Source organism: Copadichromis virginalis, linkage group LG6 (assembly GCF_057382275.1).
Source record: "Copadichromis virginalis isolate Kocher_CV1m ecotype Utaka linkage group LG6, C_Virginalis_male_GT1.1, whole genome shotgun sequence".
Lineage (NCBI taxonomy): Eukaryota > Metazoa > Chordata > Actinopteri > Cichliformes > Cichlidae > Copadichromis > Copadichromis virginalis.
Window position 1 is genome coordinate 24,437,375 of NC_140623.1, and position 64,724 is coordinate 24,502,098.

At 40.8% G+C, this 64,724-nt stretch overlaps 3 protein-coding genes and 1 non-coding gene across 10 annotated transcripts; 2 read left to right on the forward strand and 2 right to left on the reverse strand.

The window, feature by feature from the left end:
- The first annotated feature begins 15,227 nt into the window (after positions 1-15,227).
- On the forward strand, positions 15,228-22,478 carry LOC146707835 (uncharacterized). 3 transcript variants are annotated; one of them, XM_085459385.1, is made up of 10 exons: positions 15,229-15,645; positions 16,198-16,494; positions 18,058-18,360; positions 19,112-19,222; positions 19,473-19,526; positions 20,951-20,986; positions 21,066-21,104; positions 21,201-21,233; positions 21,317-21,364; positions 22,329-22,478. In XM_085459385.1, the coding sequence occupies exons 1-10, from the start codon at positions 15,558-15,560 to the stop codon at positions 22,388-22,390; spliced, it is 1,071 nt and encodes a 356-aa protein (XP_085315511.1). In that variant the 5' UTR covers positions 15,229-15,557; the 3' UTR covers positions 22,391-22,478. The 3 variants fall into 3 exon arrangements, with proteins under 3 accessions (XP_085315512.1, XP_085315511.1, XP_085315510.1); XM_085459384.1 differs by having other exon boundaries at positions 15,230-15,645; positions 21,063-21,104; XM_085459386.1 differs by lacking the exon at positions 21,317-21,364 and having other exon boundaries at positions 15,228-15,645; positions 21,063-21,104.
- A 1,225-nt stretch (positions 22,479-23,703) lies between these two features.
- fam114a1 (family with sequence similarity 114 member A1) lies at positions 23,704-39,516 on the reverse strand. Of its 3 annotated transcripts, none has more exons than XM_085459390.1 (13): positions 39,471-39,516; positions 36,660-36,986; positions 36,062-36,146; positions 34,674-34,906; positions 32,904-33,038; positions 32,567-32,719; positions 32,342-32,483; positions 30,600-30,685; positions 28,257-28,469; positions 27,910-28,049; positions 26,394-26,466; positions 25,848-25,901; positions 23,704-25,261 (listed from the first exon to the last, which is right to left on the reverse strand). In XM_085459390.1, the coding sequence occupies exons 2-13, from the start codon at positions 36,978-36,980 to the stop codon at positions 25,136-25,138; spliced, it is 1,761 nt and encodes a 586-aa protein (XP_085315516.1). In that variant the 5' UTR covers positions 36,981-36,986; positions 39,471-39,516; the 3' UTR covers positions 23,704-25,135. The 3 variants fall into 3 exon arrangements, with proteins under 3 accessions (XP_085315516.1, XP_085315513.1, XP_085315515.1); XM_085459387.1 differs by having other exon boundaries at positions 32,303-32,483; XM_085459389.1 differs by lacking the exon at positions 39,471-39,516 and adding an exon at positions 37,916-39,436 and having other exon boundaries at positions 32,303-32,483.
- A 486-nt stretch (positions 39,517-40,002) lies between these two features.
- trnap-agg (transfer RNA proline (anticodon AGG)) lies at positions 40,003-40,074 on the forward strand. Its single transcript has one exon. It is a non-coding gene; the product is annotated as a tRNA-Pro (tRNA).
- Positions 40,075-43,178: 3,104 nt separating this feature from the next.
- On the reverse strand, positions 43,179-57,261 carry klf3 (Kruppel like factor 3 (basic)). Of its 3 annotated transcripts, XM_085459392.1 has the most exons (6): positions 56,957-57,261; positions 49,456-49,516; positions 48,529-49,021; positions 47,696-47,831; positions 45,507-45,673; positions 43,179-45,411 (listed from the first exon to the last, which is right to left on the reverse strand). In XM_085459392.1, exons 2-6 carry the CDS (start codon positions 49,495-49,497, stop codon positions 45,230-45,232), a joined length of 1,020 nt encoding a protein of 339 aa, XP_085315518.1. In that variant the 5' UTR covers positions 49,498-49,516; positions 56,957-57,261; the 3' UTR covers positions 43,179-45,229. The 3 variants fall into 3 exon arrangements, with proteins under 3 accessions (XP_085315518.1, XP_085315517.1, XP_085315520.1); XM_085459391.1 differs by lacking the exon at positions 56,957-57,261 and having other exon boundaries at positions 49,456-53,586; XM_085459394.1 differs by lacking the exon at positions 56,957-57,261 and having other exon boundaries at positions 49,451-49,514.
- Positions 57,262-64,724: the final 7,463 nt, after the last annotated feature.

Sequence of the window (64,724 nt, forward strand, 5' to 3'; positions counted from 1 at the left end):
TGCTGCAGGACAAACAGAAGTTTATGAGCCCCTATGAGATTACACCCTCCCCCAATAAACCCCACTGTGCCCTCCATCAGTCAAAAATGCAGTGAGTGTAAACTGTGTCCTTCAAACAATATTTTCACAGTCTTTCAGTAATGTACAAGTTATCGAGTACATCACAGCAGAATTACACAAAAACTGGGTTGAAAATCAGTGGCAGCAGGACTTTTTTGGTTCAAATAGTCAGTATGTGTGGAGGAGGTCAGGAGAGGGGCACACCAGTGAGTGTCTAGAGTCATTTGTAAAAAACGGTGGAGGCTCTGTCATAGTTTGTAGCTACATTTCAGCCAGTGGTGTTGGGAATACTGTTGAAACTTTTGACAAGCAGCTGATTGACAACAACTTCCCTTTTCAGCATGAGAGTGATCCCAAACACCCTGCCAATTCAGTTTAAACATTCCTGGTCTCCCCAGAGCCCGGACCTGAAACCACGTGGGATCATCTTGACAGAGACAAGAACAAAAAACATCAAAAGAAGAGCTTTGAATGTCCTTCAAGAAGCCTGGAGAACTATTCCTGAAGACTACTTAAAGAAATCACAAGAAAGCTGCCTAAGAGAGTTCAATCAATCAATCGATCCATTAATCCTTTATTGGTACACATTGCGTGTTATGTGTAGTTACACATACACGTTACATGTTACACGTTCAGTTGCCTGCAGTGAAAATTGGACCCCTTCTGACCACACGTACATAGCACAAAACATCACATTGGGAAGACAGGCCAGAGAGAGGTTGAATGGTAAGAAAAACAATGATGTTTAAATAAATCCCATTTTCCTAACAAAATATAAAGAATGAAGGGCAGCTCAAGTATTTTGCACAGTACAGTAACCAGTAAGAATCTGTTATTGTTTAAGAAAAGACTGTAGTGTACTGTTGCATAAAACAATCAACTTAAACTCTTCATAAACCTAACAATATTCATTAGTGTAAAGTTATTGTAGTTCATCAGAGAAAACAGTTGTTTACACACATGCAGCCTCCGTTAAAGTATCAATAGACTTATTCCGATTTTTCACCTCAAGCTCAATTAAAATAATACTAATATTACCTTATTCTGTTTTGTTTTCCTTTTAGGAAGTTGGGACTGGACCGAGATGGCCAGAGGGCTGGTTCTGACCCTCAGGCCGTATTTTCTTTTTCTGATACATTTATTTATTTGATTACTTCAATTATTATTTAGATGAAATTTTAATATCATTGTAAAGTTGTTATTCTTTATCAAGACCTTTCTTTTTTAAATTAAAAATACAAACTGAAGTCTTTTTCTTGGGGGGGGGGCACTGCTGACCTTTACCCAGTGATCTTTAATTTATTAACTGGTTAAAAAATGAATGGATGGATGGAAGCTACTATGCAGCTGCCTATTGTTGATATCCATAGACATGGAAACACATTCACACTGATTTAGAGTCATTGGTGGAAATGATGTAATGAGATCCCTAAAATGCAGCAAATGTTTGCTATGAAACCAAAACAATGAGCTAAAAGAAGTTAAAATGCTCCCCAGGGCGTAGAGCAGAGTCATGGGATCATTTTCCACACGTTTTACATCACACCTAATAAATATGATATAATATAATATAATATACTTTGGGTAGGAAGTAATTGGTTAGAGCACCTTCATTCAGGAATGGGGAGGAGAGAAGGTGAAAAGTTTAAGATAGCAGCCATTAGCACAGAAAAAGATGGCACAATTAGATTTTATGGATCAGCACTGTACAGTTATGCTAAGTAGGTGTTGCCTGATAGATTCGGAAGGACTCAGCAGATAAAGAAAGTACGCTAATAATCGCCCCACTGCTGCTCTGGAGTCAGAACTTTTCAGTGCATGAATCTCATATTGACATAAATTACTAGTTTGCTGGCAAAATACCACAAGTGATGCCTAATCCTCCTGTGTGTGTGTGTGTGTGTGTGTGTGTGTGCGCGCGCGCGCGTGTGTGTGTGCGTGTGTGTGTGTGTGTGCGTGTGTGTGTGTGTGTGTATACAGGCATGTGTCAGGCTGTTTGCTGCTCTTAAAAGTGCTTAGGCATAAAGTTTGCAGCTGCACACACCAGGAGATAATACACATCCTGAATAATTGATAGAAATGAAAACAGCTCTATTTTTTCTTGATGCACTCTTTCTCTGTCTCTAACCATCTCTCATCTTATCTTGCTTCCTTTCTTTCTGCCCTCTCCACCCATTTGGCAGTTTAACAGCTCTTTAATGACAACAACACTTAAATGGTCCCTCTTTGGTAGTTTTGTAAAACACACGCACACAAACACACAGATTCACCAGCAAATAGCCTCTATTCTGAGGTACGAGGAGGGGGCGTATTTGCTCTCATGCAGTCAGACATCAGTGCAGGTCAGGTGGCAGGTGTGGAGGATTGGAAAGCGCTTGCTGTGCAATCCATCAAAACTGTCCCTTTGTCACTCTTTCCTTTTCCTCTCTCATGCTCCATAGCTCTCTTTTTAAAAAATTTCCCTGCTGACATTTTTTCCCCCCATTTCTGTTCATCACATTTGTCTCGGTGTTATTTTGCCTTTCTTTTGCTCCTGCATGCTGTGGTCCCTTTTGTTACCTGTTCACTCGCTTCCTAAATGGGCACAGAAAGGAAATCAGAAAGCACCGGGGAGAGAGGAAAGGGAAGACAGGGTGCATTTACGGCCAAATAAAGAGCAGGCCTTAATAATTTACTGCCCTCCACAGCCACTAGCCAATCACAGGCCATTGCAAGGATAGAAATGAGAGAGAAAGGGAGAGAACGAGTGAGAACAAGTGAGAGTGCGATGAGGAAATCAGACAAGCAGGGGCTGCTTCGTATTAAACATCCCTCCATGCTGTGATGAATTATTTGAGGTGATGTATGCTCTGAAAGCTTTGAAACGGTCACCATTGAAAAATGTCACGAAAACTGAGACGGCAGTCCAGTTTTTAAAAAAAAAGACATCTTCAAGGATAAACAAAATGATCCACACATGCATTCAAAAAAGTAAAAAAAAAATTCAGGAGCTAAATATTGTGTGACTCACAGCAAACAAATATTTCCACTGACCCACTGTAAGATTTCAAATCCATTATAAAGTTCATCAAAGCTTTCTGAATTTAAATCCTACTCCTGCACAGATCTTTTAGCCTCTCTGCATTTCGCGCATATACTTCATATAATTATATTATAATGATTTAACTCTGCAGGAGCTGCATACAGTAGGTTGGCCCTAATGTGCTAGTGTCTCCTCTGGGAGGTGGTCTCAGATTACTGCTCTTACTATAATGGATACAAGCTTCAGTGTAAACCTTAACCTAACTACAATTTTGCTCAGGAGAAGACAGAAATCAATTTGTGGCTGCAAAGAAAATAATTAAGGACATCTGTTCCCCCCAAATGAGACAAACAATCCTCACGTAGAGTTAACAAACACGCGCACACCATTTCACGTGAACACTTACAGGGCTGCTACTGTACGCTTTCTGCTCATGGTGTGAAAGAAATAGACAGATAGTGCCTTAGAAGCATTTTTGGCTGTTGGAATAGGCAGTGCTCTATTCAGCAAGTGCTCGAATTGGTCAGTGTGAGGAAGGTCACCTTCCCCCCCTACCAATCATTGATCCATAAACCTGTGAGACAGCAGAGATACCAACAGGAGAGAAAGAGAGAAACAGACAAAAGGTGAAATGGAAGAAATAAAAGGTAATCGGTGAGTACTGTATCTCACATCGGTTGCTGATGGAGTAAAGTCTTGGTGGCTTCGGTAATTGAATGTTAGCCTAATCTAAAGCCAATCAGTCTAATAGTGCTCAATCAGCCAGTCGACACCTGATCAATTCTGGATCCAATTCTCACTTAGTGAGCGGTGTTTGAAAGTGATGCATGTGTGTTTTGCTTTTTCTGTTCTTAAAGAAAATAAATAAAGAAAAGGAAAGAGAAGAAGAAGAAGAAGCAAGCACGATGCACTTATACTGCTGTCAGAATTATTACACCTGTATCAACAGCGTGGTGCAGATTTTTATTCAAGCACATAAATGTAGCATCGTAGTTTTTTAAGCAAAATGGATCATGGCATGCATCCAGCCATCCATACGGCCAGTGTTGTGCAAGAGAAAACAAACTCCTGCAGAACAATGTTTGTCTCAGGTACGCTGCTGGACTAAAACTAAGCACTGATATGTGCTGAACAAGCTAGTTAACTGCACTGGTGCATCTTCTTCAGCCAGCTCCATATAGCGGCTCATTTGCAAACACTGTTGTGGCCACTTGTGTGAAGATGTGGGTAGAGTAAGAGTGAAGAAATATGAAATAAAATTACATTTGTGAAATTTAAGCAGGCTTGAGTTGTTACTCTACAGCAGAGGTGGTGCAGGCAAAGAGTCAGAATAGTACAAAATGATGAGAACTGGATTTTTTTTATGTGTCTGTACACACTGTTAATTATTCTATTATTAGCCCTTATAACTGTGGGTGGTACCATCTGCATTTCAAACTGCCAAACTGCAGCATGAAAGCAGATTTAGAATAAGAATGAGTGGGTAGTGAAGAAGGTGAGAGGAACATCAGGCAGGGCTCTTGTTGGATAGTGTGACTAAGCATTAATCAGCGGTAGGTGGGATAATTACAGGAGGGATGGGGATGCATTTAGAGCACGTTGACACCGCAGTTCATCACAGGATAACTGGTCCTCAGTACTTTATATTTCAGCACCAGGGAGCTTTTTGTATGCATCTGGTATATTGATGGGTGAATGAATCAGACTGAATGAACTGATGTGATGGTGGAAGAGCATTTAGGGCGTGCGTGTGTCAGAAGAGAGTCTGGAGATGGGCGATAACAAATGTTAATCAAATCAAAATGGCGGGAATGTTCTCACTGACGTATGATTATAATTTTCTGTGCGCAGAGCGATTACGATTAACAACACACAATTAACCTGCTTTCACTGATTGCTGGGAACAGTGTTTTTTGTGAAGGACAAAAATCATGTGGCAGAAATGTGAGCCCTACCAGCCAGTATCCATAAACATCCGCCTGCTGCTTCTCAGTCACGAATAAAAGGAAATGAGATTTACACTGCTAATGTTTGTCTGAAGTTTAAATGAATGAAGTTTTGTTTTATTTTCACTGTATGAGCTGTATTGTAGGAATAATACGCTGCGGAAAATGCAGACAATTGAAAAAAAAAAAAAACAGTCAGAGGAGGGAGAGAGCTGTGTGCTCATCTTTTAGAGAGCTCTTCTATCAGGGTACATTTGAAGATCTCTGAAAATAGCAGGGTCATCACTGCAAAAATAACACACACACACACACACACACACACACACACACACACACACACACACACACACACACACACACACACACACACACACACAGATCTAAAAAAGATCACCAATGCACACTGTAGTCTAGACTGTTTTATACACTCAACACACAGTTCTGAATGTCTGGTTTTGACAGTGAAGCCAATGAAAGAATGGGTTATATTTGGTAAAAAAGGAACATTAAACAAATTTAAATTACTTGGAGTAAACCTCTGACAAGAAATCACACCTGAGATTCATCCAATAGTTCTCACGCACTAATACCACCACATTACTTCCCACCTTGATTCAGGTGATTTATCAGACATGGTCTGGTGCTCGTTCGAGATCTGTTTCCACAAGTCAGAAAACAGTCTTTGACAAGTTGGCAAGATTTGGAAATTATGTTTTTAACTTATCAAGAAGACTTACATTTTATCAGGTACACCTAGTTAACTACTCTTTAATGCAACAACTATCTGATCAATCCAGTCACATGATAGAAATTCAATGCATTTGGCCACCTAGAGATGGTCAAGCTGACCTGCTGAACTTCAAACTGAGCATCACAATGAAAAACAAAGATTATTTAAATGACTTTGAATGTGGCATTGTTGCTGGTGACAGAGAGGCCAGTTGAGCATTTCTAAAACTGGATTTATGGTCCGAAAAGGAGAAAATATCTGGGGAATGGCAGAGGGAAAAAGACTGCTTGTAACTGCTAGGGGGCGGCCTTAATTAACATCTTGTTACAACTAAGATAAGCAGGAAAGCATCTTTGAACACACCACATGTCAAGCCTTGAAGCAGATGACCTTCCGCAGCAGAGGAGTCTGGATATGTAATGCAACGTTCAGACGGTAGGGTCAGAATTTGATGTAAACACCATGAATGTTTGGATACATTCTGCGTTGTATCAATAGATATGGCTGCTGGTGATGTAATGGTGTGAAAGATATTTTCTTGGTACACTTTGAGCCCCTTAGTACCAACTGAGCCTTATTCAAACACCACAACATACCCAAGTATTGTTGGTGACCGTGTCCATCCCTTTATGACCACAGTCTACCTATTTTCTGATTGCTGCTTCCAGCAGGATAAGATGTCATCTTACAAAATTCAAAGAACCTCAAGCTGGTGTTTCAGCATGACACTGAGTTCACTGTACTCAGATGGTCAGCTTAGTCACAGGATTTCTAACCAATAGAACAACATCATGGATATGCAGAAATCTGTAGAAACTTTGCGATTTATGGATGAAAATCTTGGATGAATCTTTCCAGCACCTTGTAGAATCTATGCCATGAAGAATTAAAGTAGTTCTGACACCTCATGCTAGGAAGGTGTACCTAATAAAATGGCTGATGGTGTACTTTTATCCCTTTATTAGAGACGTGGCAGCAGAAAAATGACACAGCTAACCTCCCACTCTGTGCCAGCAGGGCACTCTGGCAATGTCTGGCAACCCTCATGAGAAATAAAAGACAAAAATGGTGATGTCACTTATTTAACTTACAAGCAAAGCACTCTTTATTTTGCAGCGATATATTGTTGTAATTTTAACTCATGCACTCTGTCTCTTGAGTGAATAAGGCTGTACAGAAAATACCTATTTGTTCATTTAAAATTGGATCAAGTGGACTTAAAATAGAGGCCTCTGAATAAAGACTGATGAATCAAATCCAGCAGTAGATTCTTTATATTTTAGAATAAAGGGCAGTGCATCTATTTTTATCTCTGATGTGAAGTGGAAATATAGCAGATATCACTCCGGAGAGGCAGTACAGACATTGGCATCGATCACTGTCTGCTCTTACTAAATGATGTGAATATATGATGCATTTTATTGAGCCTTTATGTTAATGTATTTTATAGCGTTTGCATTGTTTTTATGATACATTTAACTGTGCATTTTTACTGCACAGCCCTGCCTCTGATCCTGCTTATCTGCTCAGAACAGTAAAAGTTGATGGTATGGATTGTGACCAATAAAGCATTGTAAAGTGTTCATGTTAACACATATCAACGTAAAACAAGAGGAGAAAGCCCGTGTTTTTTTCAGTCTCACTTCACAGCGCACAGTTATTAAAAATCCGCTTTGAATTTTCCTTTTTACCTGGCTCTTATACATCAGCCGTGCTGGTGTGCTGCGGCAGAACCGACCATTTGTTGGGGAGGCACGCTTGAAAAAAAGGTGCAATCGGAGCACATTGATTTTTCTTCATGTTAAAAAGCTTTTATTGACATGGCATTTTCTCACCAGAAAGGTTACAGCAGAGGAGAGACGAGAGGGAGGGAGGAGGTGAAACATAAAGACACGCTGCACCAGCACGGCTCAAGAGCTTCTTGTAAATTCACCCCACTTTAGCCCACTTTAGTGGGTGTGCTATCCTTTTGAAAGTGCAAATTATGGCCTCTCCCAACACATACGCATGCCCATGCACAAACACGCAAACACATGTGCCTCTAAAAACCTTGAAATCCTGGCGGACACAGCGAAAGAGGGGGAGAGTGTACTGACTGAGTAAGGCGAGAAAAAAAGATTCAAGGTCATGAATTCGGAGAACAAATGAACATTGTAAAACTGTGATTCAGAAAGACAGGCAGGCAGACAGCTGGGCAGATTACAGCTCAAGGAGGACGGGACTGGAACCTTTCATCACCTTTAAAGATTCACTCATGGTGATAATCTCTTTGTGAAACATCGTAATTTCTCAGTAAAGACTCATAAAGCCTCACAGTGTCTTCGTCTCTGGAGAGCCAGGCGACGCCTGCTGACACAGCTCTAAATCACCATGCTCTCCTCCCTCTTCTCCATCCTCCTCCTCCTGCTCTGTTTTTAATAGAAAAACATGCTCACGACTCATACCTCATTTCCCACCACTTCTCCCTTATTTCTCTCCCTTTAAATATATCTATTTATTTTACCACATCGGTGACTGGGTTGAATACCATCAAAACAATCGGCACACCCTCATCCATTAGCTGCGGTTAAGCCTTCATGCTTTTAATAGAACATGCTTGAAATAGACAGAATACCTGCAGTAACTAAACTTTTGGTTATGTGGAAATCCATCAGCTGCACACCAAATAACTGTAAACATGTTTCAGGCCACCAAGCAAAAACAGTGAATGGAAATTCACAAGCTCCTTAAAGTGGAAATATGTGTGATTCAGGCATATTTTGTATTTGTATTTGTATTCGATTTTTATCTTATTGTATATTTATTTTTATTTTATTCTACTGTATATAGTATTTTATTTTATTCTATTCTGTACAGTTGTGTACTGTATTTATTCTTATTGTATTCTAATTTTTGCCTCATAACTTTTGCACTGTCCACTTCCTGCTGTGACAAAACAAATTTCCCACGTGTGGGACTAATAAAGGTTATCTTATCTTATCTTATCTTATCTTATCTTATCTTATCTTATCTTATCTTATCTTATCTTATCTTATCTTATTAGTTCAGTTTTATCCAGTTCACCGTTTTAGTTTTGTGTTTTACCATGAGAACATTTGCAAACAGCAGCTGTTATTTAGGAGACAGAACATCCTGTCCTCATGTCAGAATGACCCATCACGTCTTTATCAAAATACGTGCCTGTTTATTTCTCTATTAACCATAGATGATGAAGGAACAGTCACCAAAGTTAGAATAAAAGCTCATGTCCATCAACCTAACAGATGTTGAGATGTTTTAGTGTGAACCAGAGCAGCTGACTGACAGACTGTCATTTTCATCCCTGGGCTCGTGTCATTTGGATGGCTAAAAAAGGTGATAGAGATGAGATAGTCTTCTTTCTCCTGAGGTGCCAGATGGTAGATGAGAGGCAACAATGGAAACTTGACACAGTAACTATGTGTAAATTTTGACAGGAGGGGATCCAGAGAGAGGCATTTTTCCTGTCTCATTAAAATGTTGAATTTTACCTAGCTCTATGACTGATGCAAAGTCTAACATGCACCGTGAGCTGAGCAAGTTTAGATTAGATTAGATAATTCTCACTCTTCTTTTCCAGAGAGGAAAATGGCTTCTTTACCCATGCTCGTTTAAAAATGTCAAAAGAAAAATGATGCAGTCAGATCAGAGAACAAAGAACAGCTGTGACGATGCCGTAGTGGCATTCATCAAACTTCTGAGAGGACTTTAGTGCAGCTCGCCATGAACCTATACAATGCATACAATGCACATCTCAGAAGACAAGCATGCATCCTTAACCCTGTAAAGCCTGAAACAAAGGTGAGTTCAGAGCCTTTTTAGGGGTGCTCAGCATCCCTAAATGTAATCGTAGCACCTTTAAAAATAAAAGTAGTGACAGTAGTAGACTTCAATCACCTATCCTACTAATTATGTTGCTTTTGAAAGAAACATTGTCATTTGTATCTAATTGAACTGATGCTCAATTTATGAGGTTATGGAACCCTGATGATGGGATCGACAAAAACTACAATCAAAACTAAAATCTACAAAAGCTGAGCCAGGGACTAAAGCATGAAATAAAATAACAAAACTAAAAACAAAACTTGTTTAAAACTGGAAATGACAGAAATATATTTAGAAGCATAAAAACAGGATTTTGGTAATTATAAATATTGTTAATTTAGGGCAGCTGTGGCATAAACCTAACACTGGGTGGTGGGCTGATAAATTTATTTCATAGTTTTTTGTGACCCGCCTACCAACTACGAATAAAAATTAGCAGCTGCCGTTTTCATGTATTTTAACAAGTGTCAGGACCCTGCTGAGGTGTCCTTGATTCCCTGCTAAAGAAATAAGTGAAGAAAGAAAATAAATAAATAAATAAATTCTTCTGTAACGTATTGTCTTAAGATCAGAAACAGTTTTTATACACATGAGCACATCAAACAGCATATGAGCTTTAAGCTGTCCTCCTGTTGTACAGGGTGAAAGAGAATCTCTAATCACTGACAGTAATAATGCCTTTGCCTATCTAAAAACATCAGTGTGTCCATTAAAATCAGAGTCAAGTTCAGATATGATGTAGAAGATCATGTATCCTACATCAAATGCCTGTAAGATAACCACCGAGCCAGCCGAGTGGAGCCTGTTCTCAAATAACATCGCTTATACCTAAATCCCTAATCTCATCACGCTATTATATTCCAAGTCTGAACTCTCCACATCAGATTCTCTGTTAAAGCAGAGCTCCAAAAATAGCCTGTACACTGTACCTATCGAGCGATTCTCGCCTTTGACACTGTCAAAACATGTGACAGGGTGTACGGTTAATGTTCATATATATATACATACAGCAAATCACTGAGTCTCAAAGATGTGTTTAGTGCTATAAGGGCACCCGTCTTTTCACTCTCTCTCTCGCACACACACACAGACACACTTTTCGCCCGGTCAGCATTTGCACAGCCCTGTGTGTTCATCGTTACAGCCTCTGACTGCAGCGCTAAAAGTGACAGATGTGTCCTGTTAGCTATATGTGACAGACCGTGCAACAAGACAGAGCACTGTGCAACAAATGACCTGTTTGATTGCACACATACATAATAGAAACGATTTGAAGATGAGCCAAAAACTCCAAAGTGCATGTTTATTATAAACAAGATTAAACGTCTAAAGTTCTGCCTGTGATCTCTGGAGGCTGCAGAGTTCATTACAACCCATTAAAAGCTCAAACTATATACTTTTCTTAGTGCCCTTGGTCTTTTCTAACTACATTATATCAGGTGAGTTGTATAAGCTGGTCTAAAGAGCAGAAAAGTGTTAACACGATGATGTCTAAAGCCTCAATTATACTTTCTGGGTTTGTGAGTCAGCTGGAGTCCCAAGTGAAGTAAATTCTCGTCAGATGGCAAGCGCAAGTGTCCATGCAGAGGTCAGTGTGCCTGCCTGTTTATTTTTTGTGACCACACTGACTTGTCTGCAGAGGATTTACATCACAATGCACCAACTACACAACCGCTCCAGGAGGCAGACTTCAAGCAGACTTCAAAGAAATGACAACTCAGCCCCTGGGTCTCCACCTGTCTGTATGCCTGTGTCTGCAACAGTCTTACTCTAACCATTGGCATGTGTCAATATATTGACACACACACACACACACACACACACACACACACACACACACACACACACACACGTGTGTGTGTGATTCTGGCCACTAGCATCCAAACGACCAGATTAAATACCTACAGTGTAATCACAGTTTAACCATATCTTAAACCATATCTAGTTTTAGTGCAAAACCAGTGAAACGGGAAGTATAAAATGTAGACTGAAAGGTATTTGTACACCTGGCTTTCCTGTCAGGCCCTCGCTCTCCGTGGACTACCTTCATCCAGCTTTCTGCAAGTCCATCTGCTGCAGCTTCCAACTAATCAACCTCAGAGCAAAAGGTCCAATCAGCTGCCTTTATTCGACAGTTTGCAAGGTTAATACAGATCCACATTCTCCAGAGGAAGATTAAAATTTAAAAAGAAGGCTAGAGTTCATTTTTTAACATGCAAAACTATTCAGTAACATAGTACGGTTCACAGCCTCATGTTTATTTAGTAGTGTTAAACTACCCATGCTTCACCCAAAGCTGATTCATCCATGTTCATCCAAACTGAATACTATCAACACATATTGTTCACTTTGTAAAGGTTTGTACAAGGCACTATCTAGAGATCTATCCATCTAGTTTTCAAGCAAATGTATTTGCAAAAGGCTAGTGGGTATTCCTCAGGTAAGTTGAATATACCCCAGATGTGCATGGTTTGGTTTACAATTGCAGGCAATGCCCTTAATGTGAACCAACTACATGTTAATGTCTCCTTATTTTTGTCTTGCAGTCAGTAAATAGACCCCTTACCAGAACTGAAATGTGTGGGCTGAGTGTTATTTACATCTGAGGGTTTAAACTAGCACATATGTGACAAACTGTCGAAAGTCTCAAACACTGAACAGCATTTTAGTGTGAAGGTGTTAAAGTGATAAACTCAGAAATGTTTAATTTTAACTGCGGGTGTCCAGTTATTATTTATTAGAGTTACAGACATCTCGTCAGCAAAGTGACATTTCCATTAAAGTCATGCTGTTAATAGAGTATATATACATTTTTTTTATTATTAACAAACAAATAAGCAAACAAAGGAATACAAGGTTTTCGCACACAACCATCTCTAGGTTTTAGAGAGACTGGTGTGAAAAAGAGAAAATGTCCAGTGAGCGGCAGCTGAAAGTGCCTTGTTGATGCAGAGCTCAGAGGAGAAAGACAAGAGTAAATAAAATGACCACTTATTACAACCAAGATATGCAGAAGACCATCTCTGAACACACAACATGTTGGACCTTGAAGCAGACGGGCTACGGCAGCAAAGGACCACACCAGGTGTCACCTGGGTGCTTACAGCACGATAACACACCTCGTCACAAAATTCACATCATCTCAAACTGCTTTCTTCAACATGGCAATGAGTTCACTGTACTCCACAGTCACCGGACCTCAGTCTCACTGAGCACCTTTGGGACGTGGCGGAAGAGGAGACTGGCATCACGGATGTGCCACAGACGAATCTGCAGCGTGTGATGCTGTCATGTTAAAAATGTTTTCTGAAGAATGTTGAATCTCTACCACAAAACATTAAAGCAGTTCAGAAGGTAAAAGGGGGTCTCTTTTGTACATCGCTACCACCTTCCCATGCTGTCAATCTCAATACTGATTAATGTAGTCTTACGTCTGCATGGTTTACATCTGTGCTGTCTGTCATTCTCCCTTTTATACTCTCATTTGTGCAATCCATCTCCTCCCCATGTCCACCTCGCCTAATTCACTCAGAGCTCCACCCAAGTCTTAGTCTTCATCTTCACTATCACCAGCGTCTAGACTCCAGGGGGGGTCCTGTCCTAAATCCCATCACTGCTGGAATTCCATTCTGAGATGATGGGGCAGTCTAATCACTGAATGCACTGATTAATTTCTCTATCTAAAGAAATGATATTCTTTTCCCCAAATGATCTCTGCTTACTGAAATATTTTAGCCCTTTTTAAAATTAGGTTTTACTTGCACAAAGACAAATTTTCTGTAATTAATTCTGGAAATCAGGACAATCCCATTGTTTCCACAGGGATAATTTACGAGGGTATTTTTCAAGGACACCTCAGCAGGGTCCTGACACTTGCCGACAGCAACAGCTCCTCACACACAAACACAATCACAGATGGTAAATGCATTTTAGCTAAACACTCAAAATATTCAGGAATTCTCAGAATGTAAAGCATTTCTTTTGTTTTTATTGTGCATAAAAGAAAGAAGGTGATTTTTTTTAAGTTTTGGCTTCTGCCCCCCTCTCTAAGCTACTGACTGAGCCCTGAGAGAGGCAAGCCGCTGTGGAGTGGAGATAAGGCTACACCTGCCAGCCAAGCTCATCACTGTGTTTGTGGTTTTGAGTGTGTGTTTGTCTAAGCCTCTTTCCGTGTGTGTCTGTGTATGTTCCAGTCCCAGGGTTGAAAAGATAAGTGGCTCTAAGGAACCCGAGTGTAAAATCTCAGCTACACCGAACCCCAACAGAGATGAAGTGAGACAGCACAAAATGAAAAATACATATTCCTTTCAGAGTGGATTAAACTATAAAAAGATAGGCAGAAAGGTCATTTCCTCCTCAAAAGCAGCCAAAATACCTTCCAGCTCCCAGACATGTAGCCACATCACTGAAGAGTGAAGCCACAGCAGAGACCTGTGGATATGTTCTCACACTTATCTTATATTTACAACTAATTAGTGGTTTATATAAAATATACAATAATGCTCAAAAGTCTATGATCAAAAGAAATCTTCTCTTGACTACACTGTAATAATCTGCTCTAAAAATAGTATAGTATATAAATGATGAATTAAGCACTTGTTAATACCTGATTCATGCTTAACAGTGTAACATTATTATAAAGTGCAATCAGAAGGCTTCTAACGTATTTGACTTTTTAAAATTAATTTGAAGAAAAGTGGTTGAATATTTTGGTTTCCACTGACTTTTTTTTTATGACATTTTGTTCTCAAGCAATTACACAATGTAACTGTATAATTTGTAAACATTGTAGTCATGACAACCTTTCTTAAAAACTACAAACCCTTTGATGTGTGTTTACACGGTGACTGATGTGTTTTAACTTCATGTTTTATATCGCATAAAAACCATGTGTATAATACAAACTACTGATAGTCTCATGATTGAGATAAGGACAATTATGAGACAGTTTTGTATCAAAGAATGGTTACAGGCTACTAATGTCTTAGTATTTCCAAATCTATAAAAAAAAAACACATCCGTGTATATGTGATCTGTGATAATGAAAATATCACATTTTATGAGAAATGGTGGCAATAATATGATATAATCTAAAAATCCTGCTGTAGAAAATTATGAGAAACTCCTCTGTGATTGAGAAGAAGCATCACAAGACAAAAAGTCTGTCATGATGACAAACAAAGACTGCATTATGAGATGACTGTTATATAAACGACAGGCAGGAAAGCTGCACATGTGGAGATCGGGGGGTTTTGTTGTGTGTTTGTGATCATGTAAAGTTTCATTCCTAATCTTAATAATCAGTGACACAGGCAGGTTACCACATGTTACTGTTGTTTCCCACTTTTTAAAGATCATTCACCTTTAAATGACCTTTTTTTCACTCTGTTTTTAACATTTGTAAAACGCAGTTCTCCCTCTACAAAGAGACTACACATCCAACACATAATCATATGTCTGTAACCTGCTGTTTACACAGGACCTGAATTCATAAATAGTCCGATAAAGTTTGTCTCTTTTTTCACGAGAGGATGAGTGGTCACACACACACACACACACACACACATCCACAGTCAAACAGAAACACACTTTGTACTTACATTTTGTTGACTGAAACTCTTTGTTGTCTGTGCAGCGCTCCATTTCTCTCTCTTTCTCGCTTACTCAGAAAATGACAGGAAGTGTAAAAGGAAGGGAAGTTGCTTCTCGCTTTGTGTACGTGTTTTGAAATGTTGCGGCCAGCCTCTTCTTAAATTACGAACTCTATCGTGAGAACATCAAAAAGTCCAGCGACGGCTTCTCTGATGGGCAGCGGCACGAGTGTGAATGGATGTGTTTGCTGAAAACTCGAGAGGGAAGAAGACACCACGCGCCACGAGTCATGCCTGTGCCAGTGTGAACAAGTACCTGTGCCTGAGCGCGCGTGTGTGTGTGTGCGTGATCTTATGGTACAACCATGGCAAGAGCAGCACTTACTAAACTTCTTCTCCTCGTGATTCTTGCCTTCATCATCTGCCTCCCGGAATTTTTCACATTTTACCAAGGTTGGTCACACAAACAGCTTCAAATCCACATTAGTTCATTCTGTGTGTGTGTGTGTGCGTGTGTATTGTGTAAATGTTAGAATGTTATCCAGCTTTTGTTCAAACTTTGCATCAAAGTAAAGCTTTAGACAACGTTCGCTTGATTTGCTTCCTCTTTACACACATTGTCTGTGGAAAGACCTGTCTGTGTCGGTCTAAGATTATAAATAAGACCCAAATATAGCTCCATACAACTCTGACTGACAGCCCTTTTGAAAAGGTTTCCGTATTGTGTTGCCTTGAAAACACGTTTCTTTATGAGAGCATCTCGGTTTACCCTTGTGCTCCTGCCGTCTTTGCCTTCAGTGGTTTTTCTTTTTTGTCTCTCCATCTGTGTCTTTCCTCATCTGTCTCTTTCTGTCAGATACAAACTGGAGGCAACAGCTTCCATTTCGAGATCTTGCTATGATTTATAGCTTGACAGCTCGTTCTTTGCTGCTTTTCCTCTTTATGCCTGCTTCTGCTGAGAAATCAGTCTGAATTTTGCCGTGTTCATTCTCTTTATCCTTGCAGTAACAAAAGTGAACTTCTTCTGCCTTCCCTACCGACCCTGCGAACAAGGAAATCAGGTGAAAGAGGGAGAAAATGGAAAGGCTGGAAATGATGACGCTAAGAGAGGCCATATGTGTGACCCATCTCAGACTCCAGATCAGGAAAAATGGGAGCAAGCGTGCATACGAGAAGATCAAAGCAATACAACAGATTCGGCTTCAGACGTCAGGCGAGGCAGAGATGATCCAAAAGCGAGGTGGTTCATGTGTGAGACAGACATGGAAATGGCAGAAGTACACAGAAATATCTCAACTTCAGGTATTCACATCTAGAGACTCAACAACATCTGCTTTCTGTTTAGAAAAGCTTGCTACTGCCTGAAGTCCACACCGCTGAGTGCATCTGACCCGTACTGTCTAGTGTGTTTGGCTAGTGTGATTATTGAGTGCCACGTCTGGGTGCGGTTAAGTAAACTGTGCCCTGGTCTGCTTGAAAAGGTGGTCCAGGGCATGCTTCAGTTAGACTCTTAGCATACTCTGTGTACGCTCTTAAGACTTCCAAGGTGAATCATGACTCTAGGATCCATCACATTTGAAAAGTTTAAGCTAATTAACAACTAATTAATTGTTTATTAAAAGTGACATTTTATGGTTACCGTCACAGTGAGGACTCTATGCAGTCCTGTGAAAAAGTAAGTAGATCCCATGATTCAGTAGTTTAGCGACAATAACTTGAAGCAGTTGTTTTCTGTATGACTTCATCAATCGCTCACACTGGACACACTTTAAAATGCCATTTAAGTTCATTGAGGCTTACGAGCATTAATTTATGCACATTTCTCTAAAGGTCTTGCCACAAGATTTCAGTCATGTTCAGGTTTGGACTTTGATTGCAACAGCTTAACCCTTTTGTTTTGCAGCCATTCTGTGGTAGGGTGCAGTCTGAACCAAGCTTTAGCCGTTAGGCAGATGGCCTCACATTTCACTCTAGAATACTTTGGTGTACAGAGGAGTTCAGTGTTGACTTACTGAGTGCAAGATGTGTCGGCCCTGTGGCTGCAAAAGAAGCCCAAGTCATCACCCCTCCACCACTGTGCTTCATAGCTGTTATGAGGTGATATGCTGATATGCATTATGGCCTAACATCACGTTGGTCTCTTCTGTCACTGTTCCTGAAGTCATGATCAGATGCATTTTTGCAAACTAAAGCCAAGCTGCATGTTTCTTAAAGAGAAGAGGGTTTGTCCTGGGACTCTTCCAAGCAAGCCATATTTGTTCAGTCTATTTCTCAGTGCATTTAACATGCTAACTGAAGCTTGTCAAATCTGAAATATACCTCTGGTTTGGTCTGGTGTATATTTTTGTATTTGCTCCTACCTGTTAGTTGTGAGATTCGCACCTTTAGCAATATTTGGGTGAGAGGTTGTACTGTTTTTTCAGCTAGTGTTCAGCTAGTAGCTTAGTAGTGGAAAGGTGCATCCCAGGTCTTAAAACTGCAATTCCTTGAACAGCCACTTGAGGGTAGATTTACAATGTAAAATAAACTTTTTTATAGCCTTGTACAGGAAAAGGCTTTTAGTCTCTAAAACTTCATGAAAACTGTACAGAGGACACCTGTCACGAAGTTTGCCATAATTCATCTTGTGTTTCTGTTGTTCAGCAGACCATCAGAGGTGCAACGCTTCCAGAGAGAACTGATCGCCTTTCACTAATTAAAGAATCTAATTAAGCTTTAAAATATGAGCATATTAACGTGAGCGTCACTGTGAGCATGTTCACAGGCTGGTGTTATTTAACTCTTGCGCTGCGATGCCTTCTTCAGCAGACAATATAAGCCTTTTACGCCCCAATCAATACATTCATGCTATTTATTCACCCACAGCTTACGAGTCACATCTGGAGGTGTCAGCCGAGCTTCATCTGCCCAACGCAGAGACCCTGAATCTCACCTTGTACGGCCGCAGCAATCACAGTTCCTTACACCTCTACCCACCTGAGGAGGAGGAGGAGGAGGAGGAAAATAAGGGTGGTGATGAAGGACAGAGGAAGGCATTCTACTGCTGTCTCCCTTTCCTGCCCAACTCTGAATCGCCCAATCAAAGCCGCTGTCTCCTTTGGTTCGCCAATCAAACGGTTTGGAATTCAACAGCAAAGGAAAAGCTGCCATGGAAACGGACACAGAAAGGTTGGTGTCAGGCGGATGGAGCTGGGCTTCTTTGATCCCCACGCGGCAAGTGTGGCTTCACTGTAAGATGGAAAGGAGAGGAAAGAGGAGACAATAGGAGACAAGGAAATTGGCCACTCAGTTTTCATTTCATTCCAAGCTGCCCACTCTCTCAGTCCACAATGGAGTCATTCTTTTTAATAGAAGAAATTTCCTTCAGTTCTTCTCCTGACTTTTTGTTTCTCCCTCTTCCTCTGTACTACATGATCAGTCATACTTTCCAAAACTACAGTACATCTTAATTTACTGTATCTCTAAGCCTGTATTGATTTCTTTCTTTCTGCTCTGCTCTCCAAAAGTCCCTCATGCTTAAGACATTGATTAAGTAATATTTTCCAAAGTGCATAATGAAAGCTGGATATCCATTTCCTTCCAATTTTTCTGCAGCACCTCCACCAGACCTTTCCATTTATGCTTTTCCCTTTCTTTGTTCTTGTTTGTTCATTTCCTCTTATTATTTATATTGCCTCTTCTATGTCTTTTATCTCTTTCCAGTCCTCCTTCCTTGCCGGTCTCTTGCCTTCTTATCCTTCCTTCTTTTCTTCCTTCATCCACTCTACATTTTCATGTATTTTATTTTCACATGGCATGAATTTTAGTGCTGGAATGACTGGGATGGATTTTTTTTTCTTTAGGTAAAGAGGTCAGTAATGAAAATAATACATAATTGTTTCAGACTCTGCTTTGTCCAAAATGTTCCTCTGTTTTCCAGATGAGTGGCAGTGTGCGCTCAGAGTGGTCTGGCTGGCTCTGCTGTGTTTGGTGTTGCTGAGTATAGTAACGAGTGTGATCGGACAAATCTACAAGAAAAGGCGTTTGTGCAGTAAGAGACAAAAAACAATCAAACAAAAGAAATCACTCGTTTTATGATGCCACAACTGAAGAAACAAAGTCAAAATTTTGAGTTACTATTTTAAATTTCTAATTAAAAATGAAAAACTTTGAGTTTTTGAGTTGAGTTTGAGTTTGTATTAGTGAGTTGAAAGTTTGGACTTATGAATATAAAAAAGGCTTGGCTTTGTTTTTCAGTGGTGGAAACAGGCGTCCTAAGACATGTTTTTTTCCTCTGCCAGGGAAGCCGAAGGTGCACCCTGATGGCTTCAACTTAATTACTCAGCAATTAAATGGTAAGCCAGCAAAATGTGTATTCTGAAGTTACTGTACACTAGATACGTTTGTACTTCACTGGATTTCAATATTGTGAGTGCTTAAAAATATCCAACTTTAAACAAGTTCACCTTTTGCTGAAGGGCAAGACTGAGCGTGCAAACTGAGGTGCACATAAGAAAAAAACAACAACCATTTACACATAAAGATAAAAAGCAAACTCTAATTATAACACAAGAAAAATGTTTAAATGTAGCATGTTCAGCAGCAGTGGTCTGTCCAAAGGTGACTGACAATGTGCAAGGCAAAAGTGCAAAAAGTCATGTTTAGCGCTGTGACGTGAGACTTCCTGCTTCTATGGTGAAAGACAAGCTTTTTCTCCTGGCCGCATATTGCTATCAGAGCCACTGCTTTAGACTAGTTTCAACCACAGTGCAGAGAACTTAAAAAACAATTATTATTATGAGAAATTCTGAAGTGATTGGTTTTGTCATATTGTACAAAACCTTCTATGACAATTAAGCAAAGGTGAAACCAATGAGGGACAAGATCAGAGTCGAACTGAAGCAAGACTCATGAAAAACTGACTTCCACACCCAAAAAGGAAATGACAAAGAAATGAGTGTCTTACACTGAGGCATGAACACTAAGAGGAGGCAGACTCAAGGGAACACAGGAAGCCTCAAATTACAACCCCCACTAGGATTTTCTCAGTGCACATGTACCAATACACAGCCCTCTGTGACATTTCAAGCAGCCCTCAAGGACAGAATACACTACCATACAGTTCATTCACCCACAATATATAACTTAACATCAAATATAGAGGCAGAACCAAACCAAGGGAGCATAATCTATTCATCAAACTCAACAGTCACCTCAAGGCACTTTATATTGTGATAATACAGAGAAAATCCCAACAATCAGACTGCCCCCTATGAGCAAGCGCTTGGTGACAATGGGAAGGAAAAACTACCTTTTAACAGGAAGAAGCTTCTAGCAGTCCAAGTATCAGGGAGGGACAGTCGTCTTCGACAGTCAGTGAGGGGTGAGGACAGGAAGCCGCTCCGGAAGAGAGACAGAGATTATTAATAACTAATGATTAAATGGTGTATAAACATAAGACTCAGCCATTCAATGTTAACAAATACATCTGGTGTCAAGAAATGCCACCTCTCACTGTAATGGTTAAAAAAATGATAAGCCATGGCTTACTATCAACCAAAAACCAGTGTGTTAGATCTCTGAACAAACACACTAAATGTGTATTTAATCTATGTCTTCATTTATATGCTGGCTCAGTACATGGTCACTTTTAGAAATCCTGGTCTGTGAATAGTCTGTATTGTCTCTGAAGTATAATATATTAATAATATACTAAGTAAACTAAAATTTATTCCAGAAGATGAGAGTTACAACATGTTTATGCTACTCTTTTATATAGACGGTGCCAAAGAAACAGAAGTCAGCCCTCCTGAAGGTAAACTGCTCAATAAAAACGCATTTACATCTGCGTCAACAGGCTTGGAGATTCTAACAAACTCTTTTTGGTCCAGCAGGGACAAACCTCCACTTATACGGGTTTCATACCTGGTCAGGTCAGTCCTTTTAATCAGTCAGCATCATTTAATGGATCTGTTGTTTCACTGCTTTCACCACGTTAATCTTTTTCTTTTTTTTACCAAAATGGATAGGGCTCTCACCAATTAAAGAAGTTGACAGTCAAAGTAGGTACACACACATGCACCTTTTAGAAAAATGAGTCAGATCACAAACACACGTTCTGATTGTCCTCACGTATACTTTTCAGATGACATATCAATGTTGATGGATGGAAATGCTGACCACTGCTATACTGGTAAAGTCTTTACTGGAACAATTGTACAGGTTCAAAGAGAAAGCTGTTGGTGGTTATGACCACCAATAGCTGGTTGATGACTTTCAGATACTCTTGCACGCATTCAAGACTTAACTTGGCGCCTCTTCATGCAACCAAAGTTTGATTAATTATATGCGGTTTAGTTTTTAGATGCTATGGGTCGGCCTTTAGTCCTGTCCTTACCAGCGTATTGCTGGATACGTTATTTGAAACTGCTGCACGGTTGGGAACCACATCGCCCTTCATTTTCATACGTGTGTGGTAATCTGCGAATGGTGCTACGAGAGCTCAAAAACTCCAAAGTGTAGCTTTAAATATGATGGACTTAATGCATAAATACAAAAAGTATACCAATGTGTAGCTAATTATCATTGAATTGTTTGCTGTATTAGGCTGTTCTCTTTACGTAAAACGTAAACATAAGGTCAGAGGTTAAATGTGATGTGATATTTGGATGTAAATTATAATGTGATATTTAGAATACACATACACCAGTATCATTTCCTAAATGTTGCCAATACAAACAAAGGCAGTCGTAAAGTTAAAAGACATTTTATGATGTTTGACCTTATAAAATACACACAACACTTATAAGAATCATAGTTTCTAAGTTATAAGGCTTTTTGGTAATTTTGGACCTATACATCATTATTTTGACATTGAGGATTGTGGTTGATGTGAGCCAAATTTTGAATGGATTGTTAACACGACTCCATTCTAAATAAAAAACGTAAAGTTTTATCGGAATTCATTCAAAACTTTTTGAGTTATGGTGTTTACAGACAGAACGGCATGCACACTTCCAAAAACGTAATCTTCCAGGCGGAGTTAATCGTCAAAAAATTCATCTCAGTAGACAATTACTGCAGAGTATCAACACATCAGAACCCTTTTAAAATGTCATCTAACAGTGCGCTTGGTGCCTTTTTTCTGTTGTCTTTAGGTTTTCTGCATCATCGCAGCCATCCCTCCGTCAGCTCCATCAAAGATGAGCCTGCTCGATGACAGGCGAGCAGCCGGAGGAAGCTGGAGGAAAACAGCCGCCTCATTTACCAGCATTACTAATGGTGAAAATAAAGATATCTGAACCACCTACATGTGCTTGTGAACTTATTTTCAGCATGTCATCTCGGAAGCTTTGTCTATGTTAGCACTTTATTAGAGGACAGTCTCTACACATTATTAAACTATCAAAAGTTAAATAAATGGATTGGCCCTCGAACATTTTTCACCCTGAAAGAACTAAATTGTTTTGTATTCTGAGTCAGATGCATGGCTGATAAACAGCCTTACCCCGTCTGGTTATAGCTGAAAGGAGCCAAAACATTTTGACAGCACTGACTAATATCTTGTTTGCTTAATAGCTTTCCTTGCCAGCATCCATGTATCTCTAAAACTGAAGAAGAAGCAGAGGGAGAGAAATATTTATCCTTCAGAGATCGAGGTAACTGTGGGCTAAGCGCTATAAAGTAATTCATCTCAAATTCTGTAGAGACGGCGGTTCAGAAGGAGGAGAAAAATGTAGAGCATAGTTGAGATACAACACATCTGACACATCTCTGCGGTGATGTGTGAGATGAAACCGACGTGGTATACATTTCTGAATGTTGGAACGCATGATCAAAGGCTTTGTTCTGGAGTAAAAACATGTAACCTATGTGTGCATGTAAGGCTGTCTTTGGGGTGTTTAAAGTGGAATCACACAAAGTGTACAGCAGGTCGAACGCGAGTAACCACCTGGTTTTATTTCACCATAAAAACATTAAAGGAGCCAAGCTCGCTCTGCCAGGAAGTAACTAACTCCAGATAGCAGCACCTGCAAGGCTCATGTCTTACTGTGAATTTGCTCTTTTTGCAGTCAGTCGTACTCAACCATCTGGAAAACATCTGTATTTGCAGCACATTTTCAGAATTATTAAACCCAATCGCTACTCTTTTACTTTTATGGCGTAAGAGGGAGACATGAAAAATATTTTAACTTATGGGTCATTCCACCTCATATCGCTCATCACATTTTTAGATCATTGTCTGCTCAACCACCTGTGTATTGCTTGAAAATCGAATGGTTTAAAACTTGGATGACTATAATCTAGCTGTGAAGTTTCAGCCTCGTGTATCAAATACTTTTTTGGACATGTTTTGTTTTTCTTTTCTGAGGCAATGTTTCAACATGAATATCTCAAAAATGTCCAAGATAAAAGCCTAAAACTTTCTCTGATCTTTCTTTCTCCGTAAGATAGAATCAGGGTCTGTAATTTGGAAACAATGCTTAAAAATGTCTGGGTGGATTGAGCAAACACAACAAGTTGCACACTAGAGACATTAGCTCATTATTTAATATGAAAGAACAAATTTCAGGAGCTTCCAGATGTAAGTCTTATTATAACGGAGAAAATGATCTTGTGAAGTATATGCATATTTGTTATTTTCAAGACCCACTGGATGAGTCTAATAATGATGTTTAATTTTGAAATATACAAAAATGCAACAAATACTGATTTTTTCTTGTATATACAAATAAATATTACAATGTTGCATCTTTAAATTTGAATGCAGACTGGAGCTGGTCGAGCAGATGGCCCACAATAATTTGAGATAAATTGACCCTTATACCAACAGTTTTGCAGAGTGAGGCAGTTTTAATGCATATTTATAACCAAAGAATCAGAAGTTACACTCCGTTTCAGCAAAGATTGCTGTGTGCGAGTTATACAATCCACATCTACCTATCGTGTTTCAATAACCTTTAAAGTGAGTGAACAATGAGTTAGCTCATTGTTTAGCAACAAACAGATGCACATGATGGAGTAATTCCGGCTAAAGAGCTCAATGTCCCCTTTAGGATTTAGCAAAAGCCAAAATCAGAGTTTAAAGAGTCAAAATTCACTAAATGAATGATAGTGTTTAAAAGGTGATACATAACACAAGTGTTCACTATTTACTTCCACAAAAAATGTCTCTAAAATCAGTTATTGCAGGTTTGAATTAATAAACCCCCCCAAAACAGACAGTTTTTGTTTTACTGGGGTAATTAAATGTTTTATTGTTATTTTGTTGCTGTATTTCACACTGTTTGGTTTTGGTGCAGCCAAACTAGCCGATTCCCTTCAAAAGGCTGTGGTTTCACTTTTAGCGTAGAGAGTGGTATCGCTCATCTAATTCAGTCCAACAACAAGACGCAAACAGAAATTAATTAACCGACATCACATTAGTAATGTTCACAACAAAAGATGGAAATAAAATATAAGGTAGTGTTGTTTCATATAATTTAACACAGAAAACAAAATAAGTATGATATTACTATATATAATCACTGACGCTGGTATTTTATCTTAACCTGCAATTAAACAGTCAACACAACAGACACTCTACTAGTGTTAGTCTATGTTTTTTCCTGTTGTGCAAAGAAAGCTCAATGTACAATAATATAGAGTTTGATCAGTACAATGAGTAATATTCTGTTTTTTGGTTTTGAGGCGTGGACGTCATTTTGGTTTCTTAAAGCAAAACATCAACGGCAAAACAGGCAAAGTAACATTCAGAGACACAACGTGGCACAAACACACAAACAAAACGTATGCGAGCTACCACTACGTGTGTCAGTTAAGCTGGTATCTTCCTGATGATATTCTCTGTGTTCTGTTACTATTTGGCACTTAGTGTAGATTAAAGCACTTGTTCTGGTGACTCTATTCTCTATACTTTACTGTACAACAATAGACACACTGGCAGGCAGTTGCACAGGCAGTGTTAATGCTGAATCTGTGCTGCGGCCTCTGTGGCGGGTCGGCAGTGTTGGCTCTGGATGTGGGAGATCTGCAGGATGGGCAGCAGCAGCTGAAATGCATTCTGGATGTAGTTGGTGCTGTTGGAGCCCTGCGGATAGGAAATCATAAGTAGATGTAGCATAGTGCTGAACAATATATATGCATATATACATATATGTATATAATTGAGAGTTTCAAAGACTGATGGCTTGGGGACAGAAACTGTTCTCTTGCTATTCTGCTCCAACAGCTGTAAATCCTCTAGCTAGACACCTGTAGTGAGAATAATCCATGATGGGGATGGATGGAATATAACAATGCTACATGTGCACAGTTTGTGTGCACAGCTCTGGATGTTTCTGGTCATCCAGAAATTCCTCGAGGCATTAAACAGGTGCTTTGCTCACAAGAAAACAATGCCTCCTGGCATCGCTGTCACAGAGATATAACAATAAAAATGAGGAAAGATTTGTTTCTAGAGATGCAATTTGTAAAAAAAAATGCATTCTGAAAAATGTTGAACAAGTCTTTAAACGCTGTGTGGATCTCGTCTGAGTGCCTCTTAAAACTCAGTTCCCATTGCATTAGTGATGATGATCCTGATCATTTATCTGTCACTCATCATGAGACTGCTACATCATTAATTTTATCCATTTTTATTTTTATTCACGATGTTCAAAGTAAAAAAATCTCACCTCTAGCAGCACACTCTCTACCAGTGGGTTCAGCTCTTCTGCTTTCCTCTGGCCCTAAAAAAGAGAGGCAGTGACACTCGTGAGATCAATAAAAGATGATGGAGTAGCAGAAAAACACAAGTACAAAGACAAAGATCAAAAATTATTTTACTACTGTCAGCAGAGCCTATGAAAAAACCCCCAAACAAACAAAAGAAACAGTGACTTGATCCAACAAACAAATACTCACACATCAGCTGTCTGATATATCTCCTGCTACATCTAAAAAGCTCTGCTGTCACTGAGTCACGTTGTTGTAGTGGGTGAAATGTTTAATTACAATGAATACGACCACTGTATTTATTATGAGTCAGCTCTACAGAGACTGCTCTGTTGGCATAAATACTCATTAGAGCACCCCGTGTGTATTCATACAACTTAAAATAGGCCCCAACTGAACTAAAGTTAAACCCCGATGGATACTTTTTGACAATAGCAAACATTATTAGAATAGTCACAATCATCCCTAATGTTCACACACCCACATGCACACACACTCTCACCTACCCCAACATCGAGCAGCGTATCAGAGAACTTCTTGGCCAAACACTCCACCTCCTTACACATGGCACATGTCAACCTGCAATAAGAAGAGTGGATTTGAGCATGCATCACTCCTTGGAGTAGTGATACTATCTCTTCCTTGACCTCTCTCTACCTCACAGATACACACACACAGACATGCAGACACACATTATGTGCAAATGGATTATTTCTTCACATTTAGTTTTTGCTAGCTCTTTAATTGTAGACCTAATGCCATACACACCTAACTGTTCTTATTTTAGTGCCCCTCAATCCCCTTTTCTCTCTGTCCTCCTCTCTCCTTGGTACCAGGGGGATTCACCCAAATGATCCTGGTAAAACAGATCCTTATCAAAGCCTTCCCCAAGCTGCAGTATCTGCCCTAGCACAGGGCCGAAAAAAAGGAAAATCAGACCCTCTAACTGGACCGACTTTATCTTTGATAACAGCACGTTTTTCATAAGCTTATGCACACGTGAACTGTGCAACATTTATTTTGATCATTTTTGACCAACATCTTGTGTTGATGATGAGCATGTTGGATTGTTACGGCAAGTTATCTCCAGCACATCCCAGTGGGGTTAATGTCTGGAGTCTGTTGCGTCTAATCCACGTGAAAATGACGTCTCCTATTCCCTGAACTCCCTGAACCACTCTTTTACAATTTGAGCCTGATGAATCCAACCCAACCACATTGGAAGAAAACATTTACTAAAGGAAAAACCTGGTCATTCAGTATTTTCAGGTAGTAAGCTGACCTCAATTTCTGAACCAATCCCAGATCGTAACACTGCCCCCACAGGCTTGTACAGCAGAAACCTGACACAATGAATACATCACTTCACCCGCCTCTCTTCTTGCCCTGATGCACCCATCACTCTGGAACAGAGTAAATCTGAACTCATTAGACCACATGACCCTTTTTTCATTTACTCCAATCTTTATGCTCCCGAATATACTGAAGCCCTTTTCCTGATTAGCCTCACTGATAAGTGGCTTTCTTAAGGCTACACAGCTGTTTAGTCCCAATCACTTGAGCTGTTCTCGCACTGTGTGTGTGGAAAGGCTCTTACATGTTGATTTTTTATCATTTCATTCCAATTTTAGCAGTTCCAACAATCTCCTTAGTTGTTTTCTTTGCTTGACACAGTCCAATAATTTCAGTGAAACGCAGTAACAGCTGACACGGTTGTCTAAGAAATGATAAGCTCTTATGTATTTGCCTAGTTAAATCCAGGTGGTGACTTGTCTTTTGGCCAGGCAGTGTATGCGACTGTTTCAGTCTTCTTTGCTTGTGAACCTAACCTCAACAATCACAAATGCCAAATCCCAAACATTTCCATTATTTCCCTTAGCAAAGACATAACAACAGCTTATATTGATCTCCTGGAGGCTTACCCTAACCCGTACCATAACCTTGAACCTGTCAAGGGGATACCCACAGAAGGAAGTTCCCACAATGTAAGTGTGTAATACAAGTACACATTCACACACATACCTGGTGAGGACGTGTGCCTGGTCTCTGGCTGGTTTCTCTTGCTCCTGGCCGTGGAGGATGAGCTCCGCCACCTTGTGGAGCTGCTCGATGCTGCGAGCCGTCACTTCTGCCAGACTGCTGACCGATGACAGGTAGATGGCCTGATGAGAGGAAGGTGAGTGTATACACACACACACACACACACACACACACACACACACACACACACACACACACACACACACACACACACACACACACACACAGAATAAGTGATTCAAATCAAATAAGGCAGTGACAGCAGGAAGAAAAGGTGACGGAATTTAAACTTGAAAGCAGAAGTCATAACAGTGCAGATGAGACGTCACCTCTACAGATATGGGGTCGCTCTCCTTTGCCTCTTCTCCTCCCTTCATCTCCTCCTCCTCGCCCTTCTTCTCCCCCAGCTCTTCTCCGTCTTTCTTCTTCTCTTCCTTTTTGTTCTCCTCTCCTCCTGGCTGGTCCTGCGTTTCCCTGCCAACTGTCTCTGTAGTGACAGGTTGTTCCACCTTGCTCACCCAATCATGGGCCCTCATTCGAGCCTGGAGATGCATAATTACCACTCATCAGGTCTGCATGAAGACACATTCCCACCCTGATCCTGATGTATGCTAATTAGATGCATATACATGGATATCAGAATCAGAATCAGAATCAGAATGGGTTTATTGCCAGATGTTGAGGTTTACAACATTAGGAAATTGCTGCGGTGCTTCAGTGCAGACAATAAGAATTAAAGTGCTATGTAGAAAGAAAGATATGTGCACGAGATATACATGAGATATATACATGAGAATAAGAATTATGAGTGCTACGTAGAAAGATATATACATGAGTGCAGGTGGTGATCAGTGCCAAACATGAAATGATGCAGTTACACAGCGTAGGGTCATATGTTAGTGGCGGGGACAGTCATGTGGTTATTGTTCATGTGTCCGTGACGGTGGTGTCATCTGCGAACTTGATTAGCTTGACAGACTGGTGGGTGGAGGTGCAGCAGTTGGTGTACAGGGAGAAGAGCAGAGGAGAAAGAACACAGCCCTGAGGGGAGCCGGTGCTGATGGTCCGGGAGTCCGAGACATTCTTTCCCAGCCTCACGTGCTGCTTCCTGTCCGTCAGGAAGTCAGTGATCCACCGGCAGATGGGATCAGGCACATTCATCTGGGAAAGCTTGTCTCGGAGATGGTCTGGAAGGATGGTGTTGAAGGCAGAGCTGAAGTCCACAAACAGGATCCTGGCGTAGGTTCCTGGGGAGTCCAGATGCTGCAGGATGAAGTGTAGGGCCATGTTGATGGCGTCGTCTACAGACCTGTTGGCTCTATATGCAAACTGCAGGGGATATATGCTAATATTGGTTTTTATATATGTGAATGTGATTACGCAGGATGGCTTTAGGGGCTGATAACTTTTAAATTAGCTTTGCAGCAGGATGCAGAGTTACTATGTTGAGTGTAGATACAAAGATGTGTATTTTTGTAGCTTTGTGGACCGTTTTCTCAGAGCAAATAGGAAGAATGATTGGTGGTTGTTAGAATATTCCTGGTACTAAACTACACTATGGAATTTGAAATGCATGATTTCAACACAATTTCATAATAAAACGAGGTATAAACTAATACTCATAACACAGCTTTATAGAAGAAAAATCAAAGATTTTCTTTCCAAATCAGAATCATATCACTATGTGAAGGAAACTATCTGTGCATTACACCTACAGGAGTGTTTATGACACCCCAGAAAAAAGACAACAACCCTTCTCCATCAAACTTTAGAGCAGGCACGATTCGGTCAGGCAGGTGGTGTTCATGTGGCACTCGCCAAAGCCAGATTGATGATGTATTGCTTGCGTGCTGCTTCTCAGCCACAGAAACCCGAGTCATGAAGCAGCGGGCGCAGTTTTTGTGCTGATGTCGAAACCCTGCAGTTACTCAGTCAGCAGAGCACTATGTGCCTCAGCACTCGGCAATCCTGTGCTGTAACGTTACGTGACTTGCGGTGATTCCTAAATGCTTCTGCTTTGCAGTAATACCACTTACAGTTGACTTGTTGCAACAGCTGAATCAGAGTTGCAACACTGGCATTTCTCTATCACAGTGCCACCTTCAAATTCACAAATGTTTGTAAAGGCAGGCTGCCTTTATATACCTGTGGCCACGAGACTGAAAACACCTGGATTCATAAATGATGTGGCTCAATACCTTTGTCCATATAATGCAGAATGATATGACATTCAGAGCACAGACAGTATACTGGCTACTTCCTAGACTTCTGTACAATCAGACCTCTTTTTGAAACCAGAGGAGTCGCCTCCTTCTGGACATTAGAGGAAATACAGGTTTTAGGCAATTCAACACCAGCTTCACTTTTCAGCCACACAACTAAGGTCTGTATTTTATACACAGTCTGTGATTTAAAGGCTCGTCACAGACAATGTACCAGAAGGCAAAAAGGCGCTTCACCCACTGATGGTGCTGATGTAAAGTAGTAAGTGTCAGTAACTTAACAACCGGTGTTGCCAATAAAAAAATATAAAAGATTGTATTTATTATTAAACTGTACAATTTACAGAAAAGACAGTTAATTTAAAATTGATAGCAAAATGCAGGATGGATGGATGGATGGATGGATGGATGGATGGATGAAAACTACTGGCATCTGTGTGAGTGAGTCACCTTGTTGAGTTTGTCCGGCGTGGCGGCAACATGAAGTTCAAAGAGCAGCTCGGTGAGAACACTCACAAACTCCTCGCCATCAGCAGCTGATAAAAATGCACAAAAGGCATGCACCACCTCGTGTCAGTTTACTTAAATACACAAAGCACGTGTTAAAGTGTGATGCTACACGCATTTACACCACATGTCAGGAATCAGTCGATTTACTCCATGCTGAGATCACGAAGCGTATATTGTTGTTGTCATGCCAACGTAATTCAAACTCCTGTGTATAAATTACAGCTGGAATTGTAAAACATGCAGATTCGGCGCCTGGATCTTATGGATTGTTTCTGTTGGCTTTTCTTGAGTCTGCAAATGTGTCGGTGGCCCCTGAACACCAAACGCCGGATCAGGCATCCTGTTCAACCCTCCGAGCAAAAGGGCGCCTGCCTGCTTTGAGCTGTGCACCTCCATGACATCCCCTGAAGGTGCCCCTCACAAACCCTTTAAAATGTAAAGTGGTGAGATGTGACGAGACCAAAACTTGCCATCACACTGACACAGTTTCACTCCAGTAGAACATTTTCTACTTCTTTAGCAGATTAGGAACAGTCACCGTCATCGCTGATTCCCGTAAGGATCTAAGGTTTTCAGGGCTTTTAGGAAGAGGAAATATAATTTGGGTAAGTTCTAGGATGCAGAGTTCTAGGATGCAGAGCATATAAGATTATTTGACATGAAGCAGATGTTTAAGTGAAAATTTGGATTCTTGAACTCTAATTACGACATAATATAACAGATTGATGTGACTTGTCAGAGTCATAAGAGAGTGAATAAAACAAAAATGTCAGGTCAGATAATAAGACGTTTGGGATCAAAAGGGTGGCTGATCATAACCCTAGGTAGACCTACTTGTCAGGTTAGGTTACCTGTACCAGTGACCAGTGACGATACTAATGCAATATTATTAGAGGCTGAACTGGGTCAGAACAAGAGAGTTCAGGCAAAGGAATGCTATTTTTTAGTTTATGAGGAAAAGGTCCAGATTTTCTTAATTTTTTTTTTTTCGTGGAGTTTAGATGACCTCCATATAAACAAAGAAAAGAACATATTTTTGTGTGCTGACAGAGCCTGACTCAAGGATGACAACGCAGTTAATCTGGTCACGTTTTCACTGAAGCCATGCAGTGTCTTTCATCTCGTTATAAGATGCTAAAAGATCATCCTGCATCAGTAACAGGAGAAGGAGGGGTACTCAGGCCATTTTCCATAAGTTTGTTGCCTCATAAGAAACAAAGGAAAAGTCATTGCCTCACTTTTTTCCTGCAATGTTGCTGAAACTGGAGAAGGCTGTGTAAACGGCTTTAAACAGCAACCAAATACCACAGGATTAGTCTTTGTGTCTGAAATTGATGGAGCACGCTTTTAAAAAGCACTCTTTGAATCTGCACAAACTAACTTTCTGCACAACTGCACAAACTTTGAAAAGATTAAAACTAAAATAAGTGAGCTAAAGCTCCCTGAGGAACAACAGCAGGCTGCCCACAGCCAGCATCAGAGATAAGTGCAGTCATGAGTGTGTTCAACAACAAACCCTGTTTTTAACAGTTTGGGTTATCATTTCCCATCCAGGTGCCTGTCAAAGGCCACCTGATCCTGGGTCAGCGCTAAGGGACCACCTCCACCTACAGCAGGTCTAGCAGTCGATCTGGGTCACTCACATAAGGGGGTAGAACAGTGTAATTGGGAACTAAGATCACCGTTATCCTTCATCTGTCCTCCTCCTTCTGTCTCCACATCCTCCTCTTCCTCTTGCTTGATGAAAATCTCCTTGATGTAAATCAGCTCCTTCTTCACCTCCTCCTGCTCCTCTTCGGTCAGGGAGGAGAGGAAGGCTTGAACCTAAAATCACAGCTGCAGGTAAACTGCTTGAAACAGGCAGTGTTTCTGAAGCGCTTTCTGTATTCCCGACACTCGCGCCTTACCTTTGCTTCACTCTCATTGGACAGAATCTCCAGGGCCTCCAGGTGTGACAAGCCCTGGTAGTCATCAAAAAGAATACCGTAGTGAGCTGTGGGAGCACTGATAGGCTGGTTACTCAGACGGGCCCGCTCCTTCTCCTTGGCTTCCTTCAACATCTGAAAAAAGAAAAAAAAAAAAAAATCAGAAAAAACAGAGCCACCAATTTAAAGCAATTACACCTACACACAAACACACACACACACACACACACACACACACACACACACACACACACACGACACACCAGTTTCAGATTCATTTCTTATCTGACAAGATGAGATGAGATGGTCAGTTGCATGCCTGACTAAGTGACGCGGTCTTTTGCATCAGAGTTTTGGTCTTTTTAAAACCCGGGTCACTCTCTGCAAGAACAGTCATGGTCTTCTTTCCAATGAACTCCAAGGCATCCAAGCCTCCACTGATCACTGACTTACCCTGAGAGACACAGAGAGACAGATGCAGAGCGAGGAAGGGTGGGAGGGGAAAGGCAGTTCAGCAAACTACAGTAGCCTGTTAAAGAAAACAATAAAAAAACAAAAACAAAATAGGATTGACCAACAAAATTGTAAATTTAGATTGCACACTTTTATAAAATGTTGTAATTTAAATAATATCATACTGAAAGTTTGCATACTGAAAACTAAATGAATTCAGTTAAAAAAATATGAGCTTGCTCTTGGTTTATTGAGGTCCATGAGCGCCAAAATGAATGAAATAAATACATTGTTAACTAATTAAATGTGTCATTAATCAATTAACCCTTTAAATCTCAGTCAGTTCAGTCAGGAACAAAGAGGGAAAAAATAAAGTGAATGTTTTTGCAAAATATTTAAGTAGGATTGTAATTTTAAAACTGCAGCCTTCTGCCAAAAATCAAGAGATCATTGCTTACAATCCATAACAGCTCACAACTGCTTCCAGTCTGATTTTCAAAGCACAGATGATGTCTTTAACTTTAACTGCGCTCCTTCACACAGCAGGAAATCGAGAGGCAGAGCATGTGTTAATGAGAAATATTTCAGCTTACTAAAACTGTGAATTAGGAGGTACTTAATATGTAACACAAATAAATAAATCGTTGACAGCACTGAAGGGGCTCGACTTTTCTATCGACCATGGCTTGCCATCGAACACAGATTGAGGAATGCCGCAGGGAAGGAGAGGAGAGGAGCTGGCAGCGACGTCCAGAGGAGGATCAGTAAATCAAGGACTGTCTTCTGCAGCGTGGACGCTGTCTGAAGTCATCACAGTCAAGCACTCTCACCAATCTGAGGCTATAATAGAGCTGTGCTGTGTCTGCTGTAACTCTATAGGCTAAATTAGTTAAAGGGTTAACTAATTAAATAGGTTAAGCTCTGTAGAGTTCATTCTTTTTAAAATCTCACTTATATTTTGAGACATCTTATTAAACAGTTTATTTTGGATTAACCTGATTTTGTAGATTAAATAAGCCCCACTTTCAGAGTACTTACTTCTATTTGCATCTACTTGTCTGCTAATACTGTAGCATTCAGGGTTAATAGGGAAGCTTTTCAATTATGTTTGCAGTTCAGCAGCAGTTTTATATGCTTATACGTTAGGAGCAAAACTGTGACACCACTAGTGCATTATACTGATCACTGACTTATCCTGAGAGAGACAGAGAGAACCTGAAATCTAAATATTTAAAAATTTTGCCAGGAGGAAGGAGAATGACTGAGGGCGACCATAAAAAACTCTCACTAAGTCTAAAAGTCTCAGGAGACTGCTGTGGATCTGATTAAACTGAACGACCTCCAAACATTCGGTAAAGCACATCATCAGAAACAAGCACAACTCCATCACACAGACAGCTCTGCTGTGGACACCAAAGTGCAAAAGTGAGCGCCCTAAGACCACACGGCAGCAGACTGTCGAGGCGGCATTATGGGCACTAAGAAAACGAGACGACTCTTCATATCTGAGTACATGACTGCCTGGTGAAATGTATGATTTAATCGCCACTAACACTCTTTCATGACATGGTTTGGAAGCTTCATCAGATGGATACCTTTTGTGTGTCTCTCTGTGCGTGTATGTGTGTTCACTCACAGTGTTTTGTACGGCATGTGTGATTGTAGAGAAAACGCCCCTGCTAGAAGCTGTGGCTGCAGTAGGAGAAGACGACTCCCCGGAGTTGGACAGGTCAATCTCTCTGCTTTCGATTCCTCCTTCTGTCTTCTCCTCCACTCCCTCCTCCTCTTCCTGTGCCTCCTCTCCAACTGAGGTTCTGTGGAGACGAAGTGCCTCTCCTGCCTTCACCTTTACTGAGGTCAGGCTTTGACCTGCACACAGAAAGCAGCAAATTAAAGACTCACATACATGAGGAGAAGTAGACATTGATGGTCTATTTCTCCTGCTTGCCAGCGACATTTCTCATTACATATATAAAAACACATGGTCCTATAATAATCCTGGCTGAAATCTATGAGCCAATTTTGAAACCGCAAGAATGATGGCAGAAGTAAGACAAGCGATAAAATGTTTCTTCACTTGCTTATGGAAGGACTCTGTGCTTGTCTGTTACTATCACCTTGCTATCAGGTCCCTGCTACTGCAGAAATACCATACCAGCGATTTCTGAATCGCTACACATGAGCAAATACACATATAGATATTGTTAAAGTGTTTATGTGATGACAGTGTGCATTTTCAAATTGTGCATCTTGGAAAACATTGCTGCACCACAAATCGTGTACAGATTTGGGTGCAACAATGTTTGGGTCCTTTCATAGTTATGGTGTATTTGACATTCCTGTGTTGGTGTTTGTGCATCGTCATTTGTGCAACTGACCAGTCATGTTGCTGTGATGTCACAGCTGTGCAATGGAGGGGAAAAAGAAAACAAATAGCTCTGTTTTTATAAAACACCCTCCTGGAATAAATAGTAAGCACTGCAAGTGCTTTCTTTATTAATTTATACAATATAATAAATTTACTATGGAGTTAGGTTTTTGTTAGCCAAATTTAACTCATGTTAGTTCGCTAGTAATAGCTTTCAATAGCATTAGCTACCTTCTCAGTTAATGCTAACTGTATGCTCACACAACATCACTGGTCAGTTTCAATGTTGACCCTGAACCAAAATTATTATGGTGACGCAAGAACAACATCAACATGGGGATATCAGATTGTGCCACAGTTATGCACAACTGGCCAATCACAGGGTGAAATGTAATTCAGTTCAATTCTATTCTATTCATACAGCACCAAATCACAAGGCCACAATGTGCTTAATATTGTAAGATAAAGACCCAACAATAATACGGAGAAACAATCAGATGACCCTATGGGCAAGCACTTTGGCGACAGTGGAAAGGAAAAGCTCCCCTTTAACAGGACGAAACCTCTGGCAGAACCAGCTCAGGGAGGGACTGGTGGTGAGTGAAATGGGTGTAAATGTGAAGAAAAGAATTGGATGAGAAAAACCTGGGACATACCCACTGTGGAGGTGGCAGTGGTCAGAAGAGATTTTCCCCATGAACTCCAAGCTCCCCAACCTTTTTCTTTGTCCAGGAGGGACTTCTGTGCGCAAATATCCATCATAGGAAAGGAATAAAACTGTTAACCGTTTGGTCTATAATATGTGTGAAAGTACAAAACAAATGACAATCACAAATCTCTAAATACATATCATAATTGCTTGTTTATTATTAAATATTTCAAAATGTCAATATGAAGCTGTATTATACATAGAAAGGCTGGATCTTAGCTTTAAGGAAATTCATGTATCATGAAAACAGAAACTAGCAGTTTTCATCAATCAAATTAACTAACGAGAAGTTAATAGGCTTTGGCTTTGTCAAGCTAAAAGACAGTGTAACACCTTCAGTGTCACTTATTTAAAGATTTCAGTGATTATATGTACATATTTGAGCCTGTATATACAATTTCCTGAATAAAAATCCTAAATATATTCAAAATTCTTGTTTCTTTGAAGTTATTTTATAACTGTGTGCAAGTGTATCTATGAGACATTTTCCTCTCAGTGCTTTGTGTCAAGGAAACATAAATCAAACTTCAGCTTGTGAAACAAACCTCCACATCTTCCTCTGCAGCCTCTGTGTCTGGCTCCAGGCTCACTGGTTGGTCACATTCAATCATCTGACTCTCTGCAGGAGACTCTGGTTGGTCAGCCTGACCCTCTAATGTCTCAGAGGTGGTGGTGTTCTCTGTGGTCGACTGCTCTTTGGACTGATCAAAACTCTCAGGGGAGAAAAGAGGCTGCAGTGGATCTGCTGGGGGTGTACCGGCTGCTGGTACATCCTGACCGAGGCTAGGAACAGGGTCGGGGGGCTGAACAGGTGGAGGGGTGGGGTCTGTGGAGGGGTCAGCATCAGAGGAGGCAGCCTGAGACATGATGATCTGCAAAAAGTTGGATTTTTAGTGGAAAACTGCTCATCTGTGTCTTTCGTATAAATGCACTTTCCCTAAAACAAAAACACTGTTTATACAAATCTAAGCATAAAGTGGAAACACTCAGTTCTTACATGTTTTATCATGTGTGAAACTCTTGAGGCCTGGCACATTCACACAGCGTTTAATTATTAGTGTGAATTAGACTTTTCATTGGGATTAACTTTAGTGACACTAAACAATGTTCCTCAAATTATGAAGTACTAAGAGTACCAACTGTGTAAACTGTTCCGTGCCAAAGAGGATTGAGGAAAAAGTCAATCAAGCTGTGTCTGTATCCCACACATACGTCATAAGAGGTGTGACTGGGCTAAAAACATCTGGCTTTAAGGACTGGGAGCTTTTTTTCTGCAGCTCACTGTACTTGCAATTGAACATGTTGTAAGGGACTTTTGTTGATAATATATAATGTATTAAATAACAATTAAAAAACTGGGGTATATAGAGACTCCTGGACCATTTAAAGCAGGGGTGTCAAACATAAAGCCCGGGGTCCACAATTGGCCCGGTGAAGTCTCGAATCCGGTCCCCTGGACAGCTTTAGAAAGGGACGCATAGATTTTGAACTTTTGACTGTATTTTCATAAGTTTCACAGATTTTCCTATTGATAAAGACCAACCACCTTCATTGCTGCAATTTTACACAGGTATTATTAATTTCTCTGGTCCCAGCCACTTAAGATCAAAATGGGCTTTATGTGGCCCATGTAAAAGGAGTTTAACATTCCTGGTTTAAAGTGATGTAGAATAAGTATTTTTTTTAAAATATATAAATAAAAATGAAAATCATAAAAAATGACAACTTGGATTTCTACCCCATCCATCCCTCTCAGTCACATGCAGCAGTCCCTGAAGACACACCCAGACCCCCTTCTTACCGGTCACCTGCTCCTTACCCAGCTCAGCCCAGGCCAGGTGAGAGATGTAATCTCAGGAATGCCTGTCTTGGGTCTGCACTGGTGCCTCAGATTTGGCTTGGGAATTAGTGATTGACACCATTATTTAACACACACCATTTTCAGTGCATGGGAGATCCACGTTTAGCCACTGTGGCATCAACAACCAAAGGGACTCCACTTGAGTGGGTATCTCTTTTATCTCACCCTGGTTTTTACTTAAGGTGCAGTACCATTTATTCTTATTTTTGTTTTCTTTTTAGCCCTTTATTATTTATTTAACTTATTTATTTCCATATCTTAAAGTTGCAGTTTGTCTTTGTATTTTCTCTTTGAAGCATTCTAGGGTGCAGGTGTGCATTAAATAATCTGTAAATAAAGAGTCGAGTTTCTATCTTATTCTAAACTGTTGCAGCAACGAACAATTATCCCGATTCTCTAATAAACACGATGGATACTATTTATTTTATTTGGCCTGGAATTAGAGACATTTTCTCGCTATGCTCTCCTTTTTTTCCTCTTCTCGTTCCCTTCAACCTCCCACCATATGGTAGCAGATAGCTGTCCCTCAATGAAGCTAGATTTGTTGGTCGCTTCCTATTAAAAAAAGAGTTTTTCCTTCCCGCCATTGCCAAGTGTCGTAAATAAGTGAGTGAGGTTTTAAATGTGATTTTTTTTTTTCATTAAAGCTGCAGTAGAAAGTGCCGTGAGGGGAATTGTTGCTGTGAACAACTAAATAAAACTGGACTCAACTGAAAGAATTTTGACAACACAGAATTTTATATGTGCTATAATTAAAGCGACAGTACTGCTGGTCATTTCATGTCCGATGTTGCCATCTTGTGTTCAGTTGCTGTACTCAGATGCATATGACTATCACTCAGTGATTTTATTACTGTTAAAAGGAGTTTTCTGCCAGAAAAAGGTCCTTGTGCAGAACGTTTTTTGTTTTTTTTTTGTTTTTTAAATCAGAAGAGCTGGTGTGGTTAAAAATAATAATTAATATATATATATAAAACTTCACAAAATAGAAAAATATGTTTTCACCCACACACAAAAAAAATGCTTTAAACAGATACTGGAAACCACGGTCTCATAATTCTCATTTTGCATTTTGAGCAGTAACAATAATCTTGCACTTTTGACATAAATTATATAAACATCTTTTCCTCTGACTCATATAGAGCGTGACAGCGTGACAAATAATAATTCCCTAATGCTAACACCTAAGTAAGGATGTATTAAAGACTGCCCTGCCTTTTTAGTGCGATTTATAGCATTAATGCAACGTGACAGCATAGGCAACGCTGTATAAGAGACAGGCAACAAAGAGCACTGTTATGCTCTACTTTCACGCTAACATGAATGGATGTTTCTCACTTCCTAAACACATACAAACACACAAAAACAAAGCGATGCAGCAAATTTATGAAAGACTAATCTCAAGTTGAACTGCAGTTCTTCGCTTGTATAGTCAAAGGAAAATTATAAAGCTGGGAGACAGTTTTGTTTTTATGAAAGTGACAGTGCAGCTCACCCGTTTGGTGCCAGCCAGCGGCTCTTCCGCCCCGCCACGTCGGCAGGACGGTGGTCTGTGACTGCGCCAAAGAGTAACAGCTGACAAGAGAGTTCTCTGCCTCGGGAGCGGCTCTGATGAGCTAAGCTAACACAACTTCACAGACGGGCAAAAAACTACAGCGCACACAAAAACAAACTGTACGTGTGTGTGTGTTTTTCCTCCAATAATTAGAAAACGGCACCACAGTTTCAATATAGCATTCTGTTTCAGAATGCGACCGCTGAATAAGTTAGGCCAGTCATAAAATAAACGACGCCAGTCAAAATAGCAGCGAAGTTGCATCTATGTAGGAGTGAATCATTTCAGTTCTTCTGGCTCTTTAGAGGAGCAACACCTCTATTCTGAAGCTCGGTGAAACGAGAGTCCGCACAACAGCTGCTGTTACACGCAAAACCCCACAAAAACAAATAAAACAAAACAGACTAAAATGAGTACAACTAGTGATGACGAGTACGATTTATATACATATTAATCTGCTTGCTTGCTCAGCGGCTCGTTGGTCTAGGGGTATGATTCTCGCTTAGGGTGCGAGAGGTCCCGGGTTCAAATCCCGGACGAGCCCTCGCTTTTTCTTACGTTTATATCATCTCTAATATGCACAACACAGAAAATCCAAAGTAAAGGGCTATTGCACGTAATGAGTATGCAGCTGTATTTTTTTTGTCCCTCAATGTTGCATTCTTATAGTAGTAACAGTATTGCTGCAAGGCAGTGTAACATTTTAACATTTCTAACTTTGAAATAAACTACTGGGGGTGTAATAAATCACAGGTTTGGTATTTAGTAAACAAAGAACAAATATGTTTTATTTGAATTCAACTACTCCACCTCTCTCACTAAGAAAATCTAGTGACATTAAAAGTCATGTTACAGTCTTTTAACACTCTTGTGTTCTCCTTATCCCAAAAATAATCATCACTAAGCTGATGATAACCATTATTTCACTGCTGTTCTGTCTGGTTATCATCAGTAGGGATCAAGCATTCATAAACTGGCACACCTCTTTTGATCCACACCTGACAACTGTAACAACTGTAAGTGCTGTCACTTCATTTTCTTTGTGGGAGTTCCCTGAACAGAGAGATTAAATTGCACTTGACTGTAAAAACGTCCTTTCATGCTTTCTTCAGGTGCAAGGGGTGAGTGCTAGACTAAACATGCTGTGCAGTCACACATAAAGAATCCAAAAAGCTTAGAGTGAAGTCTCTGAAAATGGATGTTTTTATTTAAAAAAATGAAATCTGCTCAAATCTCTAATGCTCCATAACTACTTCATGATCCATCCATCCATCCATCTTCATCCGCTTTGTCCGGGGCCGGGTCGCGGGGGCAGCAGCCTAAGCAAAGAGGCCCAGACCTCCCTCTCCCCAGCCACCTCCTCCAGCTTATCCGGGGGAATACCAAGGCGTTCCCAGGCCAGCCGAGAGATATAATCTCTCCAGGGTGTCCTGGGTCTGCGCCGGGTCCTCCTCCTCCTGGAACACCTCACCCAGGAGGCGCCCAGGAGGCATCCTTGTCAGATGCCCGAACCACCTCAGCTGGCTCCTTTCGATGTGGAGCAGCAGCTGCTCTACTCTGAGCCCCTCCCGGATGGCCGAACTTCTCACCCTATCTCTAAGGGAGAGGCCAGCCACCCTTCGGAGGAAGCTCATTTCTGCCGCTTGTATCCGCGATCTCGTTCTTTCGGTCACTACCCACAGCTCGTGGCCATAGGTGAGGGTAGGGACGTAGATCGACCGGTAAATTGAGAGCTTCGCTTTTACACTCAGCTCCCTCTTCACCACGACGGACCGGTGCAGCGTCCGCATTACTGCAGCTGCAGCCCCAATCCGTCTGTCGATCTCCGGCTCCCTTCTCCCATCACTCGCGAACAAGACCCCAATACTTCAACTCCTCCACTTGGGGCAGGAACTCATCCCCGACCCGGAGTGGGCACTCCACCCTTTTCCGGCTGAGAACCATGGCCTCAGATTTGGAGGTGCTGATCCTCATTCCCGCTGCTTCGCACTCGGCTGCGAACCGTTCCAGTGCGAGCTGGAGGCCCTCACCCGATGAAGCCAACAGAACCACATCATCTGCAAAAATCAGAGATGAGATTCTGAGGCCACCAAAGCGAAAGCCCTCCGCCACTTGGCTGCGCCTAGAAATCCTGTCCATAAAAATTATGAACACAACCGGAGACAAAGGGCAGCCCTGGCGGAGCCCATCACCCACCAGGAACGAGTCCGACTTATTGCCGGCAATACTTCATGATGCAAATGAGTAAAGATTTTACACCATAAGCTTTTTGTGTGGTTTGCGGCATTTTTGTAGGAACTACCTTCTGCAAACCACACATCACAGCAGATCTCAATACTATCTTGTAATTTCTTCCTTTTGCTCTTACGCTACCCTCATACACATATCACCCTCGACCCTCATTTCCACCCACTTTGTCTTGTCTTTACCTATACTGTCCAAGTATTTAAGCTCATCCACTTTCACCTTTCCATCTGTCTCCCTCTCATTCACACACATGCATTTTGCCTTACTTCTACTGACTTTTATGCCTTCACCATCATAGTCCGCATCTATCAACCTGTCCATCACCACTGCAAACAAGAAGCTCAGAACTGATCCCTGATGTAATCCCACCTTCAGCTTGAACCCATCTGTCAATGCACCTCACCACTGTCTCGCTAGCCTCATACATGTTCTCAGCCATGCTCATACTTCTCTGCTACTGCGGACTTCCTCATGTAGCACTACAATTCCTCTCTCAGTACTACTATCATATGCTTTCTCTAGATCGACAAACACACAGTCCAGCTCCTTCTGATCTTTCTGTGCTTCTCTATCATCACTCTCAAAGCAAAGCTAACATCCGTTGCGCTCTTTCGCACTATTAAGCTGCACTGCTGCTCACTGATCATCACCCCAGATCATACCTGTCTTTACTACACCACCTTATTCTTGAAAAATCAGTTCACTTCTCCATTCCCCAGGAATTCTCTCATACTCCAAGAATGTTTTAAACAATCTAGTTGAAGTCCCTCTCTCCTAGACATCTGCACCATTTATTCCTGCCTGTGGCTATCTCACTGTACAATCCCTCCATGTAAAACAAATGTACACACTGGGCAACAGCACCTTAATATCAACCATATTATATATTTATGTAATTTGTGTTATATGGTGGAATTTTTATAATTAGAGTCATTTGTATATTAGTTATATTTTATAACTTTGTAATATAATGTATAATTTTTAAGATTAAATATTTAGTTATTGTTCTTACCATCTTGGAGAAACTGTGACTGATTCCCTGAGGAAATTATGTAAAGTTTTCCGACTGATACCGCCACAGGTATGTCTTCTGGACCTCCTGCCTTTCCACTCTTCATCGCTGCCCACACTTCCCGATTTGTTATAATTTCTCCATTTATTCTCCTCCCTCAGATGTTCTTCATTCAGCAGCTCCTCAAAGTACTGGTTTCCCAGCACACTCTTCACTTACCCTTAATCAGTCTACATCCTTTCCAGCTCAAAATCTCTGCCTAGCCAATTAATAAAAGTCCTTTTCTCCTTCTGTAGTATCCACAGACATGCACACACACTTTTCTCTTCTAAAATAAGCTAATTCACTAGCAAACAGGTGAACAAAAAACAGAATCACAAACAACGATACATGCTTCAAATATTGCAATAACTTTATTAAGTGGTATGAATATTTTGTTTAAAAATGCTAAATTGCAGAAAGACCATACGTTCACAGTTTGATGAGTTCCCTTTGAATTGCCAACGGTAAGATTTAATTAGAAAAAAAAAAGACAGGGTTTATCATAAACACTAGAAATATGTAATAGAGTATCAAAATCATGCTTAATAAAAACCATTAATTGCCCGTTCAGTCTAATAATGAATTATAAAATATAGATATTAATATGACAATTGTATTTGCAAAGATACAAAAAGGAAAAAAAAACCAAACAAAAAAAAAAAGAAAAAAAAAGCACAAACTGCAAAAGGCATCGAGGAGCAAATGCAGATCAGTTGAGCTGCTACATTCGGGGTGTGTGAACGTGTACATGCGAATAAATGGCGGGGTTACACCTTCTTGTATACATGACTAGAAAATGACAAAAAAAAACAAAAAACAAGACAACTGCTGAACTGGACACCTTCCAATTAAACCCAAAAGCAAATGTGTGATAGAAAAAAAGAAAAAGAAAAAACACACAACAGAAAAAAACCAACCTGATGTGATTTAAAATGTCTGGCTTTGGGAATGTTAAATAATGTACTCATACATACTATTTATACATATATATATATTTATAAAATATATATAAAGTGCACATTGGAGATGTACAAAGGCGCCATTTAAAAAAGATAAAGAGAGAAAGTGTATTGCTCTCCACCTGTGGAAAATTGTGCTCTAAAAACCTTTATGGCACTTTTAAAAGGAAAGAAAAAAAAAAAGGTTTGGCAGCAGAATATCTGCTACAACAATAATCCCTGATTTGACTTTTAGGGGAATGATAAAGTATTAATTGTGTACAAGTTAATTTTCTTTTAAAACAAATGCATGTGTAGAGTGGGCTGGAATATAACTCAACTGCTCCTGAATATAAAAATTAAAAAAAAAAATAAAAAAATTTATTTTGTAATTTCCCTGCCTTGCATTTTGCATTTTCTCCCCACCCCGTATCAAAGTGTGACACAATAATAAAAGCTACCTCGGTGTCACGTCACAAACCGAAACACAGTTCATAGATACAAACTCAACATAAGAAATCGGTAAAGACACAATTTCATTGCTTCTACCCTTAAACTGACCGGGTGGTGCCTTTTTCCTCACCGACACATTAATGCCCCTGTGCAGCAACTTTCACATTTCTGAATGAAAACATAAAAACACTTCACTGACTGAAACTGCCCACTAGACTGTTAAAACCCACGAGTACACGAAACCAAGGCTGAGTTGCTTTTAATAAGAGAGTGTATGTACAAGAGAAAGCGAGCGTTAGCAACCTGTCATCACTTCATGATCTGAGCTTGCAGAGGCAGATGAGGTGTGTGGTGTGTTTGTTTGTTTTTTAATTATAGCAGATCCCGAAGGAGGAAGTTGGCACGAGTGTTTTAAAAAGAAAAAGAAAAGCTGAAGTATCTATGACACAATGCACAGTAGGCGTGATAGGATACATTCTGGAACGTTTCACATTGTATTGGCGTAGCGAGCAAAAAAAAAATGTATTTGTAAGTGTGTGTCCAAGTCCCAAACATTTACTTGAATGCATGTGAAACAAAAAGCTTTAAAGCTGGAGATCATGTTGCGCTGAGAAGCTTGTGAGCATGCCATGTGGCTTGCACAGACTGAACTGCTGTTTTGGTTGTGTAGCCACAAGAGGGCGCTGCTCTCAGGCCAGCTGAGGAGCTGCAAGCAAAAAGAAAAAAAAAAGTGTCTGGCCCTTCCACAGCTGATCAGAGGTTTGGTTCAGCTACCATATTTCTATAAAAATGAGCTGGTCTTAAATGTGTGAGCTGGCAACCAGCTTTTTTTTCCCTCTCTTTGGCTTAATGAGGTGAAAGGGTTTAAACATTAACCCTGAGGAAACATTTCCTCACTCCCTGTCGCAGTCCAGGTAAGGCCAGCCATTTCATTTTAAAGTCAAAAGTGGTGTAGTCCAACACTGAACCCAGCACAGAGTTGCATTCAAGTTGCACGGCAGAGGGTTTCACACTAGGAGGTGTCGTTTCTTGTGTAAAGCCAGGTGGTCAGAGCGGGAGAAGCTGCGGTCACAGTCGGGACAGTGGAACGGTTTGACTCCCGTGTGCTTGCGGTAGTGTCTCGTCAGCTCGTCTGAACGGGCGAACTTCCACGTGCAGCCTTCCCAGCTGCACCTGTAGGGTTTCTCCCCTGCAAAGAGAGGAAATTACACGAGGTTTGTTAGAAGATGTCAAAAAGTTTGAGGCTTCTGGAAAAGCACGGCTGGTATATGAATGAAGGCTCACCTGTGTGTGTCCTGCGGTGTGCTTTGAGGTGGGAGCTCTTGGTGTACACTTTGTCGCAGCCGCTGAAGTCACAGCGGTGAATCCTCCGTTTTTTCAGTGTGTCAGGTGAATCAGCAGGGAAAGGGTGCCTTGTGCCTGAGTGGACTATTACTGATGGGTTGTTACCCCTAAAAGAAACACACAAAGGGTAGAAAAAGATTTTAAACGCTGGTGCTTTGTCCATCTTTGTCTAATGTTGCCAGCAGAGGGAGCAAAAGTCCTCTCTTATGACACTGAAACCCACAGTTTAACTTGGCTTCAATGCAATAACAACTTCTGCCAGGCAGGAAGCTGAAAAACCCGCCTTTTCCAGTCAGCCACACCTTTGCCTTGCCCTGTCAACCTCTGTCAATCAATGTTTATAAATTTATCCTTGACCAACTCCAGGAGACTGAAAACTGTCAAACAGCAGGTGAATCTGCAACACTGTTCCCAGTCAGAGCACATCAAGTCCTGTTTCTTTGTGTGTGCAAACAAACGCACAAAATGTACCAGTTTTACAGTTACAAGAGAGGAGTTGTCTTTCATCACTGTGTGTGTGTGTGTGTGTGTGTGTGTGTGTGTGTGTGTGTGTGTGTGTGTGTGCGCGCGTCAGTCAGTTGAGAGCAGGTGTTGAGTGCTGAAACATGATTCCACACATATCAATTCTGCATAAAGGAATGTGCAGAAAATCCCCTAACACACACACACACACACACACACACACACACACACACAGCGTATAGTAACTGTACGTACATATTGTTTATGAGGATGTGTGTGTGCTTTATTGACAAGATGTGATGACACACAAAGACGCACCCTCTTTTTTTCCCTTTAGGGTCCAATTATTTCATGTTTGGCACGATGACAAGAGCAGCCTGTAAAGGGAACCGCCCTAACAGCCAAAGTAAAAAAAACGAGGTGTACTTCACAGCACACACACAAACACTGACATACACTAGCTGCCAGCAAGGGCTGACTATTACATGTGCATCCAACTTGCAATTATTTCTTCTGAGGAAAAACTTATTTTGCAGAGGGGAGGGGACCGGAAGAGGAAGGTAAGAAAGTGCAGGGGAGATGTTGGACAATGAACACAAAGCTTAATAAATCAATCATAATAACAGTAATAATAATAATAATAATAATAATAATAATAATAATAATAATAATGAGGGAGAATGAGGGGAGGAGGAAGCAGAAGAGGAAGAAATAACCCAAACAAAAACAGTAGGAAGAGGAATGAAGGTGGTAACAGGACCCAGATGGCTGGCATGAACTTGTGACGTCTTAGATAAGGAAAGAAAGAAAAGAGCTTCTAATGTGAGGCGTGGCTATTGGGCCTGATGGAAAATAAAAGGATAAATATTCTTCTGTACTTCCCCAGTGGCCGAAACTCTGTTAGTGAGACAAAAGAATAGAACAGACAATAACAAATAGCCAGTGCTCTTCACAGAAGCAAGAATCTAAAGACAAAATAAATAAATAAATTAAATTATGGCTCCACAAACATGAAGGAAATAGAACTGTGTCCAGACTCAGGCTGGAGACAGATCATTTTCTAATGTGTTATCAAGGTGATGATAAAATACATTTGGAAACCACGTTTGTTTTATGACTTGGAAATGGAGCCAAATTTTAACAGTTATGTTCCATCAGAGTGAGATAAGCTCTAAATCTTCGGATATAACCAGTAAGTTCACGCAGTTCGGTCAGTGTTTTTCTTTTTTTCCCCCCCTAATCACACAAGGCTCTTACTGGCTGCCCGCTAATAAGAACCGCACCGCCCTGATCCTGGGACTGCCCCAGAAACTGACATGGCTCAAACTACAGTGACATGCAAAGAACAGTCATATCTTATGACAGGACTCTCTAATAACAAGACTGTAGGTTGTATTCCGTTGCATATGTAATGATCTCGACAACATGCTTTTGTTTTAAACACGCAGAACAAAAGTTCAGATTAGGGAGCAGAGAATAAGACCTTCGGCAGCAGGGAGTGAGTCAAAAACGCTAGTGAAACAGGGGTGTGGAGTCAGGGGACGTGAAGTGTGTGGCCACCACCACCAGCGTGTGGGTTTTTACATGGAAAACAGAAGGAGCTGTGACAACTCGCTGACCACTGAGTCCACACAAAACTCGCTACAGAGTGTCGTCGTGTTACTTACTCGTACTCGTGTGGCATCGCTCTGACTGATGACTTCTCGTGACTGCTGGGGTCATGAGCGGGTTCAGTCTCGATTTTGATTGGCTTGTGCAGGTCGTGGGTATCACTTCGCGGCTCCAGAGGCTTCGTTGGGTGAACTGGGTAGGGATGAAACAATGTGTGAGCTGACAGTATGATCAGGTCTAAATCACATTCATAATTAATATGTTAACATAAATAAATAAATCAGGCATCTAAGGTCCCCAGAGGATAAATCCTATCAGTGTGGCTTTTTACTTAAAGTTTCTTCTAGCACCATCACGAGGTCAAGTTTAGACTGAAACCTTTCTTCTCAGCCTTTTGGACCAGTCAGGTTTAAACACTTCCACTATATTTTTTGTGTTTTTGCTACTTAAGAAGTCCTTCTAGAAAAGGCCACGGCAAACAAACTGGTAGCCGTATGTTGTGTGTCTGTCTCTGTGACAGATCAAAGACTTCTGCGGATCACAGTGGGAAATAGCTGATTTACCCCCCCCCTTCCAAAAAAAAGAAAAGGAAAAAAAAAGTGCTATTCTAAGAACAGAGGGAATGAAAAACATTTCCTCATTATCACTGATAATTTTTCCATTCTCTCTGCAAAAATCGTTTACTGATAATTTATCAGTAAACGATTTTTGCAAATTTAACAAGAAAATGCCACAAAAGTGATGTGATTTAAATGCAGTAACAACATGAAATGGATACATTTCACGATGACTCCTGCACTGATGTGTTTTTAATGTGATTCTCTAATGACTTCTTGTTTTGTTTTTAGCTTCATGTACAGTTGCAACACAAACACTGAACTGCTCTCACCTATCTTGGGCTCCCAGATCCTGAAATGGTCATCGTCGCTGCTGGCAGGTGAGTTCATCATTATTGGCTGGTTCAGCAAATGTGGTGGGTAATAGGGGAGAATGGGCAGAGGCAGTACGATCTGAGAAACCATGATCTGTGACTTTGGGATGACCCCGGGGCCCCCCGGAGACACAATGGTGGGACATGGAAGGGAGGAAGTGGGCGGCGGGAGAGCGTGGGAGGGCGAGGAGCGCAACTGAGTGTGTGGGGGCGAGTTGCGGGAAGAGGTGCGGCTCGCCGAGCTGTAAGGCGAGGCAGGGGAGCTGCGAGGGGACGCCGGGGTCGACGCAGAGGAGCAGGGAGGGGACTTGGAAGATGAGTGCTTGTTGACAGACAGGTCCACGGGCTCCATCTGGGTGTGTGTCAGCCCGGTCGGGGTGTGAGAGTGGGACAGGGGGTGCATTCTGTAGAAGTGCGGCGGATGGGGGAAGATCACTCCAGGATAGAACGACTGTGAAAGAGAGGATGTAGAGAGAAGAGGAAGCAGTAAAAGGGGGACAAAAGAGCAGAGGGTTAAAAATTTCCATTCTGCTTTGAATGGCAGGGAAAACATGTTTTTGCCACACAAACAATTACAGCCAGCCAAAAAATTTAAACGCTGCTCTGTTTGGGAGCAGATAACTGTTTTGTCTCAGAATACAGTGTGTGTGCTCATTAGCCCACTGCCTGGCAGTGTGCGTAGCTATTGTTTGCAAATGTCCACTGTACAGGAAGAGCTGGAATGTGGGAACCAGTCTGTCTAGACACGTATAGGTGCGTGTGTAGTGTGTGTGTAGGGGTTGCTGTTTGGTATCAAAAACATGATCAGGCATGATAATGCGCGTACACGCACACGCACGCGCGCGCACACACGCACACACACACACACACACACACACACCTTACCGGCTGAATGTCTGTCTTCGGAGGGTAATCATACATCAGCATGGCTGCACACGCCAGACTCCTGCAGAATACACACATAGCACCAAAAATCAATATACAGGGAAGACATTTACACTAAGCTCACACTCTTGATAATAATTTACTTTATGCACCAATGCAACATTGTAGAAACACTTAAAACTTATTCAAACATTTGTCACCTCTCTACTTAACGTACTGAAAGCAAAAGGACACATCCTTCAGATAATGCACCTCTATCACACTCCCCTGTGTGAGTATAAGTGACCCCCCAAAAAAAGAAAAACACAAAAACAAAACAAAAACGGTAGAGAACCTAAATCTGAGGTCATAATTAATGGTCGGAATAAAGTAGAAGAATAATTCTGTCAAATTTTTCTTTTAGTTTAAAATTTTAAATATAGCCATGTGCAAACAGTCTCAACATGAATGCTAACGAGCAACTGCAGCTGCAGACTTTGCTTTGTCTGCTGCCTGACTGACAAAACTCCAACCACTGCAGCTTGTCCTCCTCTACAGGAGGGTGGACCATGCTGCACCACGGGCTTAAAGTCCATCTGCCAGGCACTTGGCCAGCAAGCCCAAGTCTGGCATCAAGGTGGAGTGTTTTCTGACTTTCGCACTTTGTCATGCCCCTCACCCAGGACCAATTTGCCTTGGGAGACCCTACCAGGGGCATGCTGCTTGGGGCAGAGCGGCTCTGACCACAAGATTCGTCTTGTGGTCAGAGCGCCTGAAAACGGATAAGCAGATACCCTTAGTTACATATAGCCCCAACGTCCACCTTGTTCATGTATCTTCTTCTTATGGCAAGACACTGCCACACCAAAACACACATTTTGTGACGTAATGAAAAATAAATCACATTAAGTAGAGGGAATGATGTGACAGGGTCTGTATTTAAGTAAAGGAGACCGCGAGGGCACGATCAACGTTGGTTCAGCCCCAGACATATTTTTTTCTGTCAAACTTGACACATCATCTCCTCTTTTTTCACCACTCAGTCATGGTTTCAAACAGGTACTCTGCGTTTGACAGATAGCGCTGCCGATGTCAATCAAAAACACTCGACATTCAGACTTGTGAATTAAAGGGACTGGGGTTTTTTTTAACGAGAATGCAACCGGTTGCAGGTGTGATGCAGCTAGAAACTGCCCTGTATCTGAGAAATGGGACACACACAAACACACACACACACGAGTATTTTGGATCAAAAGCGTGTGAGGTTTCAAAGGTGTTTCCAGTTACCTTGGCTTTGAATGGCCAGGTGCAGCTGGGATGACTCTGCTTGTGCTACATGAGGGTGTTTATTAGCTTCTTTGTGTGCTTGTGTGTGTGTGCGCGCGTCTGCTGGTGCATTAAGGCAACATGAACTGTCAAAGAATGTACCCTGAGGCAGTCTCCGTGTGTGTGACCTGATTAAAGTCCACAGTCTGAAGACAAGTTAGCCTTTAATTATTAACAAATGGGCAAGAACAAGTCATTACACCCTAGTGCACACATATAGGAATGCACACACACACACACACACACACACACACACACACACACACACACACACACCCACCCCAGATGGGGAGCAGACCAATGGTGAAGCAGGATGCTCACTAGCTGGCTCAGGAAGGGTGTGAACATGACGACTGAAGCCTCACCCTTTGCCCGGCTCCAAAGAAACAAAGAGCCTACCGTCAGGTGGGAACTGGGTGTGTTTTGAGGGCGTGTTTTCTAATCCGGGTTTGTACTGTACTGTAGTTCAACTTGAGGTCAAGCAGTTGTTCTATTGTCATTGTAAATCACACATTAAGGTGACAATGAGACCAAGTATGAAACACAAACAGATTCTGAATTCGGAAAAAAGGAAGAAAAACAAAATCACTGACAAAAACCCCCAAAAGAAGAACAGATTAAGGAAAAGAAAGCAGCAAATACCTGCTGTGTATAAAAGAAGCAGAAGGTCTGCCAGAAACAAACACACACAATAAACAAAATCCCATCTGGGAACAAGGTGTCACTGATGAAAAACATTAGAAACCGCGACCAGAAAATGTTCTGGTCCCAAACGTCACAAACATGCACGACAATGTCCCAAAGTCCAAGATGACATTTTAAAATAGTTATTGTCTCATGCCACGTCCACATCACCACAATATTAAGCAAACCTTATTTTCCTTGTTTTTATTTTTCCTTTATACTTACTGTAGATTTGTAATTCTATACCAGTTAAGTTGTCAGTTATATCCTGTTATATACAAACTACATAGATGTACTTAGTGGAAGAAGCTCCTTTCAGCTGCTTGTTAAGCAGTTGCCACAGCAGATGGATCTGCATGTTTGATTTGGCACAGGTTTTACACCGGATGCCGTTCCTGACGTAACCCTCCTATTTATCCGAGCTCTGGACTGACACTCGCGTGCGTGAGGCTGAGTTCGTGTCTCCTCCGGATCTTGAGCAGACGATCACAGAGCCAGGTTTCAGTGAGTAGCGTCACTATCAGTACCTCACCAAATGTGTAAGGTCACCAAAGTCTAATCGGTTCATCCCTGAGTACAAGTCTATGTTTGTGCCAAATGTGACAAAATCTCCTTCAGGTGTTCTTCGGATATCATCGGGGGCCACGGTACCCTCAATCTTTGCCAATTTTAATCAGTAAATCCTTGAATCCAAGTGAACATTTGAGCCAAATTTGGAGAAATTCCCTCAAGGCGCTCAAGAGATATTTAATTTATGAGAATGGATCGGAAAACTGGAAAATGTTATGCTGTCACTAGTGCAAGGCAGGCATGAGTAACTCAGAGGCTCCTTTAGGCTCTGTCATACAGGAAGTGTTAATTATCTTCTGACTTCAGGGCTGGGCAGGTGTGGGCTGTGTACGCCTGTAAGTGAGAACATGTATATTCACAAACAAAGTGTTCAAAGCCTCACTTATCTGGCTTCATCTCTCACTGAACAACATATGCATCGCTCAGTGCATGTTAAATTCTTTGAAAGAATGCGTGCAGTGACAGGAACATGCTGCTCTCAGAGTTCACCTGTCATACATAGTCTTGCATTTCCCCTTTTATTAACACTTTTGCACGACAGACGCGAAAACGAGTTCTTGGCAGCTGGTTAGTTGGCCACAGGTACGAGTAAATGCAGGGGAGAATTTGGCCGATGGCGTCAGAGCCCGGTGTCGTGCAGCAGGGACGGCAAATAATTCACGTTATTTGCTTTAATCCAAAGACAGGCGTGTGCCTAGTGGTTGGGTTTTACCACACAGGAAAATGAACAGAAAGGAGTCATCAGATAACGTGTGACAGCAGGATGGCAAGCAAAGGAGGGAGAAACTTTCCCTCTGGGTGTCTCATGAAAGAATAAGCACAATGAGTTGCACAAATGTAACAATCACAGGAAAGAAATTTCACTCAGCCGTGCAGCATCTTCCTCAGTGGCCACAAGGCCTCAGCAGATTAGAGATAAACTGCAGCTGGAGCAGCATTTCTGATAACTGAATTAACCGTTTAAGAAGTTCCCACAGGAATCCCCCCCAAAAAAACCAAAAACAAAACAAAACAAAACCAAAAACATATTCCATGAAAATGTGAAGAGTTCTTTCTTATAAGACATTAACCTGAATATCTTTGGTTTAATTAATTTGGATATTTTCCTATTACTTGTTTCTACGCAGCATCAGGCTGATTGCATTTGTCATAGCTCTCACTAGACTGTGCTCTTATTTTCTATGAAATTGAACTGACATACTCGAGGACAGGAATTAGTCAGCACTCTTTTCCTTTATTGCCTTTCCAGGTAAAAACAGACAAACAAACCAAACTCCTGCATCATCACGATAAATAAGTCGCCCTACTTGGGCTAGGTTTTTTTTCTGCTACTGGGTTTGAGTTTGTGCATGTCCGCAAATATTGTCCTTCTAGGTCAGTGGAACTACTGTGTATTCAGCCCCAACCCACTCTGCAACCACCTTCTACACCCCTCTATTGTGTCTCCACCCCTGGACTCTTCTCCACTCGCTCCCCAGCAATCGCTCATGTCTTTACTACTGTATTTATCTGAACCGCACACCACCCCACACTCTTATTCTCTCCCCCTCTGTGAATGTTATAAAAAAACATGACTGAAGGGGAAAATATTGTGGCTTGGACTCCCTGCCCCCGCCCCCCCCACACACACGTTTCTGCTAGCTCAACAGAATACACACACTAAATCACTAAAAGGACTAAATTATTACAGACACGCACACATACTGGAACACACGCAGACAAAAGCTGGCCGGCACACACAAAGTCTCTCTCTAATGGCAACAGGCTGGAGATGATGAGATCACCAGAGAGACCAAAAACCTCCAGACAACATCTTTGTCCAAGAACATGCCACAATACACTCACACACACATTTTCAGCCTAGCGTCTTCTAGCCTCTTTACCCCCTCTTCACTTAAGTCATTCTCACCTTGTGACAGTCCTGTAATGCTTCATGTCGTGATATCAGTCGACTCAAGGAGAACCTCACATACAAACTCACTACCTATTCACACTCTTCAGGAAAGGCGCCCATTAGTCTTAATTTAACATCCTAATTGCATGACTCATCCAGGTACTCATCCAATATTATGCCAACATTTAACTTTTCCCTTTCCTGACCTCTCCCTAAAGTACTCTCACTTCTTCTGTTGCCCCTCACTCATTCCAATTTATTCCCCCTTTCAAGCTCTCACTCCCAAGTGTAGCCCCTTGCTCCCTGCTTTCAACCCTTACCTCACTTCCTGCTCATGACTCCCCTAATAACCCAGCACATGCTCCAATTTTGACTCCTCTCGCTTTAAGGCCCTTGCTTACCCCCAACCTCCCCCCCCATTCCTCTTATTTTGGCTTCCCATTCCCTCATCCGAGCCACGCAGCCCACTTCTCGTATTTTTATGCCCCCAAAGACAGACAGACAGACACACACACACACACACACACACACACGTAGTCCCCCTGAGCTCCTCTCAACTACACTATGAGGCTGCAGGCAGGGGGGGGGGGGGGGGGGGCAGAGGGGGCCATCAGCAGGGGAGAGGAAACAGGATCCATCATCTCAGAAACACACATTTAAAGACACACCAGACTCATCTGGTCGCGAGGCTCAAACACTGACAGAGACACACACGCGCACCTCAAGTCGAACTTGACGGGGTGCGCGAGAGAGTGCGCAGCGTTTTGAGGCTTTCCAGACAACTGAGGACAGAGGGAAGGAGAGAACAAGAGAAGAGGGAGAGAAGCGGAAGCCCTTAGAGTTTAGTCTGACTGTTATTATTTCCACACTGCGTGATGGGTCGGGGGGTGTACAGAGGAGAAGGAGGTGGAGGAGGAGGAAGAGGAGAGCGAAGCCAAAAGGGGGGTGCTGCTGCAGGGGGCCTGCGGTTTCCTGTTTGACTCCACACGCACATATTACACCTCCCTAGTCTGAGAGAAGAGAGGTGGGGTGGGGGTCTGGAAGGAGAGAAAGGGCAAAGAAAACAGCCGCTCTGACCAAACTATGTCAAAATGGAAGTGGAAAGAACAGGACAGAGAGAGAAATGGGGAAGAAAATGAAGTGGGTTTCAACCAAAATATGACAAAACTTCAATGAACCTCAAACATGGGGGGGTGGGGGGCAGTAAAGAAGGAGCTACACAGTCACAGTGGCTCAATCCAGTGGTTTGAACACACAAGTGTTCGGTGTGTGTTTAAGCATCCGTGTCCTGTCACTCTGCAAACTTGTGCAACTAGTCACAGCTTTTCACGTTTATGGCCGCCTGTGGAGCAGCGTGTCCTTATTTCCTCAACTTCTCATGGAGAATCACCAACTACTCAACATCCACCCGTTTAATGTTTAGCCCTAATGTTCCCTAGCACATGCCCTTTGAGCAGAGTGTGCGCGCGTGCATATGTGCGTGCGTGTGTACACACAGTCTTGCGCATTTTGTTCCACCAGATAACATCAGCATGTTGATTCAGGAAAAAAGGCGTAGGGATGGGTGGAGTATTTGGGGCGTGTGTGCGTGTTTGTGCTGCACTAATGCCAGACAAATAAACAGGTAATACACAAACGGAACAGCGACTCATCCGTGTTTTTCTGCTCAACAGTGAAACAAAAGTACAAACTTCAGGCAACAGGGAGGGGAGAGATGTCGCCCTCATTCCACCCATCCACCCCCCACATCTCTCTCCCTCTCTCCTCCCGTCTTTCTCTCTCTCTCTCCAGGCTCTAAACAGGATAAGGGCTTCATATGCCAAGTGGAATGCGTGACGCAAGCCTCAGCCTTGAAACAAAGCACAGGAAACGGGGAGAGACAGAGAAACACAGAGGGAGAGTACAGGGAGAGATGTGTATTGTAAAGAATGCAGTGACACAACAGGACTGAAACAACATCTCAGGTGTGACAGTTTGGGAAAAAACAAACAAGCAGATGCCCTCTCCTTCACCCTCACCCACACACACCTGTCACATATTTTCCCATCTGTAACTGAACTCAGCACAGGCACACAGCAAAATCTGAGGCTCGTCTTTCAAATCACTGCTCTATTCTGCATCAACGTCAGCCTCTACAGTTTCACAATCTGACCTATGAATAAATGAGTCATGTGCGCAATAAACGACAATAAATATGATAGTCCTTATGATTCATTTCACTTGATGAGCCCAGCAAACACCCATTTCTCAAAATGTTGCCGTTTTCCTTATATGGAAATATTTCTTCCCCCCAACTCACATATTTTAAAAAAAAAAAAAAAAAAAAAAAAGTGAATCCATTTTTAAATAATCTAAAATGTACTTCTCAAAACTTACTAAAATGTAACAGAATAAAAAAAAAGGTAGTAATTAGTAGATAAAAAGGATCCCCAAGTAATAACTTTACTATAATCTACATTTATACAACAAAGAAATAACGCATTGTGTTATTTGATGACGGGGGGGGGGGAGACACATACACAAATAAACCCACATTTATGTTAATTAACAACAGCCTTAGTTTTTAAAAGGCTCTGAAAGCCCAAAATAGCATCGTCTCCCCGTGACTTGTAACAGCCTAAAGTCGGGTTACATAAGTTACAGCCAGTGTTGAGCTCATTAATCATTAATCAATAAATTAAGAAGAACAACGTTCACCACTGTCAGTGTTATAGGAAGATAAATTAAGCAAACATGCTGATTTGAAGGCACGGAACAGAAAACAGCTGTGAGTAATTAACTAATTAATTAATCAAACCTCAAATTACGCACGAGCCGTCTGTTCTCATTAAAACCCCGACCCGCAAATTTAATTTATGGACTACTTCTCCCTGCTGTAATCTATTAGGAATAATAGTCTACATCAATCCCACTACCACATCCAGCTTTTATTAAAAGACCACGTTGCAATTACTGACTTCCGATAGGAAAATTAGACCGTGCCGGGGTCAGCCTGTGAGGCAGCCCGGCGGACACAATGCTGTCAAGAAGTCACCGAGTCAGACTTACCTCTCAGATGGGGTATACGGTCTTTTCCTGCAAGGAGAGACGGTAGTTTCGCGGCTGCCTTGCTGAAAGGCACAGGTTCCCTTCCCAGGGAGAAACTCAATTAGACTCTCCGCTGAAAAGGTGACGCAGGCGACGCTCGGTCCTCCGCTGTGTCACTGACATCAAGGAAAAAAACAACAACAAGACGATTCTGTGATCGATGGCTCCGTAAAACTTCCCCAAGTTACGAAACTCCTCTGTGTATGTGTGTCTCACTGTGGCAGAGCATTTGTGTGAGTCCGCTTTTGTCGTTCACAAACCGCTGCTGTCACATGACCCGCCGTCTGTTCTCCGTGGGGTCTGGCCGCTGGGCGGGACCGGGGCGGGGTGGTCCAGATTATGTATCTATGTGTGTTTCTCTCTCTCTGTGTGTAACGCAAACAAACAACAATGTGATATGATTATGACGCTCCTACTACAACCTGAATGTATCTGGATAATTTTATATAAGACTGAATAGCGTATTTTTCAGAAATGGACAGAATAGAAACAAGTGAAAGAAACAGCCTATTAAGATCTTAATAGGCAAAACTGTACTTTGAAAGAACATATTTTTATTTATAATTAAAAGTACAAAAATATCAAAATCCTTAAAGTATGAAACTTAATTGTAAACTGAAAGACTTGTTCCAGCTATCAGTTAAATATTATTTTTCTTAATATATAAAGCTTTTCCACTATTACAAGTTTCATTTCATTATATTTTCATGATCTAATTTTATTTTATTTTATTACTAATTTAGGTTCTTACCATCTCTGAGCATTTGTCCTGTATTAGCTTTGTGCTTTTATTTTGTAGGGGATGCGAAAAGCAGAAGACCTGAGACTGTATGCACCCTAAACTAACCGCACAAACAAAAACTGCAAAGCCCAATTTGATGTTGTCACAACTTTGCTCTGTTGTTGCAAAACACCCCATCACACTAGAGTTTCCACAGTGTTGCAGCATGTTGTATTTAACTAATTGATGTAGGGATGCATGATGTGATATTGATATCACTTATCGATTCTCATTGAGTTATCATTGGTTTTTTTAAGGTCACCACCATTGCTAAGTAGCAATAAAGAAATTACATTCATGTGAATTAATTTTATGCTGTGGGTCAAATGTTTGTGCATGTTTGTTGTGATCAGTGTTGGAGTCTTACTCAAAAAATAATTATTACGCATATTACACAGAACACTCTTCTTAAAAAATAATGCAGTAGCTACTTAATGACTTAATTTTCAAAGATGAAAACCAGCACAAAAAAGCGATTGTCACAGTGATTCTGCTTTAGAAACGTGAACAGGTAAAAAGTGAGACTGCAGCCTGACTGCTTATCTGCTTGTTACCCGTTGAAGTTCAGGGTCTGGCTGCTGGGGTCAGCATTCACTCAGCTTTCCCTCTGGGTTCTTGGCTAGCTTAGCATTAGCATGCTATCTGTGCAGATGCTTGCAAAAAACAAAGTTGTGTTAGCAGCATAATGCGGTTGTTTCTGTCCTGGATGCAGTTTTCCACTTTACCATTTATCTCGTCCTTTTGTGCAATAATAATAAAATAAATGTCCATATCCATGCTCTAGACTGTGTTGCTATTTTCCTCCTCTCACAGTTAAGCTGAAATCAGATGACTAGCACAAGCGCAAAAACTGCTAAGCGGGATCAATAGGCAGGTAGACTAACTCCAAGGAATTGGACTACTGGTTCTCGATTCCCATCCCTAAATGCATGTTTATCTTACCAAAGGTGAGGCATTATTATTATTATTATTATTATTATTATTATATAAATTGTAACGTGTTTAGACTGTATTACAACATATTTAAAGAGCCTGGTATTACATTACTTCTGTAACTTGACTATAATTTGATCATAAGAAACCGCTAATATTTCACTTCCACAAGCTATAGTTGTGCTTGTTGTGAAAGCTTATCTCAACTTTTTGTTTTTCTGAAAACATACTCTATAAAAGTCCTAAAATGTAAATGCGTCTTCTTTTTGCACATGCTTCACAGTTACAAGAGTATAAAACATAATGCGCAGTTTAAAAATATGATCTAAGGTGTAGTTAGTAATAAAGTTTTTTTCAATATTCCACTTAATTGGGACTTACATGGAAACAGCTGTCCTGATAATAATAACGATAACAAAAATATTAAGTATAAACTAGCAGGAAAGGCGAAAGGTATGACACTATTCTAAGGCAAAACTAGAGATGCTGGAAAAGTTCTACAATTCCTTCTTTGTCTCCACTCCTCTAGGTTCATGAAAATCAGCATGGCCAATCAACAAGCAGCAACAAAAACATAAAAATACAACCTCATTGGTGATGTTAATAAAGATTTACTGACTCCTCTATATTTTGTTTCTAAGACTTTCTTGTATTTTTTAAAGTGAGCTTGTTTTCCAGGTTTTCTGAAGGCCTTTCAAAGTTTTTCCTTGGACACTGGCTTCTTTTTCACTTGATTTTAGTTCAGTCCTTGTACCTGATCATTTTCAGGGAACTTTTGTTTAAGCCACTTGACACAACACTGACCTATGAATCATTCCAGGCACATATGCTGTAAAACAAAAGATGAACCACATAACAAACAATTTAGCAAGAAACCAAGTTTAAATGATATCTTTAGAAACTCTGTTACTAGCCCGTCACAAAAACACATGGTTTGTTCCTGTTTCTTTGGTTGAATCTATGAAAAAAAACCCAACAGGGTGATTTCTAAGGAACTGTTTACAGAAAAGTTGACATGTCCCAGCAGGTTGCGTATAGTGCGTCCTTAAAAAATCTGAAGAAACTGAACAAGTGTACGCCTAAAAACTATCTACAGCAGATGAACAGTAAGGGAGTCATTATCCTTAAAAAAATCCAGCAAAGACCTGACGCGGGACATGAGAGATGCGTCTGGCCCTTCTGTCGATCAATTTACCGTTCAGTGAAATGGTCTCAATAGAAGGGTGGCTGTCAAGAATCCATTGTAATGAAGGGAAACATGACAAAAATGCTGAGGTATACTAGATTACAAAAGAACTTGACTGAAAATTAAGTGCTTGTGGTTCAAAACATCAATATCAATGGGGTAAGTCAGGAGAGAGTTAAGGTTAGTGCACACAAAACACGGTGGAAGCTCTGTCATGCTTTGAGCTGCATTTCAGCCAGTGGTGTTGGAGAGCTTGTCAAAATTGATGGATCCAACATGGAACAGCACCTGGAAAGCATCTGACAGTGACTTTAGTGACTTTAGTTTTTAGTGTGACAATAATTCACAGTAAGTGGTGTGTGCATTTTAAGAATGAATCCAATGCTGATTTAAAATTAGACATTATCATTAACATAAAGACCTTCCAGCAAAATTTGTGTTTGTTAATCTCTTTGCTTTTACATCACTTTTTTTTGGCATACTGGCATCTTAAGTGGAAGGGTTTAAATTGGATTTAGATAACATGAGCATTTTGTGTGTAAGCTAAACACTGGGCCAGATATTTTGCGATGCTTCAAAACATTAAAATGGAGCATAAATTATATATATATATATATATATATATATATATATATATATATATATATATATATATGTGTGTGTGTGTGTGTGTGTGTGTGTAATTCATATATTACACAATATATATTTATTGTGTAATATACATATATTTATGTATAGATTAAAGATTAGAAATGGAAATAATCCAATTGACTCCGGTCTTGTGTGCGCGCGCACATGCATATAGGAGGAAGACAATAGCCTGGGTTTGGCAAGGAACAAGCTCTTCCCAAAAGGAAGAAGAAAAATGTTTACGTAAGATGAGAGGGGTGGAGCTGCAGAGCAGAGCATAAGACTGAAATTAAAATTCTTCTATCAATGACAGAAAATGCAAATCTTTGATTGGCTGCCAAGTGCACATAAATTTAAGCCACAGTCGATGTCAATAGATTAGCTGTTTGTGTTAAACTGCAATGTGCCAACAACACCTACACTTGACACTTTCATTTCCAAATAAAGACCTTTACACTATATTTGAGGTATTTAAGGTAACGCTAAATAAATCTTGTGGAACCCACTGAGTATCGGCACAAACAGAAACTCAAAGATCTAAACAATGAGCCCTGATTTGTTTTACTACCTGAACAGTATAGTGACCCTGGAAGTTTTCAATAATATTTAAAAGTTATTTAAATAGAATATTGTTAATTTCCTATGGTTATTCACCAGATGCATATATATACATATATATAGTTTTTTAAAACTAGTTTTTCAGTAAGCGCACTGCCCTCTGTTTCACATTCTGAGCTCATTTATCAAAGCCCAACTGTGGATAAATGAAATGTAGCGTAGTGCATTCTTTCCATTCGTCCAAGCAATGGTGGTAATTTGACAATCCTCGATCTAGATTTATCTTCCAGGTCAGACACATTTCAGATATCTTCCCAGGAATTCAGAGGTAAAGCTGATTGTGTAACCAGCTTGCTTTCATCAAGCCAAGAGAAATACTCGGTGTGTAACCTACTGTACATCACAGATGTATCAAAAGAAATATCCTTCAAAGTGCAAAATGTATTTCACTACTACAAACTATCCATGTAACGTGACCTCTTCTCCACTAACTACCAAACACTGCTAGCACAAACGTAACTGTTTCCCCTATGAAAACGACATTCGACAACCTCCCCTGTTCCCTTAATGAACAAGTATATATGTCAATAAAGATGTGGTTCAACCAGCATTAGGGTCCGGGTACTCTTTTTCAAGAGTAGCCTTGGTAAGACCAAAAACTGCTCAGTTCAGAAATGAGAAACAAACGTTGCTCCTGGTAGGCATCCAAGGAGGAAAGAGTTAAAACAAATAGAAAGATGAATCATCCTGAGAGTGAAACTTTATCAGCACCTATGTGTTTTTTTTCTTTAGAAATCTTTGATTCTCCATTTCATTTGCATCTACAGTGTACACTTTGAATAAGGTAAAACAGTTCAACACCACAACCGGAATGAGTGTTACGCGGATGATCAGGTGGCAGGTGTCTTTCATTAGGTTTTTCTCAGTCCTAATCTCAGTAATCCTCAGTGTCACTGTGATATGCACTTGTAACAAAGCACTCCAGTTGTTTAAAATTTTAATAGGCTCTTTCATTATCAGAAATGCGATACTTTATATTTTGGCCTCACACCTCATATTTCTTTTGATTGATCAGTTTTCTAAGACAGCTCTTAGTGTGGTTTACAAAATCACACTTTTTTCCACCACTTTTTCCATCACATCTCTATTTTATATGCTTTGCTCTCATAAATGCGTTTGCCTGTACTCATTTTTAAGGAGTTCAGCAGAATTAGCGACATGGAGCAAAGGATTATAAAGTTTGTCTTGTAAACAAAGAAGTTGTAATGCGCACACACTGTGACATCTGTCATCACTTCTGTCATCCATGATCTATGCGCTATGCATTGAGGCAAGGCATAGCTGATATGACAATTTATGTTTTATGGATGGTTTCTGTATTTGTTATAGTGCAAGGCTTTCAAGTCTGAACACACATCCGCATACGCTCACCTAGCTCTCTCAGCATGATGTCAAGTGGCGCATCAGACATGATGGTGGCTTACAGCGCAGGTCAGGCAGGATGAGCTGTTGTAAGTGTGTTCCTGAATCAAAAGTGACTTAGGGAAAAGTAGGTGTGTTTGACTCCACAACCTACTCTAAAACGGAAACTGTGGAATTTGTTTACAACACATTCATGTGGCATTCATAAGACATCTTCTTCCAAATAACACTAGACCAGATCTTCTGATTTGTAATCTTTATAATTTTCTATATTTGAAAATTTACACACCTTTAGACCGCTGTGTCACAAAGGCACTGCGCATGGCAAGTTCCGCACATAACGGGATCTTCTGTGCAAACTGCCAATGCAAATACTGCTTGGAACAAGTTTTCCACCTCTGCATCAGTCTACAGGAAATTGTCAAAGAGGGGCAACAGCTCGATTTGTAATCGTTTCTTCTCAATCTTTGTTTTTGGTCACAGCAATCAAAACTAAAACATCAAGTTCAGATGCATTTACACAAATACATACATATCAGATGGTGAACTTGAAGGGAACCTGTTTGTTTATTCTTCAAAAGAATCCATCTATCTGTTGTGGAGTCAGCGTAGAACTCCAGCTACTAGAAAGTTACTAGAAACATTTGATTTTTTTTTCTTTTTTTAAGTAGTAGGAAGTAAAAAAAAATAAAAATAAAATCTCAACAAAAATTATATAACACTTTTATAAAACGGTATCTCAAAGTTGCTTTGGAGAGGGATTTTTTTAAATGATAGACACATTATTTTTAATAAGTTCTTTCTTTAAACCACACTCTTTAAGTCTTTGTTCTGATTAAGATTTTGTTGCTTCCATTAATCTACAGCCACATTCTTCATTTCTTGTTTACTTCTCGTGTCTCTTGTGTTTCAGCATTCCTGCATGACAATGGATTCTTTATGTGAAACTACGCTGCATATATCCCATGTTGTATCTGCAAGCAGACACACTAGCACTTAAGCAACCTGCAGCCTTTATTGTAAATGCAAACATTTATTTTATCCGTAAAAGTTGAGCAATATGACGGAGATTTAAAATCTTTTATTTGAATGAATGTCCAGTTCAGTCAGTCATTTATAAAAGGTTTTATGTAACTTTTAGTTAGAAAAAAAAGTGTTGCATAGTGAAAATGCACATACCACATACCAAAAAGTAATCTGTGGCTTTTCACTGGAAGTATTACTTGACATGCCTCTCTTTGCCCCACCCTTAGGTTGCAAATCCTCCCCCAAATTCCTAGGAAATATACTGACAACGTGACCTCACTGGTCTCGATGGAAACGACTTCCCATACAATTCTGAATGCATATATTGTGTGCATCATCCATATCAACAGCAGCTTAAGTAAGCGCAAAGGCCAGGCTCAATGGTCCTGACAGCATGCTGTCATCTTGAAGTGATAAGATAATGAAAAAGCTATTTTAGTCAATGACATGCCCCAGGTGTTAGATTCACAAACACAGACTTTGACTGCTTTATGTTTCTTGCTTTCTTATTGATTGATCACAATGTGAAGCAATTTTGTTAATGAAACCAAATGAAATGCACTAAACATATAAAGGTAATAATAATAATAATACATGATTACTGTAGTTTCAACATTACTGTTAGAAAACAAGTACAAATAAGAGCAGCAGTTTGCTTCGGGCACAAATACATGGCTAAAATCTGTGCTTTCAGTGAAACTAGCACTTGGACCACAATCTGTGAAAGTTCATCAGTTCAACCAGTAAGTTTCTGTGGTTTGACTGGAGTAAGAAAAACACAAACCAAAAGAGTACACAGATTCTGCCTCTAAATTTGTGTCACACTAAAAAAAAAACCAGTTAAAAAAAATTCCCACTGAGGTGGAAAAATTGAGATCCACAGCGTTTACCTTGTCAATTACATTGTGTGTGTGTTTGTGTTTGAAAAAGGGGTACTTGCCTGTCTTTAACTGAAGATGTGTCATTGTTCAGGTTTCGGGTATTTAAAAAAGGGAAATCAGTCAGCAGATACTCTTTGTCCATCGTGGGTGTGGGAGTATACCACGCAAACGGTTTTAGGTGTGATATCATATTATTTTTCTGAAGAAAAGGCAGAGTGGGATTTTCTCTGATGAGCCGCACCAACAAAGCTGGTCTCAGTTGGAGGATATTTGATCCTGTATGACGGGCACAGAAAAAATGTTCCACATAAA

Bases quoted from the DNA above. Each gene is read 5' to 3' on its own strand.
- LOC146707835 (XM_085459384.1), top strand. From the start codon at position 15,558: ATGGCAAGAGCAGCACTTACTAAACTTCTTCTCCTCGTGATTCTTGCC. The intron at 19,223-19,472 runs GTAAGAGACAAA...TTCCTCTGCCAG, and splicing joins CAAGAAAAGGCGTTTGTGCA to GGAAGCCGAAGGTGCACCCT. The intron at 20,987-21,062 runs GTAAACTGCTCA...TTTTTGGTCCAG, and splicing joins AGAAGTCAGCCCTCCTGAAG to CAGGGACAAACCTCCACTTA.
- fam114a1 (XM_085459387.1), bottom strand. From the start codon at position 36,980: ATGTCTCAGGCTGCCTCCTCTGATGCTGACCCCTCCACAGACCCCACC. The intron at 30,686-32,302 runs GTGAGTGACCCA...CATTTTTATCAG, and splicing joins ACACTGTTCTACCCCCTTAT to CTGCTGATGGCGAGGAGTTT. The intron at 25,262-25,847 runs GTGAGATTTTTT...TCCTATCCGCAG, and splicing joins TAGAGAGTGTGCTGCTAGAG to GGCTCCAACAGCACCAACTA.
- klf3 (XM_085459391.1), bottom strand. From the start codon at position 49,533: ATGTGTGTATTCTGCAGGAGTCTGGCGTGTGCAGCCATGCTGATGTAT. The intron at 49,022-49,455 runs GTAAGGTGTGTG...TCTCTTTCACAG, and splicing joins CGAAGACAGACATTCAGCCG to TCGTTCTATCCTGGAGTGAT. The intron at 45,412-45,506 runs GTGAGCCTTCAT...CTCTCTTTGCAG, and splicing joins ACACCGCAGGACACACACAG to GGGAGAAACCCTACAGGTGC.